Below are 69,792 nucleotides of genomic sequence, written 5' to 3' on the forward strand. Positions count from 1 at the left end.
CGTCCTCACGGGCCATTATTAAGCTTCCTGCGAGTCGGACCGGCCATAATGTTAAGCTTACAAAACAGCCACATCTCGGCATTGCACTGCCTCCCGCGATACGTGCGCAGGTACGTAGGTGGGCATTATGAGCAAAGGGTGATACAAGGTAGATCACACAGTGACACTAAGCTTCTCTTGTCCCGAGGGGGCCGAGGCTTGAACAATGCTTCTCGCAAGAAACCAAACATAAGAGATCGAGAGATATAGGCAAGGGGGCAATGGGCGGCCACGGGCGATCTGCATACGAAAGCGGGCACGAATGAAGTGCAGCTGGACACGGTGGCTGGTCAATAATGAAATGTTTTATTGGGGCCTACCGTGCTTCAGGTTTTCATCCTGCGCTCAGGGATCTGCGACCTGGGACCTCACGGACATCCGGGTGAGCCATGTCAACCATGGGCCGCTGTGAACGGGGCCGGTGAGGAGGAGGAGAGCCCACGGGATTCGGTTCCCGGCAGCGTCTCGGGCGCAGGATGTTTTGTGAAACCCCTCGGGAGGAACAAAAACTGGGTCGGTGAGCGGGCGGCCTCGGTCGTTTTGGGGATCATGTTTATCGGATCTGCACCGGGATCGTCTTCCAGAAGTTGAGGAGAACGAAGGACATCCTGTGGCCGCTCCGAGAGAAGCTGGGCATGGGTCAGTCCATATCAGCTCCGTAAACTGCGGCCTCAGAAACATAGTATCACGACGACCGATCGTGAAGCATAACATTCATGTTTCAAAAACACTTGCTTCATAAGCTATTGTACATCATGTTTGTACAAGTCCATGGATGCTCGCTTGCTCGTGACTCCATCTCGCAGGACCGCCATCTATACACAAATTGGATGCCCGTCATCAAGTTTTCATCAAAGGGGAACATGAATGGCTCTGGTTGAGGAAAAGGAGACATGCACGTCCAGCGTGTCACATCAGGTATTGTTGAGCCAAATGAATGATTTCCATACACCCCATCATGCGTAGAATGTTATCCGTATATCCGTACAAATACAACACAGAAGAGAACAAGATTGTACGCTGAAACGAAAAGAACGGGTTTCCCCTCATCAGTAGATTCATCAGTAGATGACGGTCACCCTCCTTCTGCGTCGCGTTGGCTTCGCCTCCTGACCCATCATCGGCGGGCCGGGTATGGGGTAATCGAGGTTGTCCTTGTAGATGTTGAACTTGATACCGTCGTCGCCAGACTTGTACAGCGCCGTCGCCTTGACACCCTTTGGCTTCTCGGATCCTCCGCCCTGGACATCGAGGTTGAGGCACTGCGGATAGTTCTGAGCGCCGCCCTCGCGTCCAGCCTCGTGCAACGCAATCGTCTCGTGGCGCAGAACGTACTGCCCGGGGGCGATGTTGGCCGGGATCGTCATCGTCCATGACTTGTTGTTCGAGAGCATGTCGTCAGAACCCCACTTGCCCGGCGCCTTGGACCCGTCGACGAGGCCGACGGCGTCGATCTTGAAGAACTCGAGATCCTCCTTCTTGACCTTTGCGCAGTCGCCGTTACAGGGAGCGAGGTAGTCCATCATGGGCCCGTGGTGCGACTCGGGCCAGTCGGTCCAGAAGACGGTTACGTTAGAGCCGGCGGTCACTTTGGCGGCGATGGGGGCGGGCTCAGCGCCGACGTGGCAGATGATGTCGGGGTCTGCGTACTTGTCGACGGCGACGAAGCCGTTGGACAGGTCTTTGGGGATGGACCAGCCAACGACTTGTGGCGGGGGCTTCTTGTACTGCATTTGCGGGCTGTAACCCTCGTAGCTGTGTCGTGTTAGTGAACCGTGAGGCTATATGAGAGAGGACTTATCAGGTCCGCGCTTACAAGACTCCATCCGCCATGATACCGTTCACCGTTCCATGAGCACTGACGGCCTGGATGGCTGCCGTAGCCAAGAAGACGTACTTCATGGCAGACATTGTGAAGGACTCTTCGATGCTCTCGCGGATGGCTTGTTTAGTCGATGAGACGTTGGGGGAATGTTTGGCTGATTTTTCTTTCGCGAATCCTCCTAGAAAACACTAAATTTACCAAAAAAGGATTGTCGTCGATTATATGTTATCCTAGAGAGAGGTTTGCGACTGAGTTTGGTTAAGGAGCGTAATAGTCGACCAGCGCGCTATGTTAAGGTATTATCAAAGAGTGTGTAAGTGCTTCACCCGGGATGCAACGTCGGCTGGAGATGGTGTAGTCCGGAAGACACTTTATTATATTGCAGTTCTAGCCACAGCAGAGAGGAAGGACAAGTCGCGGTTGGGGAGGTTTGCCGGCCCCCGATTCATCCGTTCAAACATTCTTCAGCCCCTTTCCACCGTCGTGCGCTGATGTTCGAGCACACCCTCAAAGGAAAGAAGGTGCAAAACATCAGACACAAAAGAGGCGACGATGACCTCAAAACCGAACGCAATCCCATTTCTTATTGGGCGAGATCAGATCTTCGCCATCCAGACCATTGGCTCGCAGTATCAGTTGGTCATGTACCCTGTTTCAAGACGGGGTTATCCAGTCTTCGACTCGGTTTCCCCTTTCCATGGCGTCCGTGCCGGCACCCTCCTCAGCCCCATAGAGTTATCTTCCGACGATATTTCACGTTTTTCTTGTCTGTTGTGGGTAGGAAAGTTTTGTTCCGGCCTTCGGACAGCATGGCCATCCTAGACAAAATCGGGATTCAGACCATTACAGGCCAAAGACTCACAGTCACCGGCTCTTTCGTCTCAAAAACTTCCCAAAGGGGAAGCGGCCTCGGCTACCGCGTTCAGGCTGCTCAGCTTTCCCCAATTTTTCATGCGATAGTCCGATCCCATATTACTTGGGCTGACATTATAGTCAAGGTTTTTGCGACCGTTTCATCCCTCCACAAAGTGTTCATCTCCTCAACCAGAGCCGCAAAGAGCTGATGTGACGTGCTTCTGCGACGTAAGTCTGATGTTTTCCAGCCTCGCTTTCTCGTTGAGTTGCTCGTATTGCCGAAGATAGTTTCTTCCATGATGGGCTGGCAGTGATGGAAATAGGCATCAGTTGCCATGATAGCGGCTGGTGGTTCGCCAAGGAGAAAGGCAAATGCGAACAGCGAATCGCGAAACTTCCGTCCGCGGCTCGCCCACCAATTGCGAGCAGTTCGCATTGATGACGCTGCGACAATCGAGCGCAGTGCAAAGCAGCAGGTTTTTGCGCTCTATGCCGACCGCCACTTGTCGTACACCTCCCCGATGATTTCGCCGAACTTTTCCAGATCTTGGATGTTGCTGACTCAAAGCCGACACACATATTATTTGCGATAAACCAAACAACGTTTTTGTTGTCCTCCTAAACTCCTTAACACCGCCAGATAATGTCGAAGTCCAAATCCCGTCCAGGCGGCAGGGCCTTCATCCGAAAGTAAAACCGTCCCGTGTTACAACAGCTCGAAGTCGTCCAACTTGTCGCGGTATTTCATGATGTTCCTCTTCACCTTGCTGCCCACGGTCCAGGTGACAAAGTCCTCCATGCTGCGAGTCACCAGAAAAGCCGGGTCGGTGCATGTCTCGGTACCCACACGAACGTGACCCTGCTCGATGAGCTTCGTCGCCGCCTGAACGGTCTCGGCCATCCTGAGAAACATGATTAGCATTTGCTCTTGCGGATCCAGCAGCTATGTCGGGCTTTCATACCGAAGCCGAGTCATGACGACCGGGAGACGCCGCCTAGCAAAGGCGCTCACGGTGACGTTGTGCTCGACGGCAGACAGCTTTGATGCGGAGGACAAAACACCCATGTCATACAACTTATCAAGGAGGAGCTTCTCGTGCTTGCGACGAGCCGCACTCTCAGGGGGCATGAGACTCAATCTATGCGCCATTTGACGGATGGACTGCGGAAGTATGGGTTAGTTGTCTTCGGGTGGATTGCTCGATCCCGTGTGTTTCGAGTCGAAGCGATCGGTGCCAAACTCACGCCGCATAGCCGGTTGTATTTGTGCTGGTTGTCCTTGTTAGTAGGTGTCGATAGTACGATGGGTCGCGAAAATACTCACGTAGTCCTCAGGCTTCTGAATCATATACCGGCGCACCTGTTACTTGTGTTAGAGTTGGTCGCGAAAGCATCTTTTCCTTGGTTCTGCCATACCACTGCCGCATCTCGGTGATCGCCATCCTAGCAGAAACTGTTAGCAATGCGCCTGGATCTGTGGACTTCGCGAGCGTAGGCTTGTGTCGGTACCTGCTTGTATGTGATGAAGTCGTGTTTCCGCAGAAGCTTCTGCTCGTGAAACTTGAGCTTGCGGACCATGCTGGGCTGTCGGCGTCGCGTATTCCCAGTGCGATTTGCTGGTGATGGTTGGCGGGTTGTCGTAGAGAAAAAGTTCTGGAGCTAAGGTGGGACAACTTCCTTATCAGTGCTTATCGCATTTGTGGGGCGGAACATCCCGTCCGCCTACCAAAAAAATACCGTGACAGCCTCAACACCCGCGACAGACCACGCCTGTTGGATCGACAAAATCCGCCCAGAAGTCAATCATGCCGCCGAGACTACCGTTGTTCCCGGCCTTCAAGGCCCCGGGCGCCTTCATGGCCCGGATCGCGCGACCTTTCTCCGCTACTCCTGCTGTGGCTGGTTCGTCAATGCCTCCCACTACCCAGAAATGCACGCAGCGCTAACCTCAAAATAGAGCCCAGAAGACCAATCTCGAATACCGACAGCCTCCTGGGCCTCGACGATCAGAAAGCGCCTATCGACCGAGCTAGGACTCTCATGTCGAAAAACCCCCTGGGCGGAGCACGTAACGCTGCTATCCGCCAGCGCACGATGCTCGATTCGCTCAAGAAGCAGAAGATTAGCGACGACTACCTCAAGCAGATGCCTCGTCGCTGGCGCAACGGCAACGTCTACGCCCCGCATGACCTCAGCCCCACGGAGATGGACAAGTGGAGGAGGATCCGAAAGCCGGAGGTTGATGTTATCGACATGCTGGGCATCAACCCCAAGGACCACTACAGGGTATGTCGCATCCCTGCTAACGGGACTTTTCGACGCAACTTTCTTCAGACGCTGACAGAAAATGTAGAACTTCGCCATGGTCTCTGAATTCATGACCCCCTTCGGACATATCATGCACTCCAAGGACACGGGACTGAGGCCGGTCAACCACAGGAGGATGACGAAGGCCATCCGAAGAGCCATTGGAATGGGTATCCACCCCAGTGTGCACCACCATCCCGAGATTCTGAAGAAGACGTTCAAGCAGGCATGGAGGTAAAAACGTGATGGCTGTGTAGAAGGCGGGGAAAGTCGACGTGTCTACCTTAGGACCAACAGGGGTAACTCCTCCACATGTATGAATTGTACAACATCTTCGGCGTCTATTATATTTGTACAGATACAAGAAGCTTTTCTAGCATTTTTGTACAGATCATGCCTTCAGCACCCGCTGCAGCTTGAATTTCTTCAACTTTTCCGCCGTGGTGTAGTAGCGATGCTTCTCCACCTCTGTCCATTCCTCAGGGAACTGCTTTTTGGCCCATGCCTCAAAATCTCTTTGTAATCCTTGCCCAGGCAATGCGTTAAAAGGGATGCCCAAACTGTATGGATGTCAGCTGCTCGTATCAGGGTCGGAATGGCCAAGGCATAACTTACGTCATCGCATCAGGCCCATATCCAACAGCTCGCTTCATCGTTCTGATCGTGCTCTGCACCTCTTGAAGATTGCCATTGCCCGCGAGACCACCGCAGTAAGCGGCAAATACCGACGGAGGAACATCAATCTCCATCTTTTCGATTTTGTTCCAGATGTCCCTGGCAATCTGATCCCCAAAGGCTTTGATTTCACAGAGCGAGAACACGATCTCGAGACTGTTGTATGATGGGCCCTCGGCCGAACGAACGATATCTTGCCAGAAATCGAGTCCGATACTCGGTCGTTTGCAAGCTCCGTAAGCAATCATCAATGCGTTGTACATCTTCGTTGTTGGTTGGATGGTGGTGTCCATCTTTAACATGTTGTGGGCTAGCTTCAAGCTGTCCAAGTCTGGACATCTACCAATGCCCTCAAAAAACCTAATGTAGGCGTCGCTGGCCGGGTGGAAGTCGGGGTTGACGTGTTGCCTCATGTGTCCGAACACATGGACCGCCATGTCGGGACGGTTGCGGGCGAGGAAAGCATCCATCAGCTCAAGGCGACTCTCGATGCTAGTCTCCTGGAAGAATTGCCTGAGGATTGAGTATGCATCCCACACTCTCGCCGTGCTGTTTTTGCTATCCAAACAATATCCAACAAAGGCGTCTCTGATAGACTGTCTTTGCTCGTTGCTGTGTTGGAACACATTCAGCGACAGTGTGTCGATAACCTCGAACTGTTGGTCGTTCTTCAGGAAGACTGTACACAACGCAACCACAGTATCAGGGTCAAGTGTTACGATGCGCTCCTCCAGAATGTCCGAGATCTCACGAATGGATTTCAAATCTGGTGTCGGTTGGTGGCAAAGCGCCTGGAGGTACCTGTTGATCAGCGGCAGATCCTCGTCTCCCTCCAGTTCGGTTTTCGGGAGCTGCATGTATGCAGCTCTCGCACCAGATAAGTCCTTTGCCCTGATCTTGAAGTCCATTTGGAGGAGGTATGTCTTGGCGTTGAGGCGGATACCGAGCTCAGAAGCAAACGCGATGAGCCGTTCTGCCAAGTAAGGGTCGTTTTTCTCGGTAGCGACCTCGAGAAGACCATTTATGGTATCTGTATCCGGTGATTTGTTGGGATCTTCGGGGTTATGGCGGGCGACAACCTCGAACATGCCTTTCAGATCGTCGAGCCTCTTGCCCATAGAAAGCACGGCCCACTGGTATATAACATCCCAGTGTTCCTTGCTTGGATTCGAGTCCACAAGCTTCTTAAAGATCGGCGTCGTCCAGCCCTTCTGTTCAGTCCTAACTGAAAATTGTAGCAGTTCCTTGTAAGTCCTGGCGGTCGGACGCTCTTCGTTGTGTATTGGCCGTAAAAACCACTTCTTCGTTTCCAGCACATTGTTCTTCTTCGCAAAGAAGACTGTCAAAGCCTCATGGACACTTGACGTGAATGGGACGCCAAGTGTCTCTGACTTCGCGACAGCATCGACTAGTTCTGACTCGCGCCCCTCCTCCGCCAGGCCTTGAAAGACATTGACCCAGAGGTTCTGGGCCGCTGGTCTCTCTGCCACTGGGAGCTGATCCCAGTACTCTTGCAGGACAGCGAGGCCTTCCTTGGACGCCCCAAATAGCGTCAAAGCAACGAGGAAAGATTCAAAGTCCTCTGCCGCGCCAGGGTCCATCGGATCCTGCGCCCTTTCCGCCTTAATTGCCTCGTACAGCTGGCGGGAAAACTCTAGATGCTCTTTCGTGTCTTCCTTTGGCTGTTTCAGCAGCGCCTCGCGCGCAGAAACGAGCTCTGCCAGCGTAAGTCCGGCGCCCGGTTCATCATCCTTATTTTCCAGCAGATATTGCAGCAAGTTTCTGCAGTGTAGGGCTTGTGTGCTGTTGACAACCACGTTGAACCGTAGCTTGTAGACGAAAAGCTCTCGGAAGGCTTCCACCAATTCTGTCCTTGTCGGTGGCCGTACGCTCTCCAGTAAGCGATTCCTCCACGTCAACACTGTTGTCCAACCGGGCTCGTACTCGGGCTTCTTGATTTGTCGCGGCGGCTTCTGGAGGATGCCGAAGAAAGTCCTCCGCGGGGCTCGTCGGGAAAGAGATATCGTTGATGCTACCGGCAACTGGGTATGGCGACACGTTGGGCGCGAGAGGATCGAGCAGGCGGGGACGCAACCCCTCGGTACAACGACCCGTCGAGAGACATGGCGGGCAATTTGCGCCCTCATGATGTGGGTTTAATACTTGAATTGAGGGGTCCTGAGAACTCAATTAGCCGATCCGATTGGCATTTGCAGTCCTCTGACTACATACCTTGGCATTTTCAGACCAAACTACACAATTTGCGGCATCTGGGGAAGCTCAATGCCGGCAGTAGAAGCTCTCAGAGATTTGCGCCTTGGAATTGGACACTGGAGCTTTCGGGGCATCGAAATCGCGGCCAGCTCCCACCAAAATGCGACCCGCGCAGGCGGATAAGACCGATGATTAACCGAGCTTAGTCATCGGGTCATCAATAACTGTAACCTGCCAACGGCTTCTTCGGCTTCAGCTCACGCACCTCGATTTTCCTTAAAACGGTTGTCATTTCCTTAATGATCAGGAACAAGCAATCTCATGTCAACGAACACATCATATGGTTCAAAGGAAGTGCGCAAAGGCTGCTGCGATGCGAGTATCGCTCGCAACGCCAAACATGTCACCAGCCAATCATGATACACTCATTACTGTGTACCCGCGATCCACTACATCTCTCCGCACACAGTCAACCCACCTCCGAGAGAGATGGCAATCACGATGACGGGGTAAATCAGGTCTGGGATAGCTGGGTATTATTTCCAGCCTGATCTAGCCAACAAACATGGCTGGAGCTTACGATCCGAAACGAGTGGTTCATGACTTTCAAAGTTGCTGCCGAAGTCAAAGCGAGCTTCAATTGGCTAGACAATCGGCTCAGACTGTCTATGACGTTACTACAACTTTTCGCGCAACCACCATTCATCGTTGAAGGCCCAAGGGCATGAAGACCGTTTTATGTTGTTGTTGACAACACGGAACCTGAGAACAAAAATGACCGAGATTCTACTCTTGAGATGGAACATTCCAGGGGCTGTCACGAAGCCCAAGCATAATGCAATTACGCTGGCGGTTGCGCATTCTCAGCAGTTCATGGCGCTTGGCACCTCGGCATCAAGTGATCGTTTTCATCGTCCCAAGCGCCCAGTGGTATAAAGCACAAACGCGCTCAGACATCTTCGGCAGCCAGTGCGACATCCGCGGTATTTGTCCAGATGATATGGAAATGATCACTAGACCTTGCAGGCGCACTCGGCAATAATGGACCAGCCACCTGCTTCTACTTGAGCCCAGAGTCTTCCTTTGACCATCGATTATTCCTTCTTCCAGAGAAACTTTTGCAAGTGGTGTATCCTGCAGTTGCCATAGTCTGCGGAACAAAACATTTCATCACTGTGGGTAATCTAACTCGGGCTCATACCGTCTAATACTTACCGCTTGTAGTGGTTGACGAAGAAATCTGAAGAAAAACCAAACGTCGCTTTTATCCCGCTCCGGAATTGTTCACGCCGGAGCCGGCCGGCAGCATAAATCCTTCCGACCGATCCTTTCAGGAGGGCATTTTACTATCATTATCCCGTTCCGTTGAAGAAGCACCAAGCTGTCGGCCTTATACTGCAAGGACATCGCGCTACACGTCCCGCCTCGTTGAAATCCCGCCATGGGGTCACAAAATCAGCAACTCCATAGCAGACGGCAAGCTAGTAGCCGCGACCCCAGTTGCTACTTCTGCTGCTGCTGGTGTTGCTGGATAGTCATCTGCTGCTGTCTGATTATTACCGTCTGCGCCGCTGTCCTCTTCTCCTCTCTGCCGGCGACCGGTCCTGTGCTGCTGGATCCTTAGACCATGAACGAAGCCATGACTCCGATATCTCCATCTACAATCGGTCCGCAGCTCATGTTCGTCCATGATGGACCGTCATGATGTGATCCATTTGGATCCTGACCTCGGCCCAATGAAGCAGCCAAAGTTGGATAGCATCGGAGATGATATAAGACAATGCGAGACAAGCTGCGGCTAAGCTGCCAGTCAACACCAGCAGCTTCGCTTTCCAGCACCCACCTTCTCCAGGCTCTTTTGCACAACTTGAAGCTCATCGTCCAAACATGTCCGCCAGCGATACAACGTCTCCGACGGCTTTATGCCTGACTTCCGTCGGCAGTTCCCTCGTGCCAAGCAAGCAACCTATTCCACGCCCTGGAGGTGGAGAGACTTTGGTTCGTGTTCATGCTGCAGGCCTGCTACCGCTCGACCAAAAGCTTCGCGACCTTGGCGTCTTCAATATCTCGTCCCGTCTTCCAATTACTCTCGGTATCGATGTTGTCGGCGAAGTTGTCGAACACGGTCCTCAGCCTTCGAACACCCCAGTGCCATCTTGTATCCTGCCGTTGGGACCAAAGTCCTCTTTCAAGGCAATCTCCGCCGCCCTCACGCTGGTGGCCTAGCCTCCTTCGTTCTCGCCAATACCGCATATCCTATACCCATTCCTGAGACAATCTCCGTTGTCGAGGCTGCAAGCCTTGTAACGAATCCTTTCACTGCGGCTCTTTCTCTGTTCCATCAATCTGGCCTTGATTTCCCATTTCCCCTTTCATGGCACGGACCCAATCTTTGAATACCATAGCGCTCACGTGGTTGTCCTCGGCGCCGGTACTACCGTCGGGTCTCTCATCGTTCGGCTTGCGTCCATTGCTGGTATCGGAACCATCATAACCACCTCTTCAGTGTCATCTTTTGCCTTTCTTCGAGCTTTGGGTGCAACCTTGGTCATCGGCCGGTCGTACCCTTCCATCGCCGCGACAGTCCAATCCATCTTGGGGATCCGTCATCAATGTCGTCGAGGCTTATGCGTCTGGTCATCCAACCCTCGCTGTCTCTCTCTTCGAGGTGTCCGGTGTTTCACGCACCATCATCATGTTGGACTCCTCCACTGGCGCCGACACTGCCGCCCTGGCCGATAAGGGCACCTCCTTGCACAACGTCTACGGCTCTTTCGAAGCTCATCCAATCGTGTTCCAACGATGGGCCGCCGCCCTGCCGAAGTGGTTGTCGACTGGCGACATGGTCATTCTCCCCCATAGAGTTATCCGAGGTCTCAACCCCCAAGCCGTCAACGCCGCACTTGATGACATTGGCAAGGGTGGCGGGGTAAGGTATGTCGTCCAGGTATGTCGTCCAGGTCCATGTGGATGATGGAGATGATGATGATGGGGAGGAGGCACGAGATATATAGACGAGAGGGACGGGGACGACAGGGCTCCCCGAGGCATATGGGGCGATGGGCAAGAAGAGGCACAGCAAGGACTAGGAGTATGCCGCCTGCGGGGGGTGTTGTACAAAGATCCGTCACAGTCCGGACGATCTTGTCCCATCATCGCCTAACCCACCCTCCATCATCCGATGTGACGACGGCTCAGAGCTAGTGCGAACATATCCCTCGCCCGTCGGTCAACAACACTTCAGCTCATACCCGAGAAGAGTTTGACCACACCCCCGGACGAGAGACACAATGGAAGGAAGGCAAACCCTGGCCAGAAAAGAGAAACGGCATGAGATGAACAGAGGCGAGGAAAAGCCAAGAAAGACGGAAAGAAAGAAAAGATCATCGACTCACCGCAATATAGCACACTACAGCTACCTGCCGCACCCCAGTAACCATGGTGTTTCCCAGTCTCTTCTCTGCTCTCATTCGTCCAGAGTTGCTAGTGATTCGAAAGTTGGTTCCAAACTTGCATTGGGAAGCTCTTAGCTCCGTCTCTCGTCTACCCCTCTTTCTCTCTAGACCATGGTCTACCGTCCTCCATGCCATCCTCACATCTCTGCTTCTCCAGCTGCTCAAAGCGCCGAGCGATGTGAAGAGCACGCCAGCAAATCCTGAATTTCTTCCATCTCCGGATTCGTCTTTACGCGCAGAGTCCGCGCGGCGCTGGTGATCACGGGGGACGCGTAGTCGGCGTTCTGTATGGCTGAAGGAGCCCTTATGTCGTCTGGTCAAGAGATCTCTGGGAGTGGGTGTGGGAGGACGACTCCTGAGGCGTTCACGTCTGCGTTTCAGAACTGCAAGTGCAGCTCATGGCGACTGGCTGCTGTCAACTGGCAGGGCGCAACCATCTTCCATTCCCTTTCCCCAGTCGTTCCCCCAAAAGCACGGCGGGAGGAGGCGGTAAGCCTGGCGTCTGGCGTTGACCCGATTGTGCCTGTGAGAAAGACGAACGGCATATCCAGTGATAAAGGTCTCACGTTGACGTCGTTCTTGCGTAAGGCCCGCCCTTTATCATCGCGGACTTGCTGCTGCTGCTGCCAGAGAGGCTTCGTTGTAGGGATGCATAGAGCAGAGAAGAAAAGAAGATAGACGAGATACGGACAAGAGAAAGACACACAAGAAAAACAGCCGGGGGGCTAGCCCAGGGGGTGCAGACCAAAGAGAAGGAGAAACCAAGAGGGAACGGACTAGGCCTAGCCTGCCATCCGAACATCGTCCTGATGTCGGTGATCCGTGGGACATTGATCGACGGTTGACAGGTTTTCGCCCGTGCGCCGTTCGACGTTCAACGATACCAGAACTGCAAACGTTCGGGTACGGACTTGCTAAATCATCACCGAAGTGTGTCGACAGGGCAACCGAAGAACCGGTCTCTCGCACGCCAAGTAACGCAACTACCGGACCAAAATTTTAAAATAACAGTGACGAAAGCAAGTCTAATTTGGCAAACCCTGGGAAAAGAAGCGATGACCACCGAAATATGCTGCCTCGGACTGGCTTACTTGCGTCTAAGCCATGCTCTCCTTTACGAGGCTGAACGAACCCGAAGCTGTCCCTGTCTCTGATGTCCGTGGGGATGGGGTTGAGAGTTCTGTCAGTTTCGACAGAGTTGCAGTTGACAACAGAGACAGACGGTAAGAGCAAGACACTACAATCTGCAGCTAGCCGCAGTCGACAACCTCAGCTGCAAGGTTCCATATGGCAACCATGGCATGACCACGCCGCGACTGCCACAACATCCGGAACACCGCACCGCGTTGTTCACTGCTCACTTACACGCCTTCTCTGCGTGGTCGGGCGTCCCCGCGATGTCTTCCTTCCCGGCGTGAAGTAGATCAGCGGCAGGTACGAGGGTTGGCAGGCAGGGCGAGACAAACATTCTCCCGGCCAGTAAGCACATGTGCGAGGGCAGATTACAAGGTGTGGCATGGCTAAATGGGGTACGGGATCGTCAGGTGAAGAAGAAGCAACACCGCGGGATGGCGATGCCGCCGCCGAGCTTTCATGGTTTGTGATCCCACGGGACGGGAGGACATCGAGTGCTTCACTTACAGGCAAAGCTGCCCATCTGGGTTGAACATGTCCCGAGCTGACCGGCATATAGCAGACATGCGTCTTCGGACATGAAGGCGATGGGATGGACCCGACGAGAGAATCCAGAGACAGAGATAGGCAGGTTTGGGATAGCTTCAAGGTGCCACAATCACCGGGTTCCGCTCCGCGAGATGAGGTGATCAACACCCTGACATCCATCCAGGCCTTGTTCCGTCGAGGAACAACGGCCGAAGGATACCTTGCACGACGCAATGCAACTCGATATTTGACTCAGTTCCTAAGGGACAGCACCAGCAGCAGCAGCATAAAGTCCGGACTCATCCTTCCAGCAGCAGGGTTCGAAGAGACGACATCGGACATGTCGCTGCTTAGCATCACCGACGTCCGTCGAACCTCGAAGCACCGGTCCGCCGATTCGATGGAACGAACCAATCCCACCTGTATCCAACACCTTACCCAAGAGAGTGCCTTCCCCCTTTTCATCGCATCCTTTAATCACCGACCACCGACACCGTCGTCCGGCCTTTCTTGCGATGGAATACTGCAGACATGTAAGAAAGAAAATCAGACCGCCGCAAGCTCGCATGAAGTCCGTCCGGGACGGCGCCAAACCCGTATTGGACAGGCCCGTCGTCGGTGTTGCGGCTACTCTGCCGCGCTTCACACTCGACGATCAGCACCTTATCAAGACGCTACTGGCCTGGGTTCCGCGACTAGGAACAGCAAGCATCGCGCCGGATACCGTTTCTTTTCTCCTCCCACCCATGCTCTATTCCCAACAGCGGACCGTCTGCTTAATCGGACGCCATAGACGTAGTTCCCGCCGGCACTTTGTGCCAATGTCTTTTCCAGACCCAGCTCCAAAGGAACAACCTTTGGTTCTGCGGCCCCTCCAGTATGCAGTTGTCGTTACATCCTCCGTCCGCCGAAGGATGACATCGGAGGCTGTCTTCCAAGGGCGAGGCTGATGAGCTGAAAAGAAGCAGGGGAAGTACGAGAATGGGACGGTTCCCCGTTTGAGTGCATGTAGGGCGGCGGCGCGCTGCGCAGAATCGAGGCGGAGGGGATGTACAATCGGTCGCCGGTGGATGCACAAAGGCAGATCCAATCTATGGGGTGATCGGCCGCTGTGTTCGGGTCGCCCAATTCTATCGGATGTCTTTTTGCCCCTCTCTCTGGTCTTTGGGAACTTTGGTATTGCATCTAGGCCAAAGGGACCCCGGACGGACGATTGTTCGCACTTGCGTGGCGCCGTCAAGGGGGTGTGGCCGCAAGCGCAACGACCCTTAGTTGGGGGTCCGAAGATGCCAACTCCGTCGTCCGGGGGACTACCACGGACAGTCCGAATCAACTCTCGACCGAACCCAGAAACCTCCCTTGATCTACAAGGCCAAGAACAATTTTCTACAGTCTTTAGAATTCATTTTGTCGTTTTGCAGGACCGAAGAAATTCGTTCGATTCCCCCCAAGTGCCGGTAGCCAGGAAGGGAAGGCAATCATCAAGCCTTGCTTGACGTCGTGGTTCCAGAATTCTCCCCGGCCCATCTCGGGCATCCCGAGAGAACCTTACACCCGACAGGGACAGAGAAGAAGTTGAACAATGAGATCGTCTCTGAAATGAACCGTCGTGTCGGTATCGGTCGGTCGTCGGGTCTTCGGTGATTCAGCACCTCGCCCTGACAGCAACGAAAGACCCAGAGATGAAGAGACACGCAGGGAGTCGTGCGTTCAGCCCTGTGGCACGACAACCCTCATCGTCGCTCGGACGACAGGACCATAAGCGCGCTGCCCAGGAAGCACTCGCATCCTCTCGCGCCTCGACTCCTCTGATGGCTTTGACGTTGGGCAGAGGAAACAGATGACAAGCGGGACGTAAACCTGGGGTTCGAACTGGTCCCCGCTCGTTCCTCCAGGGAACCGCAACGATGTCGAGCCGTGATACCAGGATAGCAACGAACTATTGTGACGATGACTACATTGACGTTGTCCCGCGAGGCTTCGAGGCTGACAACTCAAGCCAGAATACAGCCGTAATGGAATGAAGATGACCCAATCATGGGACAGAGAGATACAACCTCACTCCTTAGCGAGCTGCATAATCTGGGGCGCTGGTTACACCTGTAGTGCGGCGTCTGTTGCACGATGCCGGCCTCGGCCGAGCGACGACACCTTGCAGTTACGCCGCGCGCTTGGCTATCCTGCGCCGCTCCTCCGCCCTGCCCATGCGAGGGCATATCTTACCATCCCACAGAGCATTGGGCGAAAGACCGAGCAGGAAGGAAGCACTTCGCGACGCGAACAGGCACCGAGGTAGGCGAGACGGCGGATGAAGAGGCGAGATGCAAGACAAGACAAGTCGATTACATCAACGTACATCGGTTGAAAGGGGGGAGGCGGGTTGAGCAAGGCAGCCTTACAGCTTGCCCGCCGCCATGCTTTCAGACGAAGAGACATTCGCTCCTTGGCGGCCGACCGCTCTAGATGCATTTCCCGCGCGGGACGATACGAGAATAGCTCGACCTTAGGCCAGGCACGACGACAGACTCCATCGTCAAAATCCCACCAGGTACAGACAACCAGTCTACGTGCGCTGATTGGACGGAAAATTCGACAGCAAAAGATCATCCTACAACTGGGCCAATGAGTCCGAGTTGCCATATCGAGACGTTAGAAACGAACCCCGATCCTTCAGTCGATAAGCTTATCATCGAAGGATCATCGAACCAGTCCAGCTCTATCCAAAATCTGCCCAAAAAGGGTATTACAGCCCGACAAGAACTGACTGCGACAACACAAGTTCCCAATCTCCAATCCCTCTCGCTGCCTCGCAAAGCCACGCAAGTCGTCATTGCTTATTCTGCATGACCGACCGAAGTGGTCAGCCCAAGACAGCTGGGCGGGCGGCGGGCGGGAAGGGCCTGTCTCACCGAGATGCGGACGAGTAGGATGCTCCCCCCGTTGAGACTTATGCACGCAAGTCTCGGGAATGCGAGGCGTAGATCTCAGGATTCCCGGCAATGCGGGCCTCGGTATTAAGCCCCGGCGGGTTTTGTTTTGTTTTTTGGTGGTGAGCTTGTTTGACTTTGCCCAACTGCCAAGCTTCTGTCACACAACTTTGTGCATTTTACACACAAAAGTAAGCAATGCAAACCAGAAGACGAGATAAACAGCCCGGCGGGATTGTGGCAGACTGTGTTGTAAGACCTCGGCCGTCCGGCGCAGGTGTCGGTTGTCACACACAAGACACTGTCACAACCTGTCTTGTTTGATGACAGACATTGACAGGAGTCAAGAGTAGAGTTATGGCGTCAGGTTTCTCCTTGACACTACCCCAATAGGCAATCTGCCTTTTCAACGCCCATTGCCACCGTATCATGTGCCGTCGCTGATGGCAGCATTGTCGCGTCTTGGGATGGCAGGCTGTCCACTCCCGCGTCTTCCCGCACTCGCATGGAGTCGTCAAAAAGGGGCAGACAATTCGTCGTTGTCACCTGTTAACGGGGCCAACCTTGAAGACACCAGCCGAGTACGCGCGCATTTTGTTTGACGTGACACCATATCGTGGTCAAATCGAAGCCAAATGCTGTAGCCTTTCGATCTCAAACCATCGTGATGTCCTGTCACGTAATTGGGACGCGATGCATGAGTAGTTCAGAGGTATGTTGAGTGTTTGCAGATATGTCAAGAGCCGGTCGTTTGAAGTTGGCAACGCTACTGTGGGCGTCGGCACTCTCGGACCAGGACCGAACTTTTGTTCAGTCTTTACAGCGGCAATATGCAGGAACGTTTGGTTTGCAATACTGCTAAAAGATCGGAATGCTTGACTTAAGTGCTTGCATAGACGTCAAAAGCTGAACCTGTCGGGCGTGCGCTGACAACATCGAGACGACATCGTCAGTGATGTTTGTCGACTCATGCACCGCACGCTCGCTGACTCCTACGAGGCAGCAGTAGGCGAGGGCTGGAGCGTATTCGTACGTATCTTGATACGCTTTTGCAAGACGTAGCGGAATGCTCCCGTTGGGGGCCTGATGGCAGGGATGGATGCACGTTGTTTCGTTTCAACTGAAGTCTTTGCATGGTTGCAGCTGATCCGTGCCCCCCTTGTGTCTTCCAAAGTATTCCCCTGCTAGGAAGGTGAGCAGACAACTCAGCCTTCAACAACCTGCAAAGTGTTTCGACATCTCTCTCAATTACCTGGTACGGCCTGTTACTGTGTCGTGCTCGTAACTCCAGACAGCGACAGTAGCGGCTGTCACAACTGTCTGCTGCCCTGCCAATATCCTGATGGTGTACAGCTGTCTTGTCTGGGAAATCGATTGACAGAAACGGAAGAAAGTGTCTGAGCGACCCTAATACGAACCGTTTGTTTCCTTTTTGGTTAGTAAAGCATGGGACAGAGTGCTTCACGAGTCTGGCTTAACCATGGCAAGGCTAAGCCGAAGAGATCGGCAGGCTCGGTAAAGTGGATTGCTCAGTACGAGGTGCTACCGCCAGGTGGAAGTGCCTTAGCCGGAGGCTCGAGCAGTTGACGATGCATTTAGTTGAGTTAGACCACAACCTGACACGACCGCGGGGTGGACTCGCCGGCTTGGATGCCGATAAATGCGAGGTCCCTCAGTGAATGACACTCGGCAGCCGGATCAGCGGATTGCAGCACGACTAAGCCGTACTGACAGGGGATCAGTCGTGAGAGATGCGACGAAAATGACGATCCTGCGATAGATAGCCCAAACGGCTGGAAGTACTGCTAATTGGGATGTGACGGTGGCTGTCAACGACTAGACGAAAACTCGTGGTTTCGGGAGCCGAGGAAACTGCGAGAGCGAGAAAAAAACGTCTGCGGCGTCTTAGGTTGCGTATGGGAGGAAATGCATCATCGGATCAGAAGAGTCGGGGCTTTGGATTCTCCATAGAGGTGCATGCAGATGCCCAGCGCGCGCAGGACAATGGCTGTGTCGGGGACGGAGCGGCCCCGAACAACGGACGAGAAATACGGTAGTTGAAGTAGGCAGAGGTGCTTTGCTTGCCGTGATGACTGTGGGCACGCTGAAGTTCTGAGTGTACTTCCACGGCGGCTTCAGAAACTGCGTGCTGCAAGGGTATGTGATGCTGAAACGGTGTTTGACAGAGGGCCAAAGTTTCTGTCTATCGTGTTGAAAGCTCGCATCATCCCACCCGCGTGAGATGCCGAAAATAGGAACCCGCAGTTGGCAGCCGCCCTTGAACTCGAAGGACTCAAAGGGAGGCCAGCACGAGCAATAGTGCAGCCTTTTGCACAGTTAAGTGTGGACTGACCAGGGCCAGCCTGGCTGTAGAACGGCTCGTCCGCCGTACGTGTGCATGTCGACCGAGCTCAGGGAGGCCGACCGTTGGCCAAGTGTCAGGGCTCTCCTAGTTCTGCCAAACATCGAGATTGGGCAGAATATTCATAATTCTGCCGAGTCACCGTCTCGCCAGTCACGGGTCGCCCCCTGACCTCTCCATTCCTTTAAGCGGCAGTCTGAGCGGCGGTAGGCTTTGCGATATGGCACAAGCGCGCCTCCTGGAACACAGCGAAGAAGAAGGTGATGCAGCGGTCGCGAGTCCGTGAGCGTTGTGTGTATTGTGGACCAAAGAGGGTCGGAGAATAATGTCTCTGGGAGCATGCCTGCCTGCCTGCATGCTGCACGTCTTATCATTCGCTGGCTCGGCGACAGATTGCAAGAGAGACAAGTCTTTCTGAAGAGGCGCCGAGACTGGCATGGGAAACCCTGCATGCCGACCAGGGCAATCTGGGTGTGTGTGGACCGCGCTTTCAACCCCAGTCGTGCCCCCCATGGGCGGATCAGTGGAGTACAGCGTCCGGTTCCGCGTGTGTCGTTAGATGGACGGTAGGATCGTATTATGACGGTGATGTTGTGATAGGGGTCCAGCAGGTGAGGCCTTGAAAGTCGGTCTCGCGTTCATGTGGATTGCCCACGCAAATAGCTCCTGAAGGAGAGTAGAATAATTTTTTTTTTTGGCAATCTCGGGCTTGCACTATGCGAAGCCCAAGACGACCGGCTTCAGGCTCTTTTTGGAATTTGAGCAACGCGGCGCAGATACCTCCATACGCCATATGGCGCATGGCTGCCGGGAGCGATATATGGGCGCGCTAATCAGAGCAGATCTAGCGGCATCTAAACCAAGGTGCTTATTCTTAGCGGGCAGTGGCTGCGGGCCATTGCTGCCGTCTCCTTTGCCTGACTCTTCAATTTTCGTTCTCTCAAGTTTTTCTTTTGTGATCTTGCAGTGGTGATAAGTCGACTTGAGCTAGGCCGCCAAGGGGGAGATGAAGATGTGCCTTGGCCAGCGAATCAGCATTGGACATAGGCCAGAGTTGACGTTGCTTTTTGCTCTGTTGCAATTTCTCTTTTGGAGCAGAATTTCGCCATGCTGCTTGGGCATGACATTGAAATCATCGTGGTGCTCTGTTCCCGTCTGATGGAGCCTGCCATGTCGTGCTGAGCAGCTGGAATACATGACTCTTTCTGATTAGATGCGCACAGCCAGGGCCATTTCTGTGGAGTTGTTTCTCGAAGACGGAGGATTTCAGAATAGACGGCGTCTGTGGACCGTTTCTGCGCTACGCAGCATCTCAGGCAGTCGGAACCAGCGGGTAGCGGGCGGGTAACGGACCAATGGCTCCAAGCGACACGAAAATAGCTGGCCTGGCCGGGTCGTCGTCAGTGGCGCTGAGTTGGTTGCCCCGGGGTTAATCGGCAGCAACTCAATGGCGGCTTCGTAGTGAAAGAACAAAGCTTGACCAGAGACCCCAAACACAAAACACACAAAGAAGAAAGAGGAACAAGGAAAGGGGATCAGAGACAACGAGTAAGGCAGGTAGCGCGGGATGTGTGGAGATGGGGAGGGATGTGAAGCGGGAGTGGACACGACTCAAGGCGAGGTCAGGCCAGGCGAGGCGAGGCGAAGCGATGCGATGCGTGTCGGGTGGGCGCATCGAGAAGTCGAGGGAGGTCCCAGATCCAGATCTCGCTGAGATTGTGATTCACCTTGCACTTGCATAGGCAGGGCCCAAAGCTTGGGGCTCAGCAGACGCAATCCTGATGGTGCCAGGCTGGAGGTTATCGAGGCCTGGTTTCTGAGGGTCTGCGAGGGTGTGTGGCAGCTCCTTTGAAGTTGTGCATCCTCATTTCTTCAGCTCGCAATGCAATGGATGGCTGACGTTGGCGGCTTGTGTAGGTAGGTACGCTGGAATTGGAGTAGCCGTTGCCGAAGCCGTTGCTGCGTTGCACGCTCCTCTGGAGATAAGGTAAGCAAGTTGGAGGAGAGACAGACGTTGTCTGGCCGGGATGATGAGGGTGTCAAAGTGTCAATCAAAGTGGTTTTTGGTGGTGGTGTGTGTGTGTGTGTGTATATGCGCTGTGTGGGAGGTGATGCGAAGAAGGAAGAGGAGGCTGGGGAGGAGGAGGAGAAGGAGAAGGAACCTGGAGCCGAGGTAGTACGTACCGATTTGTGCATCTTCCCCTGACCAGTGACGGGAGTTGATCATAATTCCCACAAAATCGGGAAAAAGGGAACGTGCTCCAGCAGACATCGACCCCACTATGTACGTACTCCACGCCCATCCTCAGATACAGCCCCACTTTCAACCGATGTATATCACCTTATGTCAGCAGGCGCAGCTGAGTAAGGGGCATGGGCATGGGGGACATTGGTGGGGGAGGGAGGGGGAGGGAAGAACGAGGGAGGCACCTTCGTTACTTCGTACCTACCTCGCGCGAATCTCCCCGTATCATCCTTTCCTTTCCTTTCCTTTGCTCTCTCCCAATGGTGAACCATCACCACCAACACACCTACCTTCAACATCATCTCATCTTTCACCCCTCGAGGCGCAACCGTAACAACGCCCACCCTCACTGCCCTGCCCTACGAATACTTTCTCTGTCTTCCTTCCCCCTGGCTAGTTGGCTATCTTGGATGCTACCCTAGTGCCTCCTCCCGCTCTCCCACACTATCTGCAACCACAAATGAAGGATCGTCGCACCCGCAGCTTGATCGTTCACCGTTTAAACCATCACCGAACCTTGCAGCACTAGCGCCGCCATCGTCGACCGAAATCGCCCTGTTGCTTGGCGCAAATACGCATCTAGTGGCCCCTTTGCTGTGCTACTCAAGCTACTGCTGCCGTTGCGGCGCCGCCAACTCATCAGTCTCCTCTTCCACTGCTCATGGCATTGCATTGGATTCCAATTACGATGTGCACCGCCTGTCATCCATGACAGCGACATCTTATCCCCCGTCACCCAACTTTGTTGTTGTTGTTCTTCTTTCTTCGAATCAGAAACCGAATCAGAAGCCGGCCTGTCTCTCGCTTCTCGGCCACTCGGTGCAGCCTGCGCATATCTATGCCGAACCTGCAATGCCATGCTGACGAGAGGTCAATAATCCAACTTGGCTATCGTTTGGTGCACCCTGGCTATGCCTTGCTGCCGTGCCCTGATGCCAGCCTTGGTCTGTCAAGGCAACGACTTACGTATCCAGTGCAGTGCAGTGCAGTCGTATGCACCATGGCCCAACAGTGCAGTGCCACCGTGGTCTGGTCTTTGCTACCTCGCCTGGATACCGACCAGCGACACTTGCAGCTGCGTTGCGTTTTGCCGCCGCATTGCCTGAGCCCCAAACCCACCCGGCAGCAAGAGAGTCTGATACTGAGCATGCGCCTGCGTCTACGACCTTACTCACATTTGCGCCAGCGCCTGCGCCTGTGTCGGTTTTTGCGCCGCCCCCAAAGGAGCATGATATCGATGTAGTTGTGGATGCGCGATGCGCAGGCCACTTTTCGGCTCCAACGGCCGATTTCGACAAAACACACGTCTGTTTAGTGCTGTCAAATGACCGTTTTAGGAAATCCCAGCGCCATTCCCGTTGGTGGAGGTCGCCTCAGGGAAGGCGGACAAGGTATCCCACCCACACTCCAATCTCCCCGAATCAGAGACACACAGGCTCAGCCCAGCCTCCTACACGAACCGTGACGACATGCCTCCCGTCTTTACCTTTGTCTGGGATACCACTGCCATGTCGTTTGGCACAGGCCAGAAGACTCGCAGAAACAGATGGCACGAGCCAATGGCCTCTCGACAACCGTCGATCTGCTCCGTGCCTTGAAACCCGGCACCGTACCCGCAATCTACACTCTGAGCACAGCTTGGACAGAGTCATCCCGGCCAACCCGCGCTTTCGGAAATCCATGCTCGGCCGGGTTTGGCTCTGATTTCGGGTCTGGCTTTGGCTCTGGCTCTGGGTCTGGCCAGAGATGGACAGCACACTGACACGACGTTGACTGACGACAACACAACTCACTCTCATGGTCTCCCCCAGTTCCTCGAGTTGGCCTGCCGTGGCCCCTGTGCCCTTGAAAGACTGTCGAGATTTCTTGGCTTCCTTGCTTCCTTAACCTTGCTTTTCGTACTCGTTCGGTCGGCAGCGATCATCTCTCTCCACCCATCCACACGCCCTCAGTTAACCTTCTCTGACATTGTCTCTCCCCGTCCAACTCAACTCCCACACATGCCCGTTTGTCTCTCTTTCTCTTTCGCTTTCTCTAACCATTCCCAGCTCACGAGTGACGGGCCGGCTGTTCCATCACCACTTCTCCTCTCCTCGTCATGTCACGCTCCTGTGGTGTATGCGTTCCATCCTATGTCGTAAACTGCCCACAACAAACCTCTCTCTGTGTCTGTAAGGCTTCCCACCCACTCAGCCAAGTCCTTCGGGATCATCTCAATTCTGTCTGTGCCCTGGCATTTGTTTGATTTCTCACCCCCTCCTCCCACCCAATCCCACTCCCACGTACCCTCTCGCCGTAAGACTCCCCGCTCCCCGACCGCTCCCTCCCACCCCATTCTAAGCCAAGCCCCATCGCCGTCCTTTCTCCTCCCCGTCGCCGCCGCCGCGGCGCCGCTGCCCCTGTCAAACGTAAAGCTTACTGAACTGGGTTAAACAGTACGAACGCCCTACTCAGGTACCTCACGCCGTCTTCTCGCCGGGCTTGGCCGTTTATTGTTTAGTCCACCTGGCTAGTGTGTAGGTCCAAGGTACGCGCGATACGAAAGCTCGTGGCCCGCACCGTAACCTAGCCAGCGTTTATGTACACATACGCATTCACAGATCCCTCTTGAATCCCATAGCACACACTACTGTACCTCCATATGCAAGCAGGTACCTTGCGTGCCTCCGTCCACCTCACCACTCGCCGCAGTGGTCGCTTTTTGTGCTGCCGCTCTTCTGCCCAGCCTGGCCAAAGAGCTCATGTCTGCGCCAGCCACCAGGCCGTTGACTTGCATTCCCCACTCTCATCATTGCTATCTTCAGCCATGCTTCCAAGACCGGTTCCATCGCGGCTGAACGTATGTCGGTGCCGTTTCTCCCTCCCCTCCCCTCCCCTACCAAAGTGCCAGTCAGTCCCTACACCTAAACGCCCAGGGCCAGCCATGCCGGGCTATCATGTAGCCTTGTACTATGTACCCCTGCCCAAGGATCCATGTTGCACATCTCCATGTGCTCCAAGTGTCTTGCCTCCAACGACTGTGCGTACTCAGTCTGCTTTTCGTCCTGAAGCAGGCACCGCCTCGGCCTCCCAAGATCCCATCGCCGTCACCCACACTATTACCGACCCTGACCATCCAAGCTATTCCCACTCTGCTGGGTAGCTGATGCCATGCCCAGACCGCTTCCGTATTCGCCGAGCTGACGGGTCCTATGCAACCCCTGTCGCTACGCCCGGCCCTGGTCCACACATCGTTCCTTTGGGTCCTCGACTTGCTTCTGTGATATATTTGAAAACCGTCCACCCGTCCTGCATTTTTGTTGTCGGATCCTGAAGGAACTTTGCTTTCGTATCACTTGTTCGAATTTCTCACACATTCGGTGGCAACAATATCTTGGATGCAAGTTCGTCCAGAAACCTAATCAGCATCGTCACACTCGAGCATTGCCTTACCGAACCTTACACCTTGGACCATTCCACCGGGCCATTCTTATTCAGCCCTTACCTTCTCTCCTGCTTCTTCAAATCTTCTCATCTGCATCTTCACCCAAACACTAGCCCAATCTTCGGCACTTCGATCGAGCTCATACCTAAACGTGCGCATCATCCCGAGTCCTACTCTCAACGATCCGTTCACACACTTCAACCACCGCAATCTGAGCGCTCTCAAGATACCCTGCCATCTGTTTGGAGCTTGATGATATCCTTCGTATAACTCTTCGACTCTCAATCGCCTCTTGCGACTGTCCAGACACACCTGTGACAATGGTTTTCTGCGCGTACTGCGGGAAGTCCTTCACCAGGAAGGAGCACCTGGAGAGACACATCCCTAGCCGTACGTCGTCACTCATGCTTCCACTCCACGGAAGCAACACAGACTGACTTCACTTTCCCAGACACCAATGTCAAGCCTCATCGCTGCAGCGCTTGCCAGCTTTCCTTCGCCAGACGGTTAGTGGTTTCTGATAACCCCGCGTGAACACTCACTCACTTACCACGCAACAGAGACCTCCTCCAAAGACATCACTCAACGTACCATGAGGCTCGAGACCCCATGGAGCCTCTGCCCGGTGGTGTTCCCACCGTGGCCGGCCGAACACCTATTGCCTGCCAGAACTGCGCCAACGCAAAGACGGGTTGCGATAAGAGAGTACCATGCTCGAGATGCGCAGAGAAGAACCTGCCATGCGCAGCTAGATTCGCGAGGAGATCATCCAAGGCTGCCGTCAGAGCCGCCCAGGCCAGCGCCGCATTCCAACAACAGATGATGCCCACCGTTCCTCAACAACCACCAGCCCAGCCAGTCGCCTTCATGGATCTGGACCCGACATTGCCCAAGCAAGATTCTCCAGGAAAGATGTCGACGGGATCGCCCATCACGACCATGGACCCCCGCATGGTCGAGGCACAGATGAAGAAGAGCTCTCCTCCTCAATCACACAGCAGCCCCAACGAGTTCCCCTCACCTCACAGCAGGATCGAAGGCCTCGATGAGTTCATGCAGCTCAACAACGACTTCATCACACCCGAGACCAACTACCAAGACATGATGGTGTGGCCCGAGTATCCCTTGGAGCTTGACATGTACAACCAGGTGCACATCTCGCGCCCTGATACGACGATGCCGAGTTTCACTGAGCTGAGCGACTTGTCCTCGACCTCAGCTTCAGAGCCCATGACCGCCTCGTCATCGCGGGGATCCATTCACACCAGGAGTACCAGCATCATGTCCACTGCTGACTTCGACACGACAATGAAGCCGGCAGAGCCTGTCATGGGGATGATGAACGACTCGATGATTCCTGAGTTCGAGGTTGTTATCGCCGCCGAAGATTCATGGCCTCTCGCTCGCTGCAATCCCCCCATCTACTCTGGTACTTGCCCGCGAACCGCAATCGTCCACCTCGAGTGCCTCGAGCGCAAGTCGAAGGAAGACAGTACCTGGAGCTCTCTGGAGAAGTACTTGGAGAATGTCGATTGGGATGCGACGGATGCTTCTGTCGTCCCTCTTACCTCGCGCACCCGCGACCGCATGCTGGCCATCACGCAGTCGTTCCTCCAAAAGGCGCTTGAGATCCATCGCAGTGGCCTCAACAACGGGTACTCCAAGACCGGTTACGCCACCCCCAGCGAGTTTAACTTCCTCGTCCTGCCTCCCACTAAGATCCTGGAGTACTTCCTGCGCAGCTACGTCCGTAGCCTCCACTACTACTACCCTCTCATCGTCGCTGGATGCGTCGACCCTAACGAGATGCTTCTCAACAACCAAGCGTCAACTCTGCTTGTCCTCTTGATGATTGCACAGGGTGCGTCGCACGTGCCGAGCGCCGAGGCCAGATATCTCGCCGCCGGTCTGACAGAAACCTGTCGCATTTCACTCTTCGACATCATCGAGAAGGACGTTGAGCTCTCAGCTGACCCGATCGCCCTTCGATGCGCTCTTCTCTTCACCTTGCTCGGTGCTTGGAGTGGCGACAAGTGGTTGATGGACATCTCGATGGGACAGAGGGGAATGTATCTGTCGGTAAGCAGCCACAGCCCTCTCTCATCAACCAATGTATGCACATGCTGACATGATCATAGATGCTGAGACACGCTGGCATGTTGGAGCCCCAGCCATCAATGATCCCAACCTTGAACAGCACCACCAGCACCGAACTTCAATGGCGCGCCTGGTTGCATCGCGAGATGCAGAACAGGCTGGTCTACAACTGGGTTATGGCCGACCAAGAGCTTAGTCTCTTCCATGATACCCCGCCTCAGCTAGCCATCACGGATCTTCAGTGCCCTCTGCCCAGTCCCGAGTCGTTATGGCTCTCCTCAAACTCTGAGCAATGGTTTGCCAACGTGCAGAACCTTTACGGCTGCACCGCCAACGTCAACCCCCAGTTGCTCTCCAGCCCGTCCCTCACTCCCTCATTGTGTGAGCTCTTCCAGGACTTCATTCACGACAACCTTTCCCGCCGCCAGGGCAGCCTGTCTCCTCAGCAGCTTCGCCTTCTCCTCCACCCTCTGCAGGGCCTGCTTTGCCACTTGAGGCAGATGCTTTCCTGCTTCTCTGAAGTCCTCTCTACGCGCCGGGCAACCTCGCGCACTGTCACCAAGGCAAGCACTATGCTTCGCCTCGAAGAGGTCCAAGCACTCTTGCAGAAATGGTACGAGCTCACCATGGTCGCGTCCAAGAACAACCCCGACTGCGGCACCACCCGCTGCAACTTGGTCCTCTACCATCTCATCTCGCTCAATGCTGTTACAAATTTCCCCGAGATCGAGCGCCTCGCCCGCCGCGACGGCTTTGACGGCTCGTACTGGGAGCTTAGCCTGCGCCACAAGCGCTGCGTCTACAACCGCGAGGAGGCCATCTTCCACAGCGGCCAAGTCCTTCGCCTCCTGCGCTCTATGCCTGCCGACCGTCGCCCGTGCTGGTGGCCCGCTGGTGTCTACCGTGCCACCCTCATTCTCTGGGCCGATAGCATCGCCCGCCTTGACCCCAACTTCCAAAAGGCGCAGCAGGCTTCTCAGGCCCCAGGCTCATCTTCCCCCGCCTCTCAACACCAGGCTCAGAGCCCCGAACAGCTCAGCGGCGCTGGCGCCTCAAATGCGGCTACAAGCTCACAGTCTCACGGCAGCGGCAACATCGTTGCCATCGACCAAGTCACGCCTGAGGACCCGGCAGTTATCTCTTACCTCTGGAGCGGAGGAGATGGTGTGGCGGTCCTCACACGCCGCGACGGTACCACCATGGGCTTGGACAAGCCATCCGAGGTTATCGGATACGGTGTCATGTCCATCGAGGAAGGTGTTACCTGCCGCATTGGCGACGGTATCAAGCGCAAGCTCATTACCCTCAACAACAACTGGAACGTCACCGATCTCAGTGCTACCACAACCGCATGAGGTGTCACTCCTTTCATTCACACTTCATCCATCCATTCCTTTTAATGCCCCATACAAAAAGTGGTTTTCTATTCTTATGTCATTTCTATCTTGTCTCACACATACACTCTGGATATATGGATCATGTTGATACTTTTGTTGGTGGTGGGCTTTCACTTCTTTCCCACCTGTACAATCTTCTGTTGCTTCACTGGCGTCTACGGCCTTAACGACACACATTGCGCGCATTTTCGGGGAACCAACTCGATGCAGGCCTCTGCAAAGCAAGCATTGCCTCATCTGATGAAAAGGGGGAAACACACACACACTAAGGGTTAGCGGCGTTTTGCAGATAACGCAACGACGAAGTTTGATTTGAGGATTCAACATTTCCATTGTATTTGCTTGGGAAACTTCGGATCAAATAGATACCTCGGGCCACTGGTCACGATAAGGGAGGGCCTTCACTTCTGAAAGCATCATGTATGTTAGTTGTCGATGCAAAATACAATTTGCACCAATCTACAAGCTTTAACTTGTTAAATTCAGTCTTCCCTATGAGTGACGCGTGTGAGCGATAAAATCACCAGTTTGTGTGCCGTGATAGGCGCAGCGGATGAAGTCTGTCGCATGGAAAATCTCATGTGGTACACCTCTTCGTGCCTGGCTTACACATGCGCGGCGTGATCAAAAATCATCATTGCACACAATCGCAACCGACGGCGGGGGTTGGGATGAAAACCGCATAAGTCGACGTTTGGAATCTCGAGTGGGAGGGACATGTGACATGCGTGATGGGCAACTTAAATCTCGTGATTCTCATGGCTTCGAGGGCATGCAACGCAGAAGCCAAAACATGTGAAGGATTGCGAAAATGCTCGGTTTCTGTTCGCCTTCAATCCGCACAGCCTGTTCTAGCAAACTTGATCTAGAAAGTCCTCCCGAGGAACGGCAGATGGGTGAGCAGGGAGGGAAGATGTCCTTTGTTGAACCACACCACTTGCCCCTTTTTTTCTTCATGTGCCGCCCCGTCCTTGCTGCCGAACCTTTTGATAAATTATCGGCAAGTCCGCGCGCGAAATAGTCATCCGACGTCTTTTTCTGTGTCTCGTTTTTTTGTTTTCTGTCCTTGCGAACCAGTCTGCTGGGACGTGTCGGGGAGGTCGGGTGGGAGGGCCAGAACAAGGACGCCGCGGGATTCGGGGCCTCTTCAAGGGACAGGGGGGGTGCAAGTTGGAGGGGGCCCCTGGTTCGCTGCCAACTCCCGCCATCCTAGGAAGGGGAAAACTACAAGCAGTTGACAAGGTGAAGGGTTGTCCACCCCTTCTACCAAACATGGTGATGCCCACGAGGGGAACATCACCCGAGACTGGGGACTCGTTGTTTGCGCGCTTGAGGGACGGGAGCTAAAGAAGGGAGATCTGCAGAGCAGACACGCATGACAAGCATTGGACAAGGCACCGGGGGGCCTGTGGGTGTGGTGTGGTAAGGTGAGGTAGGTGTGGATGTGACAGCAGGTGGACGTCACCGCAGGAGTCTGGGCGTTTTGACGGTCGTGACATGCGCGAGCGCCCAGGACAACTATTGCATTGTGCTTTTTTGTTTGGTTTCTTTCGCCTTCCATAGCGAGCGGAGCGGACATGACCGCGGGGCGCGGAGATGGGGTTTACTCAACGCCATCTGTGCTCCTGGCGATGTCCCGGGACGGCCGGGTGCTTACAGCGGGAGATGGACAGTAAACGTGGGAGATGGCGGGATTGTAAGCGGCGTCTTTTTGGTCGAGGTTGCACGGCAGAGCGGTCACACAACCTACACCTACCTTACAATTACACAGTCAGAAACATGAGTACATGTACATACACTCGCACAAGACGGCAAGAGCGCCCACACCGAGAACCCCGAGACCGACGATCGCATGCTGCGTGCGTGTGTGTGTGTGTGTGTGCCGCCCCGAAGAAAGCCCCGATTCGAGTGGTTCGACTACGAAGGGGTTCTTAGTAATTTGTGTGTTTCACAAGATGGAAAGGAAGGTAAAAGGTGGCTCTGGTTTCTCGATTCAGGCATGTCGGCGCGGCAGTTCCAGGAGCGGTCTCCGTCTTCAGCCCGCAACCGCATCATTTCGTCCCGTCTTTTTTGGATAGTGGCGTAAGATGCGGTAAGGGGAAGGAGAATAAGATTCATGATATACAGGGCGACGGCGCGCGTAGGTCGGCTTTTCCGTATAAACTTGACTTGACGGGGGGGGATGGGTGGATGGATGGATTGGTGGTGGGCGCGTTGCTTCCCATGACAAACCCGAAGTGTTTTGACAGAGTCTTTTTTGACGTGAAGGGTGACTTGACAAAGTTAGTACAGAGGTGTGTGTGTGTGTGTGTGTGTCTGGGTTGTCTCTTGATAAGAGACGACCTCACCCGCGGCAAATAGCTAGGATGGGCAGCGGGCAGGAGGAATTGTCCGGCCCGAGGTTGGACCTGGTCCGGATTTAAACTCCGGTGCGGGCGGGAAGGACTTTCAGGGAACACCAGGGGGAAACGTACATCCCGCCCTGTGTGTGGCATCTTCGTCCGATGTCTTCCAGGTTGGTGTAGTTCGGGTTTGACGTTACGAACTCGGCAAAGCGGGGAGGGAGAGGGCCAGGGAAACAAAAGCACGCACCAACCAGCCAAGGGGACGGAGGGCGGAGGCAGGACTCTCGCGTTCCTGTGTTCACAGTTGTTCTTCCAGGGTACAAGGGCCAACGGGCGGGGAGAGGAGAGGGGAGCGGGGCCCACATCTTGCCGGATGGACGAGTAGGGTCGTCCGGAGAACGGCAGACAGCAAGGAAACGTTGCGTCCCTCGCATTCGGTGTTAGACGATTGGACGGTTTCGCGACCTGTTCGGTGACGGGCGGTTGGCGCGGCCCTACACACCGAGAGGGTGGGGGCGTACCGCGGGAAGGGCCTTTTAAGCTTGATGAGAAGTCTCTTTTGCTCTTTCTGCTCACCGACGCTGTCCTTGTTGAAGATCACCATGGTCCTCCTTGACCCCCGTGGGTGGTGGTTCGAGTCGTGGTGTTGTGTTGTTTTCTCGGGATGCTTTCGTATTCTGCGACTTTGGCTGGCACATGATGCGTGTGGAGGATGTTGGTGAACGTCACGGGGCCGTCGACAGAGGGATCTCGGAGCCGACGGATGGGCCGCGACTTACACTGTTGTGAGGTTTCGAAAGCGATAGCGACGGGTTCGGTTGGTGATTAATCTGAACGGAATACGAGATGGTTCAAGCAGCGTCTGAATCCGCCGTTCTTACAGACTGGGACCGTTGGCAATATCGGCACGAGCCCGTTCTTCCTCCAATATCAAAGGAAGTATAGGGCCCCAAACTGACTGCCCGAACGAGACAAAGTTGTTCTAGGGCTGGCGAAGGGCCACCAGTTCTACGGGAGAGGGTGGGCCAGCTGCATGTTTACTTATACCCATGACGTAGACGTGCTAGGGACGGTCCGCTGAGCGACGATAAATCCTAGGCCCTATAGCACAGCCAATAGAACACGAATACGGCTGTCTTCGAGAAGATGGTTCCCGCAGGCCTGCAATGGGCACAAAGATCGTGATCGCGTCCCGATCGTTCTTGGCTGAATCACCGATGACTTGTCTGATGGATAATGATGGGTTTTCGGACAGCCATTCGTTCTCAATGTTGGCTCTTATTTTCTGCACAACATGAGCACAAGTTCAGTCTATCAACCCGATTGGAAAACCTCAAGTCGCAGGTGGGATGTCTCGGTGCAGGGCCCAGCCCAAGTGTCTATCAAACTCTCCGCCATAGCTCCTGGCCTATCCCCCTTATCGACATGGGTAATAGGTAAAACACGTCAAGCTTGTCGTACGAAGCCAAGTACAAGCCTCTCTGCTGTTTTCTTGGCGACGAAAATCACCTCGGCCCGTCGAAGTTGAAGCCGAGGCCGAGGCAGGGTCGATGCGCCGCCCATCTTGCATGTTCCGGATCTGCGACCCGGCGCACAGAAAAAGACAAGATTTGGCAGCGGCAACGCGCGTCTGGGCGCTAAGACAGCTGTGAGATGACCGACCCTGCGCTGCTTGTCCTACATGCCGCAGTTCGCCTTTTCGTCGGCGGCGAGTTCGTCTCCCGACAGCTCGGGACGCGAGATGTGATGGAATGATCCGTGGGAGATGCGTTGCTTCTTGGGACGAACAAGCTGCATGGAGCTTTGTTTGTATGGAGGCCGTTTTGAGGCTCGAGTCTTGACGAACACGATCATCTCTACCTTCTCCTGGCTTTTACACCGTTCAGGGGTAGATTGATGTTATGAGGCCGACGTCAGAACAGGAGGTCGAGACCAAGAGGACTCGCTAGTCGCCTTTCGGCCGTTTCATTCACAAAACAGTCAAACGACTGTCAAATTTGACATGTCATCCAGAATTGCGTCAACCATCTATTAGTAGTGAATGTGGTCTTCAACACAGTCCAGGAGGAAGCATCTTCATGGTGGCGCACAGTTGACCTTCAAGAAACCCAGACTTTCCCAAAAGATCCAATCACCCGAATACCAAGAGTCTATTGTATAATAATCATTTGAACTACACATCCAAGAAAATTGAATTTCTTTGAAAGAAGAGTATTCAAGAATTACATAATCGTATACTTGGCCATATGTCTGGCCGCTGACTAAGGGGAGCCCAACATCTCGCCCATCTCGGACGGCACGAACTCCCGAACCAAGCTCCCAGCCGCAGACGTTCGTGTCTTCGCGCTTAAGGCAATCGACGCGACTCAGACAATCAAGACACATTTGACGGACAGCCGTTGCCAAAGTCACGGGATTTGCAGTTCTGTGGATTTGGACGCCATACACCTGCCCCTGGACAGGCAACCGGACCTCCGTTGGGGGCGGGGGCAGGGCCCCTTCGCGGAGAGGGACGGCCGGGGGCCACCGAGTGTGAGTCCCTGACGCCGCGCGCCCTCGCCCTGACGTTGGTCTCCAAGGTACCCGGTGGCTAGCTCTGCCCGCTACCTTAGACGCGACGCTACCGCTTCGACAGTGCGGTTCGGCTCAGTTGAAGCGCCTATCGCCATGTCTGGTAACGTAGACAAAGTGCCCATGGCAACCGAACGTCGTAAGTGGCTCGCGCTCTTTTGGGGGGTTTCTCAAAAAATAAACGAGCTCTAGGAGGATGAGTTGGAATGGGTGTATCCGGAGTTGGAGTATTCCAACTGCTGCTCCGGCGCCCCTCACTCCGGGCGTAGACCAGCTCCGAATAGGTAACTAGCTAAGCTACCCGGGCCCCTATTGTAAGCTCTCGCTCCTGGAGACAAACACATGGTAATTGCATCCCACCAAAACCAATTCTGCTCCAAGCAGGGTTTCAGCAGACTTTGGTTGGCCATTCAACAGACAAGATAGTAGCCGACGCTCAATTTAGCCATCCTGCAGACACACAGGCATCGCAAGAGAAGGGTCGCCCGCAGACTGCAGCCCTGAGCAAGTGCCATGGCGATGGGCGTGAACGCTCCCGCAGTGGCGTCGTGAAAGACGCCGGACTTTGACAATCCTCTCGCCAGCGCCGCGAAAACGCGTGGACCTCCCCTTCTAAATCCGCACCGTTGACCCAGCCTTGGCTCCTATTCTTCGTCTGTCTGGCTGGCTGTCGCGCCCTTTTTTTGCAGCTGCTGCTAAGTGTCCTTCTTTCCCCCGGGGCCCGATCCTAGTATGAGCCCACCCCCAATGCAAGGTGTTTCGCTACCCGGGCGGAGGTGCGGCGCCCCGCCCGGACGGACATGCGTCTCGGTGCTCGCCCTTTTGCGCTTCTCACCCAGCGTCACTTGTGAAGATGTGCCCAAAAAGGGCCCGTATATAACTATCCTTCGTCGGAACCTTCAAGCATCCTGCTCTCTACCTCTCTCTCTCTCTCCCCATCCTCAAACATCCTCTTGACATTCCTTCAGTTCTCACAAACCCCCTTTCCTCTAATCAAAGACTAAACCAGACCGTTTGCTGCTTCATACACACAAAATGGCTCCCTCCGCCGACTTCAACACCTCCGCCCAGCAGGCCGGCGCCGCCGACCCCGCCCGCCCCTTTGTCGGCAAGGTCGCCCTGATCACCGGCGCCGGTCGCGGTATCGGACGCGGCATCGCCCTCGAGCTCGGCAAGCGCGGCGCCAACGTCGTCGTCAACTACGGCTCCTCCGCCGGCGCCGCCGAGGAGGTCGTCGCCGAGATCCAGAAGATGGGCGCCAAGGCCGTCGCCCTCAAGGCCAACATCTCCAAGCCCAAGGAGGTCGTCGACCTCTTCGACCGCGCCGTCGCCCACTTCGGCCGCATGGACTTCGTCATCTCCAACTCGGGCAAGGAGGTCTGGTGCCCCGAGGAGGACGTCACCGAGGAGCTCTACCAGGACATCTTCGACCTCAACACCCGCGGCCAGTTCTTCGTCGCCCAGCAGGGCCTGAAGCACTGCGGGCGCGGCGGCCGCATCCTCCTGACCTCCTCCATCGCCGCCGTCATGGGCGGCATCCCCAACCACGCCCTGTACGCCGGCTCCAAGGCCGCCGTCGAGGGCTTCACCCGCGCCTTCGCCGTCGACTGCGGCGCCAAGGGCATCACCGTCAACGCCATCGCCCCCGGTGGTGTCAAGACCGACATGTACGACGAGAACTCGTGGCACTACGTCCCCAACGGCTACAAGGGCATGCCCATCGAGATCATCGACCAGGGCCTGGCCAACATGAACCCCCTCAAGCGTGTCGGTGTCCCCGCCGACATTGGCAAGGTCGTCGCCTCTCTGTGCCACTCCGACTGCGAGTGGATCAACGGTATGTTATTTTAGCCCTGAATTACAACGATGAATACAAACGTGCTAATCAACATCAAATAGGCCAAGTTATCAAGGTCACCGGTGGCGGCTGCTAAATGCCATCACTCTCCAAGCCCACGGCAGCTCCATCCGTGCGGGGCTGTTCTCGTGACTTCTTAATGCATCGGGTCGCAAGGCGAGCCGGACGCCTGGCGATCCCAACGGTCTAGGTCTGGGTCGGTTAATGAGTGGTATAAAGGGAGATGGAAATCTCACCATGTGTCTAGGTTAGGCGTATGTAGAAATAACGAGACATTGAAATCACGACTAGCGGGTAGCCATTTCGACTAATAGTGCCGTGTTGGAAAGTTGCAACTGACTCCTGTGAACCTTATCCGGTAAAACTTCGTCAATGTCAGACTGGCTATAATTATGATTATTGGTGATATGGTGTTGCGACTCTCGGTGAGCCCGGTGTCATCGCTGATGCGCCTCGTGCATTCCAAGGCAAGCCATATCAGCCTGACGCCGACACAATTTGGTGGCATCACATCAGCCTCAACGGCTAACAAGGATATGACCGTTGCCGTAAATAATCCGAGGGAATGCACGACATCAACGGCTGTGGCTGGCGTAGATTAGCTACCCGGTGGCCCGCGAGCTCCTTCGCGCCTCTGGGAGCCGTGGCCCAGGCTGTTTGGAATGTGATGGATGGTAAGTGTTTAGGCTATCGGCCAAAAGATGTCCTCTTTCCCCAGTTCCTCGCCGTTAATAGCGCAAGTCCCTGATACCTAGGACCCAACCGCGTCGTCGAACTCGGTCAGATTCGTGAGAACAGCTCAGCTATTGGCCGTTGAGACTGACGCAAGAAGCTTGTGAAAATCCACCGTGCCACAGAGCTCCTACCATGCCGCCAGGGACCAGGTCAGTAACAACGCCGACGTCGCGACCGATATAGCCGTTGAGAAGCAAGAGCTGTCGGAGTAAGGTAGCGGTCGTGCGGTGTTGGCTCTTGACTCAGCCCCCAAAGCTAGATACAACGACACCATAATCATCTCGAAACACGAAGGATTCCCATCTCCGCGGCGATGGAACTTCAGCCGTCAACAAAGGATACTGAAATTCAAAGAAGGAGGCTTCTAGATGTTTGCTGTGCTCGCCGCAGATTGGCCACTGGCCACCCGCCCTCCAACGTGGTGTTTGCTGACTAGCGGGTTAGCGGCCGGCTGCGCATCCGCCAGTGCTGACGCCGGGCATCGAGCTTCAAGATATGATCCCGGCTCTGCGTCTGGTCTGCCCTATGAGGCATCGCGAGAGCCGCGCACTTGTGGGAGTGTAGCCGTCAGAGTCGTACCATTCAGTCTGACGGTGCGCCTAGCTAAGGAACTAAGATTCTGACACCCAAGGAATCCCGAATCCAGTCGGCAACGTGTGTTCAGAAGTGCCGGTGCCATACACGTTGACCAGCTCCTGCGTTGGGAAGAAGGTAAATCCCTTATGACTGGCGACGATAGGTCCGTGTACGGAGGGTGTCCGGCCACAGCCCGGGAGGCCGGCAAATGAAGTCTCAAATCCCGGGTCCGGGGCTCCACTGGCCACGCAGTTCCGTAGGGCTTCATCCGGCTGTGCGGATCCTCCGATCTTACCGTTCCATCCGGCCCGCCCGCAACGCTACCACCAGATTTGTTGCCATTTTGGGCAGGCCCTTGAACCCTGGAATCCCGCAGCATGGCCGGCGCATGGTTGGGTCTGAACGCGTCCATGACGCGACGATTGCGGCCGCCGTGGATTTTCGACATTGCAGCCCTCTGCAGAGCTGATTGCTCACATGACAGCTGCAATCGAGGATCGGCGCTGCACACCCGGCACCGTCTGGCCGGGCATCGCCCCAGTGCCCGGGGGGTTCCCAGCGGTTATTGTTCATTGTCGTACCAGTATGCCGCGCCGTTTGTTTCCCAACGCCCGTATTACTTTGCAGACGCGCGAAGTGACGCTGATTTGCTGGCCTGATGACCGTAAGCAGAGCTGCCGAGGCCCACGGTGCGGCTGGCCCCCAGCAGTCACACCATTTGCCAAAGATCCCTCTTGACAGCGGATATCTACTGCGGATGCACCTGGAGGGAGACCCCTGCACCTTATCATGACGTGGGTCTGGGTACATCGTCCGCCATCGCCCGCTGGCAGCTAATGCCATGGTACTCTGACATACATGAGAGCACCGCAACCCCTGGGAGCTTTGTAAGATGACAATTGAAGCGTCCCAAAGATAGATGAGAAGATCGTCGCCAATATTGCTGCCTGTGCTAGATGGAAAAACACAAGTGATAATAGAGTTTTAGCGAATCAAAGCGAACTGCAAATATGGAGGGGAGTATGTCGGCAATCATTTGCGATTATGCCGAGGATCCAGCTTTTGCAAAGGAAGTCATGGTGTATGTCCGAGTGAACAATCCCAAAGCTTCACTGTTAATCAAGCCACATGACACGGGCAGTAACGTCATCCCGACTCCCGAACAGCGGTTGCAGAGGCAATGCAATCATACGTAGCGGCAGTATGTTGCTTGCCGAACAGCCAAAACGCCTCTCGATACGGAAGAGCGTGCAAGACTTGATGTGAGGTAACGCCACCAGATAATTGCCAAACGGCGCGGAAAAGTGTCGATGACAGGGCTCACTCCGAACACACGAATCGGACGAACCAGACGAATTGCTGGTCAGCTACATCCCGCAAGTCAGCCTTGCTGCCCATCGCATGCACCCCGCAGGACAAGGGAGCGGCCAAACTTTGGAAAGCGGCACAAGCCCCGGGCTCTTCGGGCGCCTTTGGAGGGGTTCGAAAGACGTGGCCATCGTTATCTAGCGGAGTGCAGCTGAATTGAAGCAGGCGTCGGTGTTTTGGAGGTCGTGGCTGCGATGTTGCTGTGCTATCGCAGCTGAAGTCCCGGATAGGAGCTAGCAAGTCCCCGTGAAAGAGCGCCAAAGTCAAATTATTGAATGCGACAGAGCCTCTTTGGGATGGCACGTCAGGATGGTGTGATGGGGCATTTGCTGGTTCGCTGGAGTCAGGTGGGGGTTCCCAAGGGTTGCCTGTCGCAAAATGCAAGGCAAGTTTACCAGATGCAAAGGCTTTCGAAGTCCAGTGTTGGGCGGCGAGAGTCAGCATACCCACAGTCGGGCGAAAAGGACATGCGTACTGGCAGGTGCGCGGAGAGTGCGATATGCGATCGAAAGCCACGGCTCAAAAAACGTCAGTTGGCGACCGGGTTTTGAAGCAGAATACGAAGTGATGCAGTGCCGAACAGGTTGTGAGGTCGTTGAGAAAAGAAAAGAGTGCTGCACAAGCGTTGTCCTCGGGACGACTACCCCGAGACATTTTTTTAAAAAGAAAACAAAAATGGCCTTGGGTAAAGCCCAATCAGAAGGTCTCGCTTGTGGTCTATCTCGTCTGAGTTGATCGTGACCCATTCCGTTTCTGGAGAACAACTGGGTTCAAGACAACTTTCGTAATCTAAGAGCAGACATCGACGAGGATGATGCAGCGCGACGCCGACAACCTACCTGCATTGTGACCCATGGTGAGAGAGCCACTGGCAAGGCCGGAGAATTCCATGAGCGTTTTTCTCCTAAGACGATCTCCTGGCTGCTGCGGGGTGGGTTTTGGCTTCGGGACCGACCGCACAAATACCGGAGCATTGAGAGTGACGCTGACCACTTGGCGCGCCTCATGTGCTGGACAAAGCCATGGTGTTGATGAACTGAATCGTATCCTTGAGCCCTGGAAGTACTGAGACCAGCAGCGATTGCATGCCAAGAGTTGGCAGCTAAGTCTGGACTTGACCAACGGCATGCAAATCCTCGCTGGATGATAGGCGGGCGTGCAGATACATCAGGTCGAGGTATGCATGCTGGCGCATGGCATGGGGATGGGTATGTTGTGTTGGGGTGTTGGTGCCTTGGACCTTGTGTAACTGACCGCTTATTCCTGCTGTTGCGGACGGCAGCGTCTAGTGGTGTTGACGGTGAAGCTCAGGAGGGTGATGGTGGTGGTAGGTGTGTCGCACAGCCGCGGCTTCGCGGATGATTCCCAATTTGCTGACGCGGGAGAATCGCCGTAGACGACCCATGGTTCAACAGCGGGACAGCGAACTGGTTGTGCCTGTCACCAGTCAGAAAAGTCCGAGCAGGGCCAGTGAGATCATCGGGTGGTTGTAGACAGTCACCTGGGCCTATGAGACACAGAGGGTACCTTCGCGGGTGCAACAGAGAGCTGATGGCTGAAGAATGGGGATGAGGGAGGTCAGACGGAGGAAGACGGTGATTTGGTGATGTGGTGACGGAGGACGAGGATGGTGGTGGTGCGGGAGGGAAGTGGCGGAGGGACCTTACCTTACTTTGGTCACAAATCACACATCTTACCTAGACTTCGAGTCTTCTGCTTCTTCTGCTGTACGAAGAGGTGCGCTTGTTCGCGCCTCGTATGGTGCTCTTGTCCGTCGCTTGTGCCTGCTCGCACTGGAGTAATGCTTGGGATGTGATGGCGTGGGATGGAGAAGGGAGGAAAGAGGAAAAAGCGCAACGGTGTGCTGTGGTGAGCTGTGCAACGCTCTTTGCGGAAACCACTCCCCATCCACAGGCGCTGCTTCCTGTGGGTGACCGGAGAGAAAGTGTGAATAGCGTCGCTCCTCCCCCGATTCCCTCCAATCCTGCGATAAGTTTAAGTGGGTATTTTAAGAGAGAGATAAGGTACGAGAATGACTAAGCTTTATCGGGCGATAACTGGCAGGGGCAGGGGCAGGGGCAGGGGTTCTTGCCCGCAAAATGTCACTCCACACCTCCCTCCCCGTTGGTGGCAGGCGGGATCCACCCCGATCAACGTCTCCGACTTCTATCTCCACGACCACGACCACGTCCTCGTCCACGTCGTTTGGCCCGCGTCTTTGCACGCTGCCAACAACATTCTCGCCTTGATCATCATCATCATCATCCATTCCCCAACACGACCCATTCGTCCCAGGGATGAGCAACGTCAACACCCTCGATCTGATCACGCATGCAAAGTCTTTCTGGCCGCCGTCCCTACTCGAAGAAGAAATCCGGTCAATCCCAACCCCGCTCCGATTCGCTCTGGGCCATGCATAGACCTCTGGGCCCTGCTGAGGATCCAGCTGCAGTCTGCAGTCTGCAACATCCTCGCCGTCTCTGCTTTTGCCTCACATTGCACGGAGCACCAAGTCCCAAGGCCACGCTGCCCTCGCGCAGCCAAGTGGCGTGAACCATCATCACCTAATCAGGCCTCTACCCCTGCTCTTCTCGCCGCCCCGGACATCTTTGCTGTCAATGATGGCGCCCATGGGAGGCGGGAATACCACGCAATCGCCGCCCGGGATTAGGAGAACGGACGCAAAGTCCAGACGCGCTGAGAGTTGATCAGGCGGGGCAATTCTGGCGTCGTTGGAACTCCGCCTCGTGCTGCCACGGCATTTGACCCGCTACTGGCATCAAGAATGCTACAACGGTTCCGGCTAGCTGTCTCTACATGCGGCGTGACAAACGTTGCCGCATCCCTGTCCGACAACAGCCGTACTGTCTCTTCTGGAAGACGTCCAAGTATCACGGCCAAGACGTTACACCCTGTCAGCCACCCAAAACTTTCCGTATCGACCAAAGAAGCACGCCGTATTCTCCAGCTGTCTGACAGGCCCTGCCCTCCGCCACCTGGGATCTGACCGTGTCACCAAAGTCGAAGCCCACCCCAACCTGCAAAGACAAGCTCGCAGCGCCCAGCCTGCCAGTGTCTACTCTAGGCATGGCGCAATAAGATGCTCAGCGAAGATCTTCACCCCTCTCCGCGGGGGCACGGCTCTGCCGCAGTTGTCAGACATGTCACTTCGGAAATCACCCAACGGAAATATGGTGACACATTGGTCATACGACTTTGGTCTAGATCAGAGACATCCAGCGTTCAGGCTCTGGAAGTGTGGACCGTGGGCTGACGACGTGCCAAAGGTCTCGAGAATCCGCAAATCAAAAATACTGTTTTCCGAATCATCTAGAGAGAGGCATGGTCGAGGGTGACGGGAAGCTGCTTCATCTGCCGACCCCTGCCGCCGGCCAACGACTTACAACAAGTGGAGAAGTCGAATCGACTTGCGGAGCCAGGGGTCGAATCGATGGTGGCGGCAGTTGGCGGCATGTCGAGTTGGAGATTCGAATCAATGAAAGGACGCGCAACTACCAACCGTTCGCCAGAATCTCCATGGAATTGCCTCTTTGGGTAACCTGCTGCAAGTTTATCAACCCTCGACGCCTGTCTACCTTTTGGTGACAAAAGTCTATCACAGTAAAGTTACTGTTCATCCCCTAGCTTGCACCATCACGGACCGTTTCGAGGCCTCGACTTTGAAAGTTTCTAGGGCTGTCGTACCATACTCGAAAACAGCCGCCTGGTCTGATGAGCCGGTTATTTCCATGTGAATTATGGTTACGCATAACATCTGACAGACCCTTCAGGGTAGTCTGCCCAAGTGCTGACAACTTTTGTCGTGATTTCGACACATTTCTCACTGCTCCGTCGCATTTTCAACTTCTCCCGTCTATCATTGCCTCGCATCCTCCCGCCTCACCCATGAAACGGTTCCCGGTGATGGATTCATTCCGAAATCATCTTGAGCTTTCGCATAATCCTGCATTAGTCTGAAGAAATCAGGTCTCTTGGCCGTCTTCAATGGTCAAACCGGCTGCCGCGGCTCCTAGTCTGCGTCCCCGTCAGCCAGTCGAAACCTGTTGTCATCAGAGTTCCTGCAACGTCAGGACATCCGACATCTTAGTCGAATCAGCCTGCAGTGGGCCTGAACACAGCTGAGAACAGAGAGCTTTTGAAACGGGTTTCCTCGGCGAGCTCTTCCGAACATCCACGTGTGGTCGATATGCTTTCTCCTTGCTTCGATTCACTCTGGCCCTCTTCCAACACCTGCGCACAGTCCTCTCAGCTCCCAGAGCTCTGGTCGGGAGAACATCATCCTGGCTGGAAACAAGGGCCGTGGGCTTGCCGCCTCGCTTTGAAGATGTTCGTTATGCACAATGAGGGCAGAGTTGTCCGACCTGGCTCTCTGCTCTGAAGCTTGGGCATCGACCCGGCCTGATTAGTGATTAGCTCTTGTCAACCTCTGTCTTTCACCGCGCCGTTGCCTCATGTCATGCAGGCTAGAACTCCATCCTCCCATCATCAGAGCATCCGTGCCCGCTGTTCATCCTTCCGATGTTCTGGTTCTGACATCTCCAACACTCACAGCCTCCAGCATGAAGCATCACAAGACGAACATCTGAGCATAGCTCACTGCCATGCCTCTTCTGTTTCCGACTTCGTTTCTCAGCCTCGGGCAGCGGCTGGCATCTGACTGACTGATCACCAAAACCATCTCAGCTCATTCGCCTCGCGGTACGCGTACGCAGGCCTTCAGCCCCAAAACTGCAACACAGATAATTCCATACACATTCTTTGGCCGCCTTACAACTGAACAAGATATTTCCGGCATATAGCTGCTCCTTCTAACATGGTTCCGCCTCAGCCGTAAAACAGCCGCTCAAACATTCATGCTAGCCAGGCGCAGACCAAGCAAAACACCAAAGAAGCATTTTTGGAATTCTGGTGTTAGCTCGTCGTCCAACAGGAATTTTGATGCTGCATTGGGGAAAATATTCCACACTTCCTTATTCCCACCCGTCCCAGTCTAAGCCACACGCTCTTTCGCCAATCGTCACAATCGTCATTGACTCGCATGTTTAGAAACGCTGAGCCAACCAGGCCCGACCCATCGTCACATCATTGGTCCATACGCAGCCGTAAGTGCAAGTATGGTATGTGGCCAGCGCCGCATGAGATAAGCCCCAATTCCTCACGTCCTTCCGGACATCTCCAAACCGTCCGTGCCGCCGCCGCCAACAGCTGGGAGGATTCCGTCAACGTCAGCCACAGATCACAAGCTAAGTAGACAAGGTTGAAGCCTCCAGAAAGGTAATTGGGAACACTCTCCACGATGATGGGAGGCAATGGGTGCGTGCCCGCCTTGTCCCCATCCTTTTCCCTTCCCCTCGCTAGCAATGCCCAACGGTCCGGGAGACATGGCGCGGAACAACGAATGAGTGGTTGACGAGCGGGAAATAGCGCAAGTTGGGCTGGGTGCCTGGGGCTAGAAGCGATTCGGGGCCAGTGCCGAAGGGCTAGCCGGCAAGGCTAATGCAACCGCTTCAACAGGAGCATGCAACCACTTTGACACAGGCGCACGTGGGGGAGGATGGGATTCTCTCTGTTTCTCTGAGAGAGAGCGGACGAGCACCCCCAACCTCCTACATTTTGTTTTACTGCGGACGGAATGGAAAAGTTGCTAAAAAAGAAATTGTCGGAGTTTGGGACACAGGAGCGGCAACGCGGAAGCACGTCTGCGGAGGGGCAAGCACATGAAGCGCTGCGATCGAGGTTGCGTCAGATCTGGCGTTACATGATTGTTTAGACGCGCAGCGCATTCTCTTCCTTTTTTTTCCAGCGCACTCTCTTAGGCAAGGAGTGAGACGGTGCGGAAGAGGGTTAGAGGGGGCCGCTAAACAAGGCATGATGATGACATTTCTCTTTGCACTTCATGTCTGGACTAGTGATGCTATGCTGTCTTGGCCATCGTCTCTGTATTCTGTATTCTGTAACTTGGTTCGGTGGGGAGAACACGCACACCATTACGTCCCGCAAACTCAAGAGATCGCTATGCTTTGGCTGTCTGCTTGCCTCCCTCCACCTGCTCGTCCAGTTCACTGACGGCATAATCTTTGCGCAAGGTTTGTGGGACGACATCCTTCCGATGAACCGGGCCCCTCCTCTTCCTTCTCCTCCTTACGAAAGGCAAAAACGGAAAAGAAAAAGCTTCGACTCCTACTCCCGCTGGAATAATCCGCTATGATGAGGAAATTATGAAAAGAATAATCCGAACAATGATTTGGTCCGATGAAATTGCAAGATCTGCTTTCCCATTGATGATCTGATCCCGAATACCCGTGCCCACTATTTCCTGTGTGTATGTGTGTGTATGTGTGTATGTGTGTATGTGTGCTGTGTATGTCCATGTCTGTCTCCCATTTGATCCCCCCCTCCAATAGCGAATGATCTTTTGCATCGTGACCTAAGAGCCACCACAAGTCTTGTGAAACACCGCCACGCCGAACCATGAGTCTCGCGGAAAAGAAGTGGAAGAAGAAAAATTAGTTGAATCATCAAGACGCCGAGAAAGTAAAATGTACACAAAATAGTCCCCCATAGCCCCCCCCCCCAAAAAAAAGCCCGGTTTAACCCGTTTCTTTCGCGCGCGCGCCGCCGGTCCGGACTCCCATAGATACTCCATGTGGAAAGGAAGTAAACAGTAGTAGGTAGGTAGGTAGTAGTAGTAAAATGCTCATATCGGTCGTATTGAATTAGCAGCAGCAGCCTCCGAGCGCTTCCGTTTTTGCCCCTTCGTTCCCTCCTTTTGCCTCGCCTCTGTGTCCACCCAACATTGGGATAAGCTTCTTCTCATCCTTTCACAGCCTGCGTTCCTTTTTTTGTAAACCCCGTTTTTTTGTTGTCTTTTTTCTTTGCTTTCTTTAGATTTGTCTTCCTGATAGGATGAACTGTGACTAAGCATAGCTCATGTCGCCCTTGCGATGGCTGACGACCTCGAGGGTGGTGCCCAGGTTGTGGCCCAGGTAGCCAATCATGGCCTTGCTGACCTCTGGGTCCTCGGACAGATCGGCGCACACCTCGCGGAACTGCGCGTAGACCTCCTCCAGCTTGCGCAGCTCGCGGTTGAGGATCTCGAGCTCGAGCCACCGCCCGTCCTCGCCGCCGAGCGTGTACGCGCCCAGGCTGACGCCGAGGCCGCCGACGGCCACGGCGCCGGGGCTGTTGAGCTGGTTCATCGCCGCCGCCACGGAGGAGGAGCCCATGCCGCCCATCATGCCGCTGCCGCCGCTGCCGTTCTCGAAGTAGGTGTGGCTGGCGTTCTTGTAGAAGCTGGTGATCTTGCCGATGACGGTGGCCAGCAGCATCGCGGCGGTGTGCGTGCCCGAGCGGCTCATGCAGCGGTTGCAGGAGAGCATGGAGGCGCATCCCTCGACGGCCTTGCGGTTGAGCGAGAGGACGAGGTCGAATGGTGGCGCGGAGGGAGATGAGGCGTTGTGGAGGGCCTGGAGGGACTGGAGGCAGACCGTGAAGCAGGTGCAAGAACCGCCGCCCCCCGAATTCGAGGACTTGTGCCTGACGGCGGGGCGCATGTTGGGCGTGGTTGACGGGCTCGGGAAATATGCTGCTGCCGCCATGCTGTTGGGCGTGGGCATTGCTTGATATTGCATCATGCCTTCGTGCTGTGCTGCTGCGTCTCCCCAGGGCGTCATGTGGGCGGCCATGGCCATGTCCATGGACTGTGAGCGGCCGTGGTGGTGGTGTGGGGGCATGTGTGCAGTGGCCATGGTCATATCGGGGTAGGGAGCGGCGGAGAAATCGGTGGGAGGAGTCCATGGCATGGCGCCTCCGTACATATCGGCGGTGGGATCTTGGTGGTCTCTGGGTGTTGCGTCGTCGACGCCCAAGAGGGCGAGCCCTGAAGAGATGGAGGGGTTTCTGGTCATGGCACCCTCCATGCTGGTGGGCGTGTGCCAGCCGTTCTCCATCTTGTACATGCCGGCGCCGGGGTGCTGTGCGAACATCATGTTCTTCTCGTCCATGATGGGCGAGAGATCCGTCATGTCCATGTGGACGGTGTTTGCGTGGCTCGGTGCGCTGTTGTCAGATTTCGGCTTGCCAGCCCTGCTGGAGGGGGAGTATCGGCATTCCAGGCCGCATGCGAGGCATCTGGAGCATATGGGACGGGCTTTTGAGCATTTGACCTTGGCGAGAAAGCAGCCATCGCAAGAGGCCCGGAGGCGAGGTTGTCTGGGCTTGGAGCTTGAAGACATTGTGTGATTAATGGGCGAGTGTGTTCTCGACGATTGGAAGGAAGCAACTCTGAAAGAAAGAAAAAAGGGTATCTTTTTGGTCTAACGAAAGAATTACAAGTCCGGAGGATGAAGTGACGGCGGAGGGGCAAGCCACTATTAAAGAAAAGGACAAGGGCAGAAGGTGTATTAGAGTTCTGAAGGCGGTGCGAGTGAGATGTCTGTGTGATGATCGTGTGCGTGTAAGGCGGAGTCGGGATTAGCAAGCACTATTCAGGCTTTTGTGTAAGGGTGCGATGTGAAGTGCGGGAAGAGCCCCGAGGGCCACGGATCGCGGCCTAGGTCGAGAGTGAAGCGGAATCTAGCCGACTGCGAGGTAGACAGACAGACAGGCGACGACGACCACGACGAAGTTGGAAAAACGGGGTCACGAAACAGGAACGGAAACGGTCACGGCCATTACCCAGAGTCCAAGAGGGACGAGCATGGAGTGAGAGTCCGGGTGTTTCTAGAGGAAGGGACGAGAGATGGAGCTTGTAAGAGCGAGAGGATATGCGACGCGGAGAAGAGGGAGCGGACGTTGAACGGTTAAAAAGAGAAAGGCCTGATTTAGATATGCTATGCCGTTGGCTTATACAGAATGAAGGAAGTACAAGCCCATGTACACGGGGGCTGTGAGGGCGTGGGCAAAAAGTACTATGGCAGAGCAGATCTGGATTACCCACCCCAGAGCAGAGAGGAGGGAGAGGAGACAGGCACACGCACAACGAGAGAGGCTGGCTTGACATAAAGGTGTGTATCTATGTGCGCGCGAGTGACATTAGAGTAAGGTAGGCCACCACCGTGGGTGAGAATGTCTTGTGCAGAGCAGAGACCAGCGATGTGTAAGAACGAGGACGGACCAATTAGATGGAAAAAGAAACGGGCCATGTACTGGTCTGGCAGTAATGCAGAGGCCATGTACCCTCCGCCCGTTCTTGGGCGCGGTGGACATGGGCTGGCTCGCTCGCAGAGACCCTTGGCCTTTGGGTCCAAGGGCATTGGATAGGTCTCTGTTCTGTGTGCAGGCCAGAGCTCTTCGGCCGCTTGGACGAGGCAACCTGACCAAGAGAAACAGACAAGAGGGACAAGAGACTCGGCACCCAGCCGGCAGCTCAGCACAGAGGCAAAACAGAACCAAAAAAGGTCAGGCCAGAGGCGGTTGAAGCATGGATAAGACGGTTTGGGCCGGATGAAGCCTTTCCTGGGCATGCAGGCAACGTAGGTGGCACTCACCTGGGTCGGTGTGAGAAGAGAGAGAGGGGACACTTGGGGGGAACCCAGACGTTCAGATGCACGTTGAGAGCGTGTAAGAGAAGATGGGCCTTGTTTCTTGCCGTTTCCAGATTCTCCAGGTTCCCCACGGGACGTTGACGGCGAAAAGATGCTGCCGGTAGTGGGTTCAACTGGAGTTCCCCATCTCAAGATCCTGCCTGCGGAGTGGGATGGATGGGTGGACGGATACTAAGGACTGTTCTCACCCATTAGGTGGCCAGACAGCAACCAAGAGAGACGAGAGGGAGATGGTAGCGGCTGTTGTTGGTTCGTGCCGAGAGCAGATCCCTGGATTTGGGCAGTGCCATGTTGCTGCGCTGTGCTGTGCGTTGCTACTGATAGGTAATGGCCGTAATGGTGGTCATGGTGAAGGAGAGGGCGGTGGAGCGTGCTAGAGCTGGGGGATCAGGGTGGAGCTTAAGCTGGGGCCTAGGATAGCGTAGAGACAGGGACAGGGACGACGAGGAAGGGGACGGGGAACCCTGCTCGAGGATAAGGCAAAGACGTGGGACGGTAGAAACGGTTCGTTCCAAGTTGGCGTGAGAAAAAGTAAAATGGATGGATACGGGGAGCTGGGGCAATGGAAGGGAGCAGAGCGAGCCGAGTAGTGTGTGAAGGGTGATGATGCTGGACAAGGTGGATTATGCATCCGGGTCTCTCGCCTTTCCTTTCTAATGCATAGTAGCAATAGAAGTACACAAGATGCAACGGGGAGGTAGTGTCAGGGGAGGAAAAGGTGCGAAGGTTACGGTACGGTAAGCAATGTAAGGTCATGTAGAACGGGGCGATACCAGCTCAGGCGTATCTGTGGGCAGCGACAGCTCGAGCAGGCCCAGGTCAAAGGGCAGAAGCAGATCCACACGAGTCGTCGATCTGGAGGATGGAGATAGGGAAACGAGCCGTCAGAAGGGTAGGGATTAGGGTGGTTGTGAAGATTCCGCTTCGGGGAGCATCAGAGAAGGATGGGGAGCAGGGATTGGAGAAGGAGAATAAACGGGATAGGATACACTGACTGACTGGGGCTGGCAGTGGGGGCAAAGGAAAGGAAAGGAAAAGGTACAGTGCCTTGTACACCGGGCAACGATGGGTGAAGGGCGAGGGAGGACAGACCGCGTGGCGGAATGGCTCGGCCGATTGGAACAGACCAGGCGTTGGTCCGAGGGCGAGATGCGTGTGTGCGAGGTGGAAGTAGACGACAGAGGACGAGCATCAACGACTCCAAGGGGAACGGACGGCAAGATAGGTGAAGGTTGTCATGGTTGGCGGGTAGACTCGTCATCCGGGCGCGGATGCCGGTACGGAGGCAGTCCAACAACGTCTAATGTTGGTTGGCTCGGCTGCTTGTTGCCCGTTGCTCGAGAGTAAGAAGACAGGACCAAAAGACGAGGGTACGATAGGTAATTGGAGATGGGCGGGCTACTAGCTAGACGAGCTGTATGTCTCTGGGGAAGAAAGTAAAAAGCGGAGGAGAAACGGAGTTTGCAAGTGGGATAAGTGGGACGGATGAATGTCAGACTAAGACGTGTGAAGGTGAGTGAGGTAAGGCAAGGCAAGGCAAGGCGTTGGCTGTTGGAAAGCCAAGCAACAGAAAGCGAGACGCAGATTGTGGACTGCGGGAGTGGGATTGGGATTGGGATTTGGGGTTGGATTGGATTGGATTGGAGCGGGCTGGGAAACAACGGAATCCAAGACAGAGGAACGGTAGCTAGGTTTGGCGGTACGTACCGCGCGGGCATCCTCCACTGCTCTGCTTACTTTCTGACGAGTTAGTACACGTTGAAGGTTAGGTGACGGATGACGGAAACATTCCTTAGGCCTGGGTCTCGGAGGTTGCTCTCACATCATGTGACTTGAACTCCCAGGTTGCATTCTCTCTCTCAGCTGCAGCAAGAGACAATGAGGTGGCCATTGGATCTTCAGCTTACAGCTTACAGCTTATTGCACACTGTGAGAAAGAGTTCATGGGTGACCGGAGCTGGACTTGCCTCCCGCCTCACATGTTCCCGCTCCCCTTCCCCTGGCCCCTGCTCATGCCCCCGACTGCCTTGCTGCCCTTGAAAGTGAGTTGCGTGCGTCCTGCTGCTGCTGCTGATGCTGCTTCTCACCTCACTCGCTGTTCCTCCAGTTGAGTGAGAGAGAGAGCGAGTGCGGCCCAGAAGGGAATGGCCTGGACCAAAGAGTGAGTGGAACCATCCAACTGCACGACACGACATGGGGGAGCGGAGGAGGGGGGCACCAGACCCTTGCTTTGCATCCGCGAACAGGGGGCCCCAGCACAGCACACCCTTCCCTCCCACCCTGTCTCTTTCTCACAGATCCCGTCCAGGTCCCCTTTCCTCCCCTCCCCTTGACTCCAAGGGCAGAGGGAGCTTGGGCCATTGTGTACAACACTGTAAGTACGTACACACAACTGTTAGTCTTGTCGTCTTCATCGACAGGCCTCGACCAGTCACTTCGCCTCAGTTTATTCTTTTTTCCTCTCTCGCCGTCCACGTTGCAATTGGCCTGCCTGCGCTTGGAGAAGCACAAAAAAAACACAATCCACAAGGGGCAACCGGGGTCGACATGATGCGTACTTATCACGGCATACGAGGCAATGATCTCCAGCAACCATTGCCGTATTCAACCACCCTGTCTGCTCCATACGACTGCTGCCAGCTAGCTCCAGTTCCCTACCTAGTCCAAGCAGGGGCAACGCAACGCAACAACCACAGCTTGCTTTGCTTACTTGTGGATGCTGCTGCTGACATGAAGTCCCAAGGGGGGAGAGAGGAAAGGCCCACGACGGACACAGTCGTTGCCCAAAACCAAACGGTGCAAGCAGTACTATATGCAGCGCACATACTTCATGTTGGTTGCTGTACTCGTCGCATATTGGGGGGCACTTTTCCCACCTGCCGTACCGCTCCTCAGGTAACCTACCTACAACAACGCATGCGCTGAGGTGCAGCCAGCTGCGATGCGTGCTGCTGCTGCTGCACCATCCGACTTTGCATTGTTGTAATTATGCACAATTGAGGCGAGAACTCCAGAGTCCTGGGATCACATCTATCAAAGAATCATCATTCCCCCTCCTCGCTTCCGGTTTGTCTCTCTTGACAGTAGATCTCAAACCTCGACAGAGGACAAAGCCCTTGTTCCTTTTCGTTTTGTTTTTTCGTACGTATGTTTCTTTCATTTCAGTGTCAGATCCTAAACCCTATCCATTGAGAAAAATCAGCGACATGTCTAAGGCTGATAAGATAAATCTGCGCCTGCATGTGGCACGCTGACGGGGCCATGCTCTGACCTGCACCTTAGTCGACTTAAGGTATACGAACGACACGGTCAAAGATAACAATGCAACGGCTCGCCGTATCCGTACTATGGCCGCCGCTGCAAGGTTGGGCACCTGACTGGTTGATGGCTGAGATGAAGCAAAGACATCTGGCTTTTTCGGACTGCGAGCGACGAACGAGTATAGAGATTGACACGGCGGCGGGCGGCTTTCTGGGCGGTGTCTAGATTTGGCCGAGCCCCCCTCCCCCAGTGTCGACGGCCCGTTATTCTGATTCAGATGTGTGTTCGTATCGGAAATGAAGACATGGTCTCCGAGAAGGACAATCTCGAGTCTCCTCGTCATCACTCGTTGATCTCATTTTCTGCTCGGTCTTTTTGTTGTCCGTCAACGTTAAGGGGAGATAGGATAGGTACAGGTACAGTCTGGAAGTTCCGAGTGCTGCCACGTTCTGGTTTCCTTTTCGAGAAGGCGTTCCTAGGTTTTCCCATCGTGCTCTCGAGTGGTCGATGGCGCGATTCCCGGTTCCTCGGACACATGCGATTCGGATGGAGCAGCGATTCAAGAGCTTGGGATGGCCGTTGTTTAGCTGCACAGGCGGTTAAGGTGGCTGTCAACTGGATGGAGGTTGACTGGGGCATGGACGGCTTAGCTTAGGGTTGGGCGAGAGTTCCAGCCAAGCTGGATGACGGGGAAGGTACGCCATGTTCGCCAGTTCCTGAGACTGAGACGAACAGGAGGACGAACAGGAGGAGGGTGAGGGAGGATACGTTACCGCCTGCCGAAACTCTCGCAGCGTACTGCATCAAGCAAAGCAAACGGGTGGCCAGTGGTCTGGGAACGCGCACAGAGTTTTGCTCCCATGTCAGTCAGGCGAGCTTCATGTACCTGAATGACTTGACGGCAGGTCTGGGCCTGCTCAGTGTGACAGAATGGCGAGTGATGTGATTCCAGCGGCCGTCTCCTTTGGCGGTCCAAGTGGCGGCGGGGAGGGATCACGGGCCGTCGAGTCAGACTGGTATCTGCGGAGGTGGTCAGTCTATTACTGTCTTTCGACACGAGGCGTTGAAGAGCCCCAGACGAGAGAGTGCTTTCTGATCCAATTTGAGCGGCCAAGGTATCAAGATAGGTTCTTTCCCAGGGTAGGCAAGGCACATGTTTGATCCTCCAGGGACAGGAACAGCTGGACGGGTAGGGTATGGTGTGCTATCTGGGACCAAAGGCGAAGCTTCTCTATTGGATAGCAAAAGAAAACAGACAAGGAAGGGCCGGAGGGACCCACTTGGCAGAAGACGGAGCGCGCGGAGGGCCCGCAGGACGGCGACAAGGCGGGGACGATAGGGCGAGGGACGCCGACGGGAAGCTCGGAAGCCGGTACGACTGCCTGCCTTGGGACTTTACTGCTCCAGGCACCTGACAATGACACAGGCAGGTATTTCCGCATGGCCACTGCCCCGCTTGCTTGCACCTCACTTATTGCTCTTGCACTTTGCACAAACATCCATCGAATGCACTTTGCACATCACCTTACATTACACTACAACAAATCCATCTCACGAAGCGCTGCGCACCGCGTACACCATCGTCATTCTGGCAAGGTGCTTGGCACTATCTGCTACCAAAGGACCTATTTCGCCCGCTGCCTACCCACTTACATACCTGGTATGCTTGTGCTTGTGCTTCCGCTGGGCCCGTCCTTCCGGCTGTGCACCATGCACTCAGGTAGGTAGGCGGACTGTACTGCACTCCTACTAGGTAATTGAGTACTAACCGTGGTGAGGTCGTATGGAAGGGCCCTTCCCGTTGCACCCGGACCAGCTCCGACGCAACGGAACTGCAACCTGACATGGTAAATCGACTACCACCTCACCTCTCCTCGTCAAAGGCCAAGCGACAACGCCAGTCCAACATCGTCCGTGTCCGTGGCCTTCTCCCCGATTTCTAGAATCCCATGTTTCGAAACACACACAGCCAGCTGCCGTCGTCCCAGGAACTGCACCTACTGTACCTGTGCATCGCATCCTGCAGTCTGCAACCCGCCGACTCAGCGCTCTGCTCTCAATCAATGCCCCAGCACCAGCACCAGCACCAGCACCAGCACCAGCACCAGCACCAGCACCACCAAGAAACCTCTCATCCACATGCTCATGGCAGTCAACCCCATCAGACATCGCGTCAGCTTGCCTCGACTACTGCACCTGTCAGGAGCCAGCCACCTTACGTCAAGAAACCTACCTGCCTACCTACCTTACGCGCCCAGCTCGCCCGCATACACGATATCGAAACCCTTGTCTTCCCCCGGACCTCCGTTGCAAATCGTTGGACCCATCCTCTCTCGACACTGACACTGGCACCTCACTTCGATCCCGGAATAATCAACTCATTGCTTGCCGGTAGACGGCACGGGAATGGCCCAGGCGAGCTATTGCCGAGACTCGACTTCGTCGCATTCAACTCCCACTGCATACGTACCGTACCGTCCATGCAAGCTTCACACAGCTGCAGCTACCTTGCTACTACACCTCGCCACGGCAGCCCATGAAACCCATGGCAGCCATCGCCTTGATAACGGCCGGCCGATCGCGTCGATCATCCAGCCAACATGCTGTCGCCCTACCCCAACCCACTCAATTCTCAACGCCGACTTGGCCCACGCCGGAGAAATCACCATACGCAATTCCCATCTCTTTGGGTCAGTTCTCCATCTTGACACCCCTATCATCCAGCCAGCCAGCCTGCCGGCCCACAATCTAAATCCTCAGCCAGCTCAGTGCTCGGACTCACTCCCCGAAAGAGACAGCCTTCTGTCTACTATTGACATGCCCATTTCACACAAACTTGCGACTGCTAGCCCCAAATGGAAGTCTTCCTTTTTGTTTGGTGCCCAAGACGCGTCGGAGAATTACGCCAAGTGAGGCTGCAGTGCTGACAGCACCGGACATTCATGGGTTCGATGACGATCGTCTTCAATAGCTGCCTCTGCCGTTGTTCCGCGGGTGCACTCCAGACACTTGGTGTGAACACCCACCAATCCAGAGAGCTTTCAGATGCACAAAAAGACACCGCGTCTAGGCCTTGGGCTTCTTAGATCTGCCGGCCCAGTCAGACTTTCAGCCTTTTTCCAATGGCACTATCCCGCAGAGCATCATTTTCATGGAGCCCTGTCAATGCACACACTTTTCTCTCGACACATTGGGCTGACTTGATGTGGTCAAAAGAGCGAATGCCCTCTCTCGAATTGCCTCATCGCCCAATCGCACAGAGCTCCGACACATCGCCAAGCGCCGTGGATGTTACCAAACTCGAGATGGCAATGATCCACAGCTTGAATAGAGCTGAAAGATAGCTGCCATGCCGGAACGGGATGGACGCCGGGTTGGTTTTCCTTCCGTGGCCACGGATTCTCCAGAGTTCCCCGGGCGGTTCACTGTTATCAAGTCTCCTCCACGCTCTTCGGCCCTTATCAGGAGCGAGAGAAGGAAATGACATCATCACCGCAGCGGCAGGCGGCGACGTGGCTCTCCGAATTGCAGCTTCTTACCCCCTCTTGGCTGCGCTAAAGCCCTTCTGGATATCAGCCTTCAACGCCCTGTGCGTGGCGTCGAAGTCGACCTGCTTTGGAGGACAAAGTCCTGTTGCCGTTCAACTCTAGCGCGCGCAAAGATGTTTCAAACAGCACCTCAACTCCCAAAACCAACGTGTGTTTATGCTTTACGCCTGACGTGCCGCTTTCCGTCGTTGCTCGGCAAACTTGATGTCGTCAACTCTGGGTGGAGCGACTGAGACAACATCGTCGTGACCCATCCCGAGAAATGGGATTTGGGACGATTCGGCCCTTGAAATGGTCAAGGGATCTCATCTTCACACCCTAATTCAAGTTTTTCATTGAAAACAAGCTCAACGCTAAGTCGCAAAGGCCTGTAGTTGCCCATACTCCTGAGCGCACCCACATTAATGGACCAGGACGACTCCTGACACTCGTAATACTGGCCGAAGGGTTTTCAGGGATTGGTCAATCGGTGTGAGAACTTTCCCGCTAACCCAGACGACGTCGATCTTGTCACATTTGGGATGAACCCGGGGACCTCGCGGGGAACTATCGTCTCGCGCAAGGGCCCGGATTGCCTATCAAAGACCCCCTCCACAGCATCTTCAAGTACAATGATCAACATGAGGCACCAATGGTCCGAAGGCGAGGTCGCTAACCCAGCCCTGCAAGAGTGAATTCCGGCTCCTCACCTACCGAGACGGACACGGGTATTGATCGATGTGTTGGCACCGCATCGTGGGGTTCAATGAGACGCCCCACTTGGCATCACCAATGCGATGGTTTGCAACACCTGTGTGAAAAACGGCGTAGTCGGTCTGCCAACATTGTTGCTTCTTCTGGCCCGCTCTGACTTCGAGGCACTCATAATTGGCCCGATATTTGATGTTGCATACCTACCAGCAGACCGTCCTGTCAGCCACAAACCCACGGTTGCCTGCAAGGCGCTGCAGATCAATATACATGAATTATTGACAGAGGTTACATCAAAAGCTTGCAGACTGGCAACTACCTTACCCACATCTCAACACCAGAGACAGAGACGATGGAGACGACGATGCCACGCATTTGGGCGCTAAGGAGACTTCGTGTGTCTTTCGTGAATGACTTTCCTTGCTTTCCTGGCAAACCCGCATCGCCAAGTTGGCATTACTTGGATAGGAGGTTTTCAACGAGAAAGCCACTGATCCACTCAGCATCTGCAGAAACGATCTTAGTGGCGCCAAAAAGTGCGAATGATTACTTTCATCACCCTTTTTGGTGTACCGAGAATCCGACGACGGATTTGTGGATCTTGGGACTTGAAAGTCAGACCAAGAAGAAAGGAGATATTGGGTGTTGATGTGGATGACAGTCTCAGATCTCGATCTGTCAATCTATTGCACGTTGCCAAGGGCCTTTAGATTCAAGCCATTGCAGCCTAATCTTGCAAACCAAGACAACTATCATGAAGCTTGAAAAGGCTCAAAAACCAAGAGGAGGTTGACGACTGCAGGCTTCACCGCATGCCCACAGGCAATGTTTGGGTGGTATGCAACGACCCAAGTTCCCGAGAAAAAGTCGTCTTCTTGTTGGCCTTCCAACAGACGAAAGGTGTTCGCAACGTGCCTCATTCAATTCATCAAAGCTGAATGTATGGGTACGTTGCCAAGGGCCAATTTGAGGTGTCATGGTCCTGATTTAGCACCGTATTCAACGGCGCCTAGCAACTAACCTAGTGAGCTTGATCGGCCACGACAAAGAACAACAAGGCGTCGCAGACGGACGATGTCCTGCTAGCCTCAAGCGGTGTGCCGTCCCGCACATTCTAATGGAAGCCAGCCAAGATGGTGCGAGCCTTTTTAACCCTGCAAAGCCCGCTATCTTTCCGAGAGCTATGCGAGTCGCGATCGCGGCTGCGTCTTGACATATTTACGATGGCACCAAAGACTAGAACTACTAGTGCTCGTGTCACGACTGTTCACTGCAACGCTGAGGCGCATTGCTTACGCCAGCGCGCGCGCGCAGGGATGGGCTCACGGCAGGAGAAGAAAACGGCATGGCCAGCTAGTGCCTGAGAACGCACGAAGCTCAGCGCGCGCTACTGCTGCTTCATTCTCTTCTAGTCTCATTCTGGGGCGCGACCGTCATTCCCGTCAATGAAGGACTGCCTCATGGTGAGACCAAATGCTCTGAGCGATGAATCCTTACTGATAGGTGAGAGGAAGACAACAGACAGTCAACTCGACAACCCGTCCACCAACTCGTGGTGAGAACCTCTCGGAACCCAATCACTGCGGATACGATCCTACGGGAATGGCTGGGATTGCGGCCCAGCAGGCGCTAAAAGCAGCCAGCCGCAGCCCCTGGTTGCCGACAGCACGCCGGTCAGAACTTTGACTCCTCTGTCTCGAGCTCTCCTACCGACGAACAAGGCCCGGCGTGGCCCAAGATCCGCAGACCGGATTTATCGTTTTGTCAACATGGCGAAGTCGCCTCGCGCCGGAAGCGACGGGTAACTCGTTGCTCCTCGGCGGCCGGGTCTTCGGACGTGGGAACCAACAGCATCGCGCCGCCTCACTTGAGGCATCCAGATTGTTCTCTCGTCGAGACTTGCGTGCAGCTGACCGGCGGTGCGACCATCGCAGCAGCTCCGAGTGGGGCCCTAAATCTGAGTCTTGACGTCCAAGACGAGAACCAACATTGGGAAACAAGAACAAAGACACACGGCCTACTACCGCGGCGATCCCGCGGCGTCGGATCCTTTCTTTCTCCTGTTCCTCAGCCGGAGGAGTTTCCGGGTGCCGTGTCCACGGTACGCTGTTACGACAGTCGCGATGGTGCAGATTTGATGACGATGACATTTCGAGCAAGCGAAGAGGCAAGCCCCCCTTGTCGCTTCGCTTTTACGTCCGCAAGGGAGGCTGGGTTTCCCGTCGCGCTGTGTAACTGCTAATTTCACGGCACACAACTCTCGGGGTTTGAAGGCGTCTCTCGCAGAGCCAACCGACCAGCGGTCGGGATGTTTTTTTATTCCTCCCAGCGGCACGCGCCGTTGGCATTTCGGGCGTTCGGCAGGGTCCTGGAGAGGAAGAAGAGACCGGGATTCTAAAAGATCATACATGCCGCGGCGTGTATGTACGAATACCTCTCTCATGTAATGCCTGACCGGCGCATCGTCCTCAAAGGTCCCATGCCACCAGTTCTCGTGTTTATCTAGCCGTGTTACAGCATTCGATAGTCCAGGTCACAGGACTCGAGGGCCACGCTGGTGACGCTTGAAAAATTATCTTCTTGGCGCCGGCGGCCGTGGATTGCGAAGGGAGAATCGACCTGAAGATTGCGTCGACGTCGTACAAGCAGAGCGGGGGGCCCTTGATGGGCCTTTTCTCGCCTCTCGCACGAGTCCAGGGTTTTGATGACCGGGGTGCTGGTTCGGAATACCACTCTCCTCTCCCGCTGCGATGCTGCAAGTGCCATGATCAGCGAGCTGAGCAGCTGTTTTTACGACGACTGACATGAGATTATGCCGCCTGCTGCTACTCACCGACGGGGGGTTGCAGACAGAAGGCTCCATTGCAGTGGAGATCGATCGACGCGGGAGATCCGACCTTTCGCTTCGAGAAGCGAGCGAAAGCGCATGGCGAAGACGACCCGGTGCAGTACAGTGCAAGTGCAGTGCACAGCTGAGGGCCTGGCATGTCCATAAGAGGTTGGAAAGGCGTGCCACGAAGATGTGCATATTCATTCCATGCACATGAATATGTTCAGGAGCGATGGCGGAGGACAGGACGGCCATCACAAGCTGCGCCTCGATGCAAAATTATCCCGCATCTTGGACGCGCCCCAAGTCCATCTGGATAGTCGATGCCGAACACTGCAGGTCTTTTCAGGATTGATGACCACTTCCAGACCGTTCAGCATGCATAGGCCTCACATAGGCCATGCACCATTCTTCCTGCGGCCGTCTGGTGATGTCTTACTCATCAAACTTGGCTTGGTAATGGACCTATGACGACACAAAACATAAGCTGACCATCTTTCTGGCCGGAGGGCAGGACGTTCCAAGATGTCTTTGCATCAGATAAACGTTTCTGCGTCAATCTCACTGTCTCTCTGTATACTCTGCAAAGGGAGGAGGAAGCACATAGACACGCCTCGTGCGAGCCCGTCGCGTGGTCAGGTGCATGTGATTGTTGCATGTGTTTAAGACAGCAAGAGACACAGAGACATGGTAGAACCCTGAGGGGAAGACGCGGACTTTGATTCAACCCCGCAGGTAAGGGAGGAGGAGGGGAAATCTGCGGGTGCGTGGGATGAATGCCGGACGGATATGTTTGTGTGTGGTCTCAAAGGGAGGGGCGTAGAAAAAGGGCTGAAGTGGTCGAGATCTAGGTCGTGGGCGTGTGCTGTGTATGTAAGAAATGTCTTGACTCGGATGGGATCGGGCACGCGCGGGAGACGGGAGGAGAAGCGCAGCGCGGGCGGCGGCGGCTATGGCATAACGAATGCCAGACAATTCCCAGCCGCTGACATTGTACGAGAGAGAGAGCTTGATGGGGCTGACGGGGAGGGTCTTTGGAATGTTGCGGCTCTTGGGGCCTTGGAAGGCGTAGCCTTGTCGGGCAGGGTGATACTTAGGGACTCTATTTCGTTGTCAAGGAATGCAAATCATCTTCTTGTCATGTGCTGTCGTTCTCCTCAAGACTATCGTATCGACTCGGGTTACTCGTTTTCGGATGGGGCTTGGCTCTCGAGAGCGGTACCAGCTGTTGCTTTAGAGCCATCTGGAACATTCACGCCCCAATGCGCCCTCTATCTGTGCAATATCTAACGAGCGCATTACCGTCTTTGACCATTGCGGTTATGTGACCCGAGATCGAGGATCGAAGATCGCGGGGCCCGGGTGTGTAATAAACGGTACAGGGATGAGACGGTCTCTGGCAGAATCGCGGGGTATCATCTATCGCAAGTATGGCCGCTTCCCGCCGGCCGTTGTCCCTTTGCAGATGTCATCGCATGACGTTCCCTTCCTTGGGGGGTGGACAGCATGAAGGGATGACAGGGGGAAAAGGTGCCAGGGACTGGCTGTCGACTTGGATGTTGCTTGTCGGAGACCAGATGACTCTGACGAAGGGAGGCAGGATGTCCTGGGGATGGGAGGGCTGCGGGAGTGCTGGATCACGAGTCGAGGGCCTCCCATCGACTTTCGGCGGGCAGGTGTGGTGGTGATGTGGTGGTGGAATTGAGGTGCCGTGGACGTAGCAGGACGCAGTCTGCATAGCCATGTGCCGTCTGCGGGTGCCGTGTGGTGGTTGACGCGAAGAAACAGAGTTTAAGAAACCGTCGCAAGTCTCTTCTTTGGGTGAGAGGGGGGGGGGCTGCGATTTTGGCAGGACATGTGCGAACTGGTGGCCACAACAAGACAGTTGTGTCAGGGGAAGCAGATGATTCCAGGGATGGGCATGTCTTTGAGCGATTACTGAAGACAGCTGTAGGAACTACCATGTTATCAGCAGAATATCCACATCGAGGAACAAGCAGATAATTTTGACTTCGTGTATTCAAACTCGAGAGTACTGCTATCTTAAGGGGGTACGGCTACTCAAAGCGTACATTCTATGAACCGTCTGAACCAATTCCGACAAAAAAGAGACACTTGAACACCGCCAGATACCATGATTGTAAGGAAAGACGGTAAACGACTTCATGACGAAAGGAAAATTCCGAACCCATTATGAGACAATGACTTTGTGACGCGCTCCCGTGTCCCTCCAGGATAAAACAACGCCCCAAAGTGATTTGCCTTGTGTTCTTTCCACCTACTCCTCCTCTTCGCCTTTCCAACATAATAAGGAATGATTCGTATGAGTGTGTGTGAGATGCTGTCGCACTTGTACAGGGAGCGGATATCAATGTTAAGACAGGATGGGAGAAATGATGACAAGAAAAATGAAGAATAAACAATGATCAAGAAAAGAAAAAGCAATCTCATATCCATGCTCGCATTTCATGTAATGTCCTGTGTCCCTTCTATAACCTGCAATGCGTGTGCTCATATGCATTCCGCTATGTTGGTTCCTTACTCGCAAACCGCTTCACGAATGAACTGTCCAAGCATCTTGGCCTAAAAGGATGTTAGTTAATGTTGTTGAAGATGTGGATGAGATGAGGAGCCTTACGTAGTCGCCATGCATCATGGAAAAGTGGTTTCCAGGCATGTGCCTAGTCCTGAACCTGTTAATGTCCAGGTACTCGTCCCAGCGGTTGGGACCGAAGTCGGTCCTGTTGTCCAGGAGGAAGAGAGCATGGCCCGTCGGGTAAGGATCCGGGCGAGGGTCGGTGGGAAGGTGACATACACCATCCTCGCACCAGATGGCCATGACGTTGGGGCACTTGTCCTTGGGGATAGGCTCCGCAGTGTAGTTACTCAAGGCGGTAACACTGGCAGCGAAGTGGGGGAGGAGCCAAGAAGGAATCTTCTTGGCAGCCTCGTCGTCACCCTCGCCGAGAAGGCCGATGGAGGCAAACCAGGCGTGGAGAGACTTGGGGAGGGGCTCAATGGTGATGGGGCAAGGGGCGTCGATGATGATGAGGTTGTCGACAGTCTCACCAGCCTTGGTCAGCTGGTTGACAATTTCGTAGGCGATGACACCACCCGCAGACCAACCTGCCAGGGAGTAGGGGCCTTTAGCCTGTCTAGCCTTCATAGCCTCGATGAACTTGGAAGCCATGCCGTAGACACCGCACTTGTACTCCTCAGGGGTCTTCATGAAGGGAGAGAAGAGACCCCAGACAGCCCAGTCGGAAGAGACCTGGCTGATCTCGGTGTAGGAGGTGGCGCAACCCGAGCCGTCAGGAACCATCCAGAGGTTCTTGGTGGCAGTGCGAGTGCTACCCTGGAGGAGGATTGATGTGGCCTTGCGGTGAGGGTAGTTGTCGACAATCTCCTTGGGTGGGGGAGGCTTGGTGATGGAAGCAGTGGTGTTACCAGGGTGAGTGTTAATCTCCTTGGTAGGCTGGACCTTGGGCTCACGACGAACCGGGGCGGGCTTAGGAGGTGCAGCCTTGGGCTTGGGCTTTGGGCCAATGCCAAGAGCCTTCTCAACCTCAAGCAAAGAGGGGTTGGTGACGAAGAGGTCGTTGGGGATATCCATGCCGGACTTCTCACGAAGCGTGCCCAGGATGGACAAACTCATCAAAGAGTCCATACCCAGAGCAGCCAGATCAGGAGCGGCAACAATCTCATCAACCTCAACACCCATCTCGGTGGCAATAGTGTCGCGGAGGATGTTCTGGAGGTCACCAGAAGCCTCATCGTCACCCTCGCCCTTGACCGAACGGTCACTCTCCTCGTAGGGAGTGGTCACGTTAGAGTCGGACTCGAGCTCAGGAGTCTCAGAAACGGAGCCGCTGGAGTCACCAGAGTCCTGGACGTAGCTGTCCTTGCGGTCGGCAGTCTCGAACTGAGCGAGGAAAGCCTTGAAGGCACCGATGGTAGGGTACTCGACGAAAGCATGAGAGTCGATGTCGATGTCAAGCTCCTCACGCATTCTGCCAGAAACGGTCAGGGCCATGAGAGAGTCGCAGCCAAGATCGGTGAAGGCAATGTTGTCGGCAAGCTCGTCGTGGGTGACACCGACTTCCTTGGCCAAGATGTCAAAGACCTCTTGAACGACAGACCGCTTAGCAAGCTTGGCATTGACAGTCTTGAGGTTGCTGGCGGTGACTTGCTTGGTGCCCTTCTCCTTGCCAGCCTTCTCCTTGGGAGCAGCCTTGGCGGGGGCGGCCTTGGCCGCGGCAGCGGCAGGAGCGGGAGCAGCGCCAGCAAGGGCACGTCCGCGGGGCGGCAGGACCATGTTGAGGACCTTGCGAGGGATGGAGGCGAACCTAACGTCGCCGGCAACACCGATGATGCGGTCGCCGTCAAAGACGTACGCGTCACCAGCCATCATCTTAGTACCCTTGACAGGCTGCATGCGGATGTAAGAGCGGTAAGACTTCTTGGGGTCGAGCTTCTCAGTGAACCTGAGAGATCCCCATCCGTGAGAAATGAAGACCTGCTCACGAGAGTCAACAGCATCAGTACCGTTGATGATGAAGCCAGAAATGTGGCAACAGCTGTCAATCCAGTAAGGGTTAAAGAAGAAGCTGCCATCCTTGTCGGTGGTCTGGAAGGTAACCTTCGCAGTAGCCTCACAAGACTTGCTGTCCAAGATGACTTCCTCCATGCCCTGGTACTTGGGGTCATAGTCGACGAGGGCGTTGAAGAGCTTGTAAGCCAAGCCGCGGCCAATCTTGGAAGCCTTGCCCTGTCTCTCAGCCTCCTCAAGAGCATCAACACGGCCCTTGATGAGGTACGTGACACGCTCAAACTCATCAGCCCACTGCTCGGTGCTGCCGTATACGACCTTGCAGTGTGCGTGCTCGACCTTCTTGGAGCCCTCGCCAGTGTGGAAGCTGACGTCGGCGTAGCCAAGAGCGGCATTGGCAGTGACCGTGGTGCGGAGAATGTGGGCATCAATCTTCTCGTCGAAGATGAGAGTCTTGGGGACCTCGACGTTGGCGACGTTCAAGCCAATGTCCTCAGTGCCGGGGCGAAGCATCTTGTAGGCGTAGTCACAGATGGTCATCGCCATGTCAGCGTACAGGGTCGACGGGCACAGAGGCGCACCGTTGCACAAGTGACCCTCAACAAGAGGACGAGTGTCAGGACGAGACAGATTAGTCTCGGTCTCGATGATAGCGATGTCACCCTTGACGTCCTCGTTGGTAATCGCGTGCACAGAGGTAGTAGAGAGCTTGGGCTTTGCCGGCTCAATCTGGAGAGGAGCCTTGACGGCGGCAGGGCCACGGTTCTTGGTAAGACACCAGTCGCCGGTGTACTGAAGCCAGTAGTTCTTCTCGTCGAAAGAGTAGGTGGGGAGGTCCAAGAGGCGAGTGCAGTCGCTGAAGTCGCGGTGGAACTCGTCCCAGTCAAGGTTGATGCCGGCAGTGTGGAGAGTGCACAGAGTGTTGCTAAGAACCTTGTAGGTAGACTCGTTGCGGCGGAGAGTGGGAACGGCAATGGAGCTGATGCCGAACGAGGACTTGACGAAGTTGGCACACACAGGGTGGGGTCCAATCTCAAGGAAGACAGTCTTCTCGTCAATGGAGCCAGACTGCTGAGCGTGAACAAGGCCGCCAAGGAAGTTGACCGCGTCGCGAGCGTGGTTGCGGAGGTAGGCAGCATTGATAGGCTCGTTCTCGACCATCTTTCCGAGGAGAGGAGAGATGATAGGAACCTGGGGAACCTCGAAGCTCACAGAGCGAGCGAGAGTCTCGAAGTCATCGAGGATAGCGTCAACCTGGGCAGAGTGGAAAGCGAAGGGCACCTTGAGCTGAGTGCACTTGAATCCGGCTGCACCGAGGGTCGAGGAGATCTCGCTGACCTTGGTGGAAGCGCCGCTGAGAACAGTCTCGCGGGGGCCGTTGATGCAAGCCACGTTGACAGCCTCGGACTGAGAGCCGAGAGCCTCCATGACAGCGTCGACAGGGCCAGTGACAGCCAGCATGGCGTGAGTGCCTGCGGTGCACTTCTCAACAAGGAGCTGAGCGCGAGCTCCAACAAGGTAAATAGTGTCGCTGGCAGAAAGGACACCAGCGGCGTTGAGAGCGGCGTACTCTCCAAGAGAGTGGCCCATAACAGCCGAGGGCTTGATACCCCAAGAGGCCCAGAGACGGGCGAGAGCCATCTCAAAGCAGCACAGTCCGAGCTGAACAACAACAGGAGACAGCTTAGTGACATCAGACTCGCTGCCGTCGATAAGAGGCAGGAAGTTGGGGAAGCCGTGGATCTGTGCCAGCTGGTTGAACTCATCAATGCTGTCACGGAAGACGCGGTAGTGAGCGTACAGGTCCTTGCCAAGGCCAGCGTAGTGGGAACCTTGGCCAGTGAACATGAACGCAACCTTGGGCTGCTGAGTGGAGATGGGGCTGAAGTTCTCCTTGAGTCTGTCCTTGATGAGGCGCTGAGCCTCAGGCAAGTCAGAAGCAGCGACGTTCATACGCCAGTAGTGCTGGATGCGACGAGCAGTCGTGGTGTAGGCGACGTGGGACAGAGGAGTCTGGGGGTTCTGCTCCATCCAAGCAACGAGCCTCTCGGCGTTGCGGATCATGGCAGCCTTGGACTTGCCAGTGACGGTGATGACCTGGACATTGCGAGCATCAACCTCAGCAGCCTTGAGGTGGGGAGCGTCCTCAAGGAGCAGACCGGTGTTGCCACCAGCGGCACTGAAGTTGTTGACGAAGATACGTCTAGGCTTGCCATCTCTCCTCTTGAAGGGGGTGAGGTGGAATGCAATGTTGACATTGCGCTCTGACAAGTCCTTGGGGAAGGTCTTGTTGATCTCCTTCTTAATACCGACGTGGGGCGGGATAGCGTTCTTCTGCATCATCATGAGAACCTTGCAAAGGGCAGTCACACCCGAAGCAGCCTCTCCGTGACCGACGTTGGACTTGATGGCACCAAGGTACAAAGGTCTGTCCGCGGGTCTCTTGCGATCGGCAGGAGCGAAGACGTTCGTGACGGAAACCATCTCAGTACCGTCACCGGCCTGGGTGCCGGTACCGTGCATCTCGACGTAGTCGACGTCGAGAGGGTCAACACCCGCATCGTCGAGAATAGCGCTCGACAGGATGGACTGGGTAGGACCGTGGGGATGAGTGATGGAAATGGCATCAGCGGAGTGGTTGGTAGCCGTGCCCAAGACCACCGCGAGGACATTGTCCTTGTCCGCAATAGCATCCTCCAGACGCTTGACGATGACGGAGGCACAGCCGTCAGCACGGCAGTATCCATCGGCACCGTTGTCGAAGGTAGCGCAAGGTCCAGTCTTGGACAAGAACTGACCACGACTGAGACCGGCGAAAATGTCGGGGTTGGTCATGCAGGACAGACCACCAACAATAGCAGTATCGCAGTCCTTCTGCCACAGTGAGTTGCAAGCAACGTTCAGGGCAGCGGCACTGGAAGAGCAGGCCGTGTCAATGTTCAGACTAGGACCACTGAAGCCAAAGTGGTAGTTGATGCGACCAGGACCGAAAGCGCGGACACCACCGGTGATGTAGTAGGTATCGACCTCCTGGGCGGCGTTGATTTCACGCCAATCGTCGGAAGTCTGACCGTAGAAGGTACCGATACGATCCAGTCTCGTAGAGGGAGTACGGTTAGGGACATAACCGCACATCTCGAGGGCCTCGTAGGCGGTCGTCAACGCCATACGCTGCATGGGATCGGTCTGGAAAGCCTCACGGGGAGACATGTTGAAGAATCTGGGGTCGAAGTAACCGGGGTTCTCAATCCAGCATCCGTACTGAGAGTGACTCGTGTTGACAGCCTTGCCAGTGATGTCGTAGTGAGTGGCGACGGGGAAACGATCGGCAGGAACGACTCTGTGAACATCCAGGCCCTTGGCCAGGAGCTCCCAAAGCTTCTCGTGACTGGCAGCGTCGGGGAAGCGACCTGCCATACCGACGATGGCGAGCTTGCACTTGCCGGCTGGACCGTGGTTACCGATCTTGGAGTTGTAGCTCTCCCTCTGGATCTTGGGACCAGGGCGGACGATAACGTCAAGCTGTGTGCGGTCCTTGATCGTCTTCTGGAGGGTCTCGGCGTTGTGTGTAGGGCCGAAGGGGATAACGAGGCATGTTGATCCCTCAAAGTCACGGGCAGTCTCGATGCAGCCGTCAATTCCCTTCTGGAACTGAAGGACGTCGACGAGACACTCGTGAGCTACAGCCTGGAGCAGAGACTTGGTGCTAGTCTCAGCGAACCAGATACCCTTGGTGCCAGACATAATGGCAGAGCGAGGCTTGCTCTTCTCCAAGACCTCGGTAACCTTGGAGTCGTCAAGGCGAAGGATCTTCTCGATGTCGGCAGTGCCGTGGAGGTGAGCCGCATGGTAAGGTCCATAGACGGGGATCGCCGTCGACTTGACGCCGAAGACGTTCTGGTCATCCAGGGCCTTCAGGGTTGCTGGCGGTCCGGAGATCGCAAGACTTGATGCCGACACAGCGCTAACGTATGCTTGGCTGGCGACGGGGATGTACTGCTGAAGATTAGTTTGGGAGACAAACGCCGTGTACAGCAGAAGAGCTCACATTAGATTCATGGAAATTAAAGAGCGCCTCTTTGGCTTCGGGTTCCTTCAGGCCAGGAAGGATATGGGTCCAAGGTTCAGATTGGCCGACCGGCGGGCTAAGTCTCTCAGCCAACGAACCGACGTGAGTGCCAGTTCTGAAGGCCATGAGGACTACCTGAACGGCAAGGGGTATCAAGGTAGAGACTGAGGGGGTCGAGGCGATAGCAGCGGCGGCAAACAGCCCCGTGCAGAGACCCATGAAGAATGTTTGGTCGTGAAGGCAGACATCTTGAGGCTCCTTCTCAGTGCGGCTGCGGATGTGTTAGTTACTAATCCGGCGAGAGTTCTCTCTCATGCCTGGGAAGGCTTGGGGGGACGTACTCAATGTAGTGAGCCAGCTGGGTGATGCAAAGCAGGGCACTGTCGATACCGGGGTGCTTGATGCTCTGGGCGTGGTATCGTTCGTTGAGCTGTCGGAGGGTCAGGAACGTGGGGAGCTTCGACCGTTCCAACTTCCCCAAACCATCGATCTCCTCCCTCAAAGCCTGGCCAGCCTGCTCGAGGAACGTCTTCGCTAGGGTGCTCGGATTTCCTGAACGGCAGAACTCGGCGAGAAATCCATGGGTATCAAGTGACTGATCTCCGAAGAGGAGATAAGACATCTTGTCGGCCATCTTGAAGGGTTGTCGACATAGATTTCCTAGGTGATGAGGTTCCGGTGTGCCAGCTAGAACAAGATTTCGAGATGCCGGGAGCGAGTCTTGAACTTATATGATTGAGATGGTCTCGAGGCAGTGGGTGTGCACACCAAAGCCAACAACCGGCCCTCCTCCCGAAATAATCAACCCAGCTGTCAATGTCATGGCTGATGGATAGCGGAATTGCAACATGGCCTGCAACACATGCTGGGTAGAGGGAGTGAGGTTGAGGGGGTGGGCGGAAGACATCCCATGTAAACACACACCCCCTCGCACCCCTTCCCTTGGTGCCCACTTGGCCCATCCTTTTCTTGCCCGGGTGGATAGCGTGAGTCCGGCCCTGAGCTTCCTCGGTGACCGAAGCTGATGGATGATTTTCAGTGTCTTGCCGCATCGGTCGAGGCCCATTGGTTCAGGGCAAGCGATCGAGGCCGCCACACGGGCTTTCTTGCGCCAGTTCCTCTGTGCTGGGGTGAGGACGGACAAGCGGACAGACGCAGAAAGGACCAAAATACGCCGCAACGCAGCAATTCGAGCGGAGCAGGGCAAAACACACGGCTTCTGCTCACTCATTCTGCCAATATCTCTCACGCACCCTTTCTTTCCCCCTCGCTCTGCCTATTCCGCTCACTCTCGAATCCACACACCCAGAACGACACGGGGGGAGAGCGAGGGAGGATGGATCGTGGACTTTTGCTTGTACCCAGGTATCGGGGTGTTCTTGACAGCGCGCATCTGGGACTGTGCTTGAAAGTAAGCAGTGACTGGGCATGTCCGTGGGGCTTGTCAAGGCCAACTGGACCAGACATGACGTGATGCCAGTTGGGGGGTTGCCCAGGACCACGATTCTATCAGAAGCATACAGGCCGCAGCCATGGCCTGAATACGGCAGGCACGTAGGCGGGCGAAGCAGCAATACGACGAGCTACCTAACAAGAAGAGTTTCGAAGGACCTAAGATGGCAGTTGGGAGGTTATGGAGTTTCGATCTCCGAGATGTTAGCCGGCAGAGAAAGATCGCCTGGGATGAAACGGGTCTGAGAAGACGACAGGTCGATTAAGGTAATGTTTGGTGAAGGCGAGATGCCTGGCCGTCAGTTGCTGGGTCAGGTCATCGGGTGGTCTCGATGCTTCTCGAAAGGACCTTGACCTGGATGGAGGCTGCCAGCATCTCAGGGCAGAGACGGGACCACTTCGAGGCTGCACTAGAGGGTGTGAGGAAAGTGCTGAAGATGGTAAGCAGGATGGAAGATGCGAAACACGGCCACGCAGCGCAGCAAGGCGGCGCACCAGCAAAAACGGTCGGGTGAAACTCCGCAAATACGAGCCTGGCTGCGACAGCAACAGCGATAGACGGTGGTCAGTCCTCGGGGGTCTCGCACAGCGGGCGGACCGGAATCCCCACGGGTCGAGGGGGCAGATCCGGGGCGATGGGCCCTGTTTGATTCTCGGACTGTGGTGGGCGGGCTGCAGGCTGGTGGGCTGGTCGGCGAGGATGCTATGCAGTCCAGGCATGGGCGGCATAGGCGCAGGTGGAAAAGCAGACAGGGTGAATCGGATTTGACAGCCTGCGTTGCGGTGCGGTGCGGTGCGGTTGCGGTGCTGGTCGCGCGGGCGGGCGCGTGGTGGATTGTGTGTTGTGGGTTGCGGGGGTGGACGATGGGCGACGCTTTGTCCGACGGACATCCCCAAGGACATTGCCAAAGCGAGATGAACCCAGAGATAGAAACCAAACCGACACGCCCCACGCCCCCTCCTTGGGGTCTTTTAGGGCCAATGGACGATCATGATTTTGGCGCAAAAAGGGGGACGATAGCAGGATTTGAGATGTGGCCGCTGACGGCCGCTGTTGCCATGCGTGTCGACGTTGCTGTAAATGTCGAGATGGCAGCAAATTGACGGATGATGTTGAATTGAGGTCGGAAAAAGACGACAGCCGCGTGAAGGATTGACGTCCAGCCGGACAAATGGGGGGAGGGGGGTGGCATGCGAAGTGAGGTGAGTGGCTGGTGTGCGGCTTGCGGCTCATCTCTGTGGTTCTGTCTCTCTTGCCGTCGGCTTCTATGTCCATGGCCAGTGTACCTGTCCTGCTATTGAACTGGGGAAGGTACATTGCTGCTTGCTTACCTTAGCACACCTCCCTGATCTAATTACTACCAGGCAAGGTAACCACAGCCCACCTCACTCCTTCCTTCCTTCCTGAATGTGCTGCACCAGTTGCTGCTTCCCGGTGCATCTTCAGCACGAAATAATAATAGTGGGTTATCCGATTAGCAGTGTGGGTCTCTCGGCCTGCGGCAAGCACACACTGGTGCAGCGGTGCAATGGGGGCCGCGATGCGGTGCCTCACCTCACTCTGATACGTGCCGAGAGGGTACCGATTCGGGGAATTCAGCGGCAGTTTTGGTGGGGCAGGTACATCGCTCCATGTACTTGCCTCTGTGGGAAGGTGGGTTCCTGCTGCCCTGGGAATCTCGGTAAGGGTGCCTTGCACCTACTTACCTACTTGCCTTGCACTTACCGACCTAAGTAAGGTAGTACTTTGCTTGGTCAGTCAGTCAAGTCAGTTCTTCTCCATCACGTCCCTCTATTCCTCCTTTTTTCAGATGCATCGTGTCGCCGCCGCTGATGCACTACGCTGTTGCGCTGCTGCAGGGCTTGGACGGGAGCGACGGGAATAATTAGTATGTCAGGAAGGCTAAGAGTTGGTCAAGCGTACAAAGCGGAAAGTAAAGGGGGAAAGCAACTGCCCACGCGTCGTACGTGCTCTTGCCCTGCGCCAACTAAGGTACCTTAGGTGCACTCAGGTCGGTCAGTCTCTTAGCACTCGCCACTAACACTGGGCCGCTCGAGGGTCGAATGGATGTGGTGCGGTGCGGTGCGGTGCGGTGCGGGCCATGGATGTTCCGGGAAGACCCCTTTCTATTCCTGCCTACCTATGGAGGTACGTCCACGGCCAACTGTCCATGTCCATACGCCCATTCCACCTCACTCACCTTGCCTAGGTAGGTACTCATCGCAAGGCCCGTCGACTTCTAGCCTCGAAGGAACACAAACACCCGGCACCAGCACTAACACGGCGCGATAGCCTAAGGCAAGGTACTCCGTACACGGGCCAAGCTATCCCTGATAGCGCATAGCAGCCACACGGGCTCGCAGGGCTCTCGCCCCCCCCCCCCTTTCCGCATCTAAGCTCATTAAGGTCAAGTGCTAAGGCAAGGGGTCCCGCCTGGCCTCGTTTCTCCTTGCGCTTATTCCTATTATCTGGAGCCATCTGGAGCCGTTTGGAGTCTTAGCTGAGGGGGCCTACGCAGATCGTATCGTTCCTCCCAACCTACCTCCACCCTATCGTGCCTATCTTAGGTATCCGTACCTATGTTTGGTGTTTGCTCCTTCCGTGCTCCTCTGAGAGCACCCATACCATACCACGCCACTCTCTTCGACGCCATGGCCCTGTCATGTTGTGCCATGGACCGCTTCTTGACCGCGCGACCTTCGACTCGACTCCTCTACCAGACAGGCAGAGCCCTGTCCACGTCGCCCTCGTCGTCGTTGTCGTTGTCGTTGTCTCCATCCCGTCTACCGTAAGGCACTGTGGGGACAACGAAACGACTTCACCGGAAACACGCGCGCGCAACCACTGGCTTGCTTCCAAAGCAACCTGTGCATACCTTACCTTACCTTA

General features: G+C 55.1%; 9 protein-coding genes across 9 annotated transcripts; 4 read left to right on the forward strand and 5 right to left on the reverse strand.

Moving 5' to 3' along the window:
• Positions 1-1,100: 1,100 nt before the first annotated feature.
• On the reverse strand, positions 1,101-1,950 carry COL26b_000556 (uncharacterized protein; the record flags this gene model as incomplete). The annotated part of the gene is made up of 2 exons (XM_053173523.1): positions 1,101-1,794; positions 1,856-1,950. The coding sequence occupies 2 exons, from the start codon at positions 1,948-1,950 to the stop codon at positions 1,101-1,103; spliced, it is 789 nt and encodes a 262-aa protein (XP_053042571.1).
• Positions 1,951-3,425: 1,475 nt separating this feature from the next.
• COL26b_000557 (uncharacterized protein) lies at positions 3,426-4,297 on the reverse strand (the record flags this gene model as incomplete). Its single annotated transcript, XM_053173524.1, has 4 exons — positions 3,426-3,621; positions 3,682-3,881; positions 4,044-4,079; positions 4,229-4,297. 4 exons carry the CDS (start codon positions 4,295-4,297, stop codon positions 3,426-3,428), a joined length of 501 nt encoding a protein of 166 aa, XP_053042572.1.
• A 227-nt stretch (positions 4,298-4,524) lies between these two features.
• COL26b_000558 (uncharacterized protein) lies at positions 4,525-5,264 on the forward strand (the record flags this gene model as incomplete). The annotated part of the gene is made up of 3 exons (XM_053173525.1): positions 4,525-4,621; positions 4,677-5,005; positions 5,073-5,264. 3 exons carry the CDS (start codon positions 4,525-4,527, stop codon positions 5,262-5,264), a joined length of 618 nt encoding a protein of 205 aa, XP_053042573.1.
• A 153-nt stretch (positions 5,265-5,417) lies between these two features.
• Positions 5,418-7,826, reverse strand: COL26b_000559 (uncharacterized protein; the record flags this gene model as incomplete). Its single annotated transcript, XM_053173526.1, has 3 exons — positions 5,418-5,586; positions 5,642-7,706; positions 7,760-7,826. 3 exons carry the CDS (start codon positions 7,824-7,826, stop codon positions 5,418-5,420), a joined length of 2,301 nt encoding a protein of 766 aa, XP_053042574.1.
• Positions 7,827-10,610: 2,784 nt separating this feature from the next.
• COL26b_000560 (uncharacterized protein) lies at positions 10,611-11,004 on the forward strand (the record flags this gene model as incomplete). The annotated part of the gene is made up of 2 exons (XM_053173527.1): positions 10,611-10,862; positions 10,930-11,004. 2 exons carry the CDS (start codon positions 10,611-10,613, stop codon positions 11,002-11,004), a joined length of 327 nt encoding a protein of 108 aa, XP_053042575.1.
• A 13,306-nt stretch (positions 11,005-24,310) lies between these two features.
• COL26b_000561 (uncharacterized protein) lies at positions 24,311-27,442 on the forward strand (the record flags this gene model as incomplete). The annotated part of the gene is made up of 4 exons (XM_053173528.1): positions 24,311-24,380; positions 24,442-24,496; positions 24,551-26,069; positions 26,129-27,442. The coding sequence occupies 4 exons, from the start codon at positions 24,311-24,313 to the stop codon at positions 27,440-27,442; spliced, it is 2,958 nt and encodes a 985-aa protein (XP_053042576.1).
• A 5,993-nt stretch (positions 27,443-33,435) lies between these two features.
• On the forward strand, positions 33,436-34,334 carry COL26b_000562 (uncharacterized protein; the record flags this gene model as incomplete). The annotated part of the gene is made up of 2 exons (XM_053173529.1): positions 33,436-34,237; positions 34,300-34,334. 2 exons carry the CDS (start codon positions 33,436-33,438, stop codon positions 34,332-34,334), a joined length of 837 nt encoding a protein of 278 aa, XP_053042577.1.
• Positions 34,335-43,875: 9,541 nt separating this feature from the next.
• COL26b_000563 (uncharacterized protein) lies at positions 43,876-44,988 on the reverse strand (the record flags this gene model as incomplete). The annotated part of the gene is made up of 1 exon (XM_053173530.1): positions 43,876-44,988. The coding sequence occupies one exon, from the start codon at positions 44,986-44,988 to the stop codon at positions 43,876-43,878; it is 1,113 nt and encodes a 370-aa protein (XP_053042578.1).
• Positions 44,989-59,370: 14,382 nt separating this feature from the next.
• Positions 59,371-66,084, reverse strand: COL26b_000564 (Type I Iterative PKS; the record flags this gene model as incomplete). Its single annotated transcript, XM_053173531.1, has 4 exons — positions 59,371-59,415; positions 59,471-65,380; positions 65,430-65,721; positions 65,792-66,084. The coding sequence occupies 4 exons, from the start codon at positions 66,082-66,084 to the stop codon at positions 59,371-59,373; spliced, it is 6,540 nt and encodes a 2,179-aa protein (XP_053042579.1).
• Positions 66,085-69,792: the final 3,708 nt, after the last annotated feature.

This window comes from Colletotrichum chrysophilum (assembly GCF_026319265.1).
Source record: "Colletotrichum chrysophilum strain AFK26 chromosome Unknown scaffold_2, whole genome shotgun sequence".
Lineage (NCBI taxonomy): Eukaryota > Fungi > Ascomycota > Sordariomycetes > Glomerellales > Glomerellaceae > Colletotrichum > Colletotrichum chrysophilum.